Source organism: Aegilops tauschii, chromosome 3 (genome assembly GCF_002575655.3).
Source record: "Aegilops tauschii subsp. strangulata cultivar AL8/78 chromosome 3, Aet v6.0, whole genome shotgun sequence".
Lineage (NCBI taxonomy): Eukaryota > Viridiplantae > Streptophyta > Magnoliopsida > Poales > Poaceae > Aegilops > Aegilops tauschii.
In genome coordinates, this window is record NC_053037.3 from 353507614 (window position 1) to 353579453 (window position 71840).

The 71840-nt window shown below is 47.7% G+C and overlaps 3 protein-coding genes and 1 long non-coding RNA gene across 4 annotated transcripts in view; 1 reads left to right on the forward strand and 3 right to left on the reverse strand.

Moving 5' to 3' along the window:
- Positions 1 to 4091, forward strand: part of LOC109738345 (trihelix transcription factor ENAP2) — a 4943-nt gene extending 852 nt beyond the window's left edge. The window contains exons 1-2 of the mRNA XM_020297446.4: positions 1 to 285; positions 3789 to 4091. The exon at positions 1 to 285 is cut by the window's left edge and continues 852 nt beyond it. Of these exons, the coding sequence (XP_020153035.1) occupies positions 1 to 257 (257 nt within the window). The 3' untranslated portion in view covers positions 258 to 285; positions 3789 to 4091. The remainder of the gene's footprint in view (positions 286 to 3788) is intronic.
- A 9044-nt stretch (positions 4092 to 13135) lies between these two features.
- LOC109738501 (uncharacterized) lies at positions 13136 to 15850 on the reverse strand. The gene is made up of 6 exons (XR_002226832.3): positions 15617 to 15850; positions 14564 to 15112; positions 14054 to 14461; positions 13742 to 13951; positions 13575 to 13654; positions 13136 to 13453 (listed from the first exon to the last, which is right to left on the reverse strand). It is a non-coding gene; the product is annotated as an uncharacterized lncRNA (long non-coding RNA).
- A 276-nt stretch (positions 15851 to 16126) lies between these two features.
- Positions 16127 to 20439, reverse strand: LOC109738509 (ARF guanine-nucleotide exchange factor GNL2). The gene is made up of 2 exons (XM_020297600.3): positions 19323 to 20439; positions 16127 to 19255 (listed from the first exon to the last, which is right to left on the reverse strand). The coding sequence occupies exons 1-2, from the start codon at positions 20396 to 20398 to the stop codon at positions 16162 to 16164; spliced, it is 4170 nt and encodes a 1389-aa protein (XP_020153189.1). The 5' UTR covers positions 20399 to 20439; the 3' UTR covers positions 16127 to 16161.
- A 5013-nt stretch (positions 20440 to 25452) lies between these two features.
- Positions 25453 to 32396, reverse strand: LOC109738449 (potassium channel KAT6). The gene is made up of 9 exons (XM_073495938.1): positions 31337 to 32396; positions 31030 to 31245; positions 30755 to 30976; positions 28715 to 28772; positions 28314 to 28631; positions 27873 to 28214; positions 27747 to 27785; positions 27443 to 27628; positions 25453 to 27315 (listed from the first exon to the last, which is right to left on the reverse strand). The coding sequence occupies exons 1-9, from the start codon at positions 31495 to 31497 to the stop codon at positions 27004 to 27006; spliced, it is 1854 nt and encodes a 617-aa protein (XP_073352039.1). The 5' UTR covers positions 31498 to 32396; the 3' UTR covers positions 25453 to 27003.
- Between the last annotated feature and the right edge of the window lie 39444 nt (positions 32397 to 71840).

Here is a 71840-nt window from a genome sequence, read left to right on the forward strand (position 1 = left end):
AGGCAATTCATAGGCTTAGGGAGGTTTATGAGAGAGTGGAGAGTAGCAGGAGGCAGCACATGGCGGAGTTGAAACGTATGCGGAAGGATATGCAAAGGGACCTTGAGGTGAGGCGGAGAGAGATTTTGGAAAAGGCACAAATGGAGATAGCGAGTCTTGAGGAGGAGGATGCAAAGGAGGGTGCTGTTAACAATAGATTAGAGGATCACAATGGTGTTGAGGAGCAGAACAATGGCGCTTTGGATGCTTCTCCTTAGCCCAGCACGTACAAGTTCAGCAAATGAGGTTGGTTCATTTCATCCAATATGACAAATTGTGGGCCAAATCATGTTCCATAGCATTGTGTTTAGATTATGTTGCATTCCTCATGCTTCATGGCTTATCATGGTGGGCGCCTATCTTTAATTTCATATAGAGAACTCAACACATCATTCAAGAAAGTAAAATAGATGTGACCAGCTGTACTTGATAGGTCTATTAGTTATACACCCATGTTAGCGTCCTGAGCGGTTGAGCCTTGATATGACATTATTTTGTAAGGTCCTGCATTTACGATTTGTTCGAAATTTTGTTTGAGGTATAATCTGTATCCACATATATTAGAAGGAGCATGCTAGGAGAATTATAATGTGGTTGATGTTAGGTCCGTGCAAGGAAAATGAAATCCTATGAGAAGGCACATCTAATTGTCTTAGTGTATTGATGATTTAGATGTCACCAACAGCAGCCAATGACTATGGTAATTATAAGGAAATATGTTGAAGTACCAAACCTTGCCTTAAAATTGCCTACATTGTTATAGGAGAATGAGATCAGCGATGATGCCCCGCACGTTGCTGCGGGGATTGGATGCAGTTATTTCTATAAGATTTGGCAGTATGAAACTTTAGTATTTGTATTAGCAATATGAGAATAGAAACTAAAATACATACACTATATTATTATATATTTGTAGAATATTTATTGATTATGAGTAGCATGCATGGTGCATGTTAATGTGAGTTCTTTCATGCATAATGACATGGTGAGTTGGCATAGTTGCATGTTGAGAGAATTAAATCTAGTGGGGCATGCATGGTGGCATGGTGAGTTAGCATAGTTGCATGTTAAGATAATTGAGTTAGTGGTGATGAACTATTTGGTGGACCTACATGATGATGTGGCTAGGTTGCATGTCAAGATAAATAAGATAGTGGGGATGAATCTCTTAGGTATATAGGATATGCTAGGTTAGATCTGCGTTGCTACCATCGTGTAATTCAAAAATTTATTTGAGATATTTTTCTAGCAACCGGCAAGAGCTCTGCCTACATTGTTATAGGAGAATGAGACCAGCTATGAGTTGTTGGAGATATATGCTAGGTTAGATCTGTGTTGGTACCATCGAGTTATTCAAAATTTTATTTGAGATATTTTTCAAGCAACCGGCAAGAGCTCTGCCTTTTCATTAGGAAGAAGAGAATTGACCAGTTAATAAGGAAATCTGGCCGAAGACCGATACATTAGCAAGACGCGCACACACCAGCTCCGAGGCTCCGCACCAGACGAGCCAGCGCCTCTGCCACCCAAGTGACCAGAGACGACACCCCACAACGCAATGGCAGATTCCGGAGCCGCCGCTCTGGTGGCATCCACATCAGCCTCAAGGCCACACAGTAGTAACCAGAGAAGGCACCCTAAAACACCGCAACCATATCTGGAGCTGCCGCTCCAACTTACGACCCTAAGCAACACACACACGCCGGCCCTGAGGCCGGGCACCCGGCCGGCCCATGACACTGCCACCCAAGCGACCAAAGCCGGCAGCCTTCCCATGAAGATGAAATCTGGAGCCACTACTCTGACTTCCACATCGGCTATGAGGCCGCGCAACAAGCCAGCAGGCAACTCTGCCACCTAAGGGACCAGCGTCGGCACCATTCACTAGATGACGAAATCAGGAGCCATCGCTACAACTTCCACACCGGCCCCAAGGCCGCACAACAACCGAGCCGATGGCTTAGTCACCCATGCGACAGAACGCTGTCAGCACAACTCAGCGCGGCAAAAGCTCATCTGGCTAGGCCATGGCCTCCTGAGATGGCACCTCCAAGGAGGAAGCGATGAGGACGCCACGGTCGCCCGCTCCAGCAAAAACCTGGAACTCGAGCTTTCGCTCAGAGAAACTAAACCCTTGATAGCGGGAGATGAGCCAGAGCACCCACAACAGCGCCTCCAAGGAGGGGAACGATGCCCATGGGCGCCGCCATTGTTGATGGCAAGCAAGGTGGAGCTGTGTTTTTAGCCGAGGCTCCGGCACCCCTACACCACCACCATCAAAGACGCACGCCGCTGCCACTGCTACCGCCAACCGTGCCAACAACTCCATGGCCCACACGCCGCTGCCCAACCGCACGGCGACCCCAACAAGCCAGAGCGCACCGATTACCGTGCACCACCACCAGGACTTTATTTGAGATATAGGAAAGATATTAGGACTATTGGAATTTCTAGGTCATAAGTTGACTTGTGTTTGCGGCTTTCGACTATGAAAGATTCGATATGCATATCTTGTCGGCCTTCTTTTGCACACTCTGAATCTTACGACCTCTATCTATGCCTAGATGGCACTCGTTGAGCTTGCTTTACGGCCCTAATGTTACCGAAATATGCACTTCCCCTTTACAACCGTATTCGTGAAGAAAATGAAGTTCTAGAAAAGATCACAATATACGTATGTTATTGCATCTTGGAGCACCAGCATGGAGGCTGTCATTTGTTTATACTCCCTCCGTCCCAAAATTCTTGTCTTAGATTTGTCTAGATGCGGATGTACCTAATACTAAAATGTGACTTGATACATCTATATTTAGACAAATCTAAGACAAGAATTTTGGGACGGAGGGGGTACTTCATTACGAGTACTCAAGATAGTATCTTCTTGAGAAGTTTGTCACCTCAGTTTTTGTCAAATGATGCTTCAGAAAATTAATGACGGAAAGACGGATAAGTCCTCTTCGCAAGCTGGTTATTTGTTTCCATACTTTAAATGGAAAAGACTGAGTGTGTTTGTTTACAAGTTACCACAAAATTAGAAATTTTCTAAGCAGTACGTGCGTATCTGAAATTTGAGCTATACTCTGTTATCTAGTGATTTCACAACAAACACATGGATATTTATTTAGTTTCACTCTTCAATACAGTTTTTTCTGTTGGAGTGCTACTACTTCTGTATGCACGTTGAAATACTGTGCCTCCTGTTCCTTTATGTTTGATACTTAGTTTACCTCTATCTTTGGTTGGGAGTCACTTGGAAACTAGAATAGAAGTTCCAACTTTGCATGGAGCCTTGGAGCTTGTTGCTTGGTGTGGTTATGATTGACATGTTTGAATGCATCCCTGTGAGTAGCTTTTAGTTGGTGTCATGAACTGCAACTATCTATTATTACCACACCCTTCTGTAACATATGTACAAGTAGTCGATTATAATTCCTAACTTTTGGTGAGTACCATTAATACAACAAGTTGGAGTACTATTACTAACTTCTGGATGTTGGATGTTGACCAAATAATTCATGGAAGTCCCTGTTGCAGTGAAAATCCCACATCATTGTCATAATATTATCAATAATATGCCATGTCCATATTTTTGTTTTTAACAAGATGAAAGGTCCTTATCTTTTTGCACACGTGGTTTAGTCACATTGTTTTATCCAGATTAATAGAATGTTGGTTTCTATCCTGTACTAGAATTTAAACAGTCCAGAACTTGAACATGGAAGATGACTTGTTTAATCTCCGCGATGCAGGAACAAAGCTGGGATATCATGTCAATAGTTGGATCCACAAGGTGTTTCAGACACAAAATGGGGATTTCATGTCAATAGTTGGATCCGGTAGCCTTAATTACGATTGGTAATGTTAGATATTAGGATTGTCAGATATCCGAGTTTAACTCAATCTGTCGACACCCTGTGTAGTTTGTTGTATAACTATCTTTTGTATCACTCGTGTGAAGCTGAACAAAATATCAGTGAGTACTTAATTGTTGTATTTTCACCACGTGGATGAAGATTAATATGGATCAATAACATGTGATTTGACCAATATAAGCTTGGCTAATTTGTAGTGCTAGTTTGCAGCTGTACTTGCCCAGATTTGAGTCATTCGTTGTTTTTTCAAGTCTTTGATTCCTTGTTGTCTCGCTTATTATTTTCTCTGATTTAAAGTTGGTGCAAATTGCACATATTCTTTGTAAAGCTTGTGGCGTTGAGTAATTAACTGCCTTACCAAGTAATTATTCCCGAACGATCATTGTTCAAGCTTGTGGCATGGTAAGTTGGCACCAAAAAATGGGCAGATGCAGATAAGCCAGCCGTCAAACTGGAAACTACACACGACAAAGCTAACAGGTAATTCAGCCCTACAAAAGTACAGTATGAACGTGGAGTTTTTGTGCGCGAGCTCAAATGAGCTCGTTATCTTGCGCGTTGGATAGCTCATCTGGATGTGTGCCATTCTTTTATACGTCCGCCAGAGAATCGCTAGAAAATGTGTACTGTGCACGAGTACGTACGCGGCAGAGATGGCTGGTGGGCCTTGTTGTAACGGGCGTGCTGCTGTCCGTCAGCCGCAGATGAGGTGGGCCGTGGACCAGATCAACCGTTCCCATCTGATCCGTGGCCCAGGATTTTCGCTTTCCGTTCGGCGGGCTCGGGCATGAATTGAGGGCGTGGTCTAGTGCCTTCTTCCCCTTCGCTAAAAAAAAGTCCCTTCTTCCCCGAAGCTGGCGGCTGGAGAATCAGGAGGAGGATCGCCGCCGGCGACCACCCAGGGAGTTTCTGATGTAGCCTATACGCGGGTATGCTCGTATGTTCTTCTCTTCCCGCACGGTCTCCTTGCTAATCTCATTGCCCTTGATCTGGAGTTTGACAGAACATGGTTTGCTCTGTATCAGATCCACTTTCCAGGAGGAGGTGGGAGAAAGTTTGGTACCGCCGCCTGTGGCGGGGGTGGCGCATGTGCCGGCGGTGCCGCAGGTGGTAGAGATGATGGTGGAGCAGGAGGCCGTGGGGCATGTGCGCGCGGCCGCCAACGGCGATGCGCAGATTCTGGCAGCCAAGCCATCGGCGGCTGTTAGGATGGACAGCTCGCCATCGTCGACGGAGCTGTCTACTGGGAAGATGAATCCTCGGGCACCAGGATGGAATAAGAGGTTAGTTCTGTCAGACAGAGAACGATGCTGTGAGGAGGGAAATTGTAGCATCTAGAACAAAACATCGAATTGGAGTCAAGTATTTCAGAATGAGTCAATGTGGTGTGAAGTAGTTTAGTCTTGCTTCGATTTACAACAAGCATCGATTTTGTGAGGGCGAGAAGTCTTACCATTTAGAACAAGCACTGAGTTGCAGTCAATTATTTGGAATGAAATTTCATTGGTACAACCATTGGATTTAAGGAATCAAATTGGTATGAAGTACTCTTAAATCGTGCTTCAATTTACATGCATTTTGAAATATAGTAGTGGGGGCATGCTTAGTGAATCCTGGTTGGTAAGTTATGAAGGTGGCTGTGTTTGCAGGCTCAGGATTGGAGCTGCTGCACAGAGCAGGCCGCCTTTTCCAAACCGCATCAGTGCGTTCGAGAAGGCTGTGCGGAGTTATGATGAGAACACAACCGACAATGTTATCACACCAGTTATCGGCACAACATTCGACTCAGTGGGTGAGGCGTATGACTTCTACAGTTTGTACTCATGGGAGAAGGGATTTGGCATTCGTTATGGGAAGAGCGGGCTCAATGTGGAGAGGACCAAATGCATGTAGGAAATAGCTTGTGGTTGCTCGGTGAGTGTGAGAAAATTTATTTTTTGTGCTGGGACATAAAATTCAGATTCGTGTCTTGCATGTGGTGTCGACAAAATTAAGTAACTCACAGAATTTTCATGAAACCATTTCGCAGGGCAAACATGTGTTGAGAACACAAGGTCATGTCGTTGCGAGTGCCCTGCTCTAATAAGGATGCTATGAGCAGAGGACAACGAATGGTATATTGCAGAGCATAGAGATACTCACAACCACCCGCTATCACCGAATTTTGGTGAGACAATCCACTGGCTGTCACACAAGCACACATATGTGTACACCAGAGTGTGACGCCCCCGATTCAATCGTACACTAATCATACACGCAAACGTGTACGATGAAGATCAGGGACTCACGGGAAGATATCACAACACAACTCTAAAAATAAAATAAGTCATACAAGCATCATAATACAAGTCAGGGGCCTCGAGGGCTCGAATGCAAGTGCTCGATCATAGACGAGTCAGCGGAAGCAACAATATCTGAGTACAGACATAAGTTAAACAAGTTTGCCTTAAAAAGGCTAGCACAAACTGGGATACAGATCGAAAGAGGCGCATGCCTCCTGCCTGGGATCCTCCTAAACTACTCCTGGTCGTCGTCAGCGGCCTGCATGTAGTAGTAGGCATCTCCGGTGTAGCAGGAGTCGTCGTCGACGGTGGCGTCTGGCTCCTGGGCTCCAGCATCTGGTTGCGACAACCAGGTAGAAGGAAAGGGGGAAAAGAGGGAGAAAAGCAACCGTGAGTACTCATCCAAAGTACTCGCAAGCAAGGAGCTACACTACATATGCATGGGTATATGTGTAAAGGGCCATATCGGTGGACTGAACTGCAGAATGCCAGAATAAGAGGGGGATGGCTAATCCTGTCGAAGACTACGCTTCTGGCAGCCTCCATCTTGCAGCATGTAGAAGAGAGTAGACGGTAAGTTCACCAAGTAGCATCGCATAGCATAATCCTACCCGACGATCCTCTCCTCGTCGACCTGTGAGAGAGCGATCACCGGGTTGTATCTAGCACTTGGAAAGGTGTGTTTTATTAAGTATCATGTTCTAGTTGTCATAAGGTCAAGGTACAACTTCGGGTCGTCCTTTTACCGAGGGACACGGCTATTCGAATAGATAAACTTCCCTGCAGGGGTGCACCACATAACCCAACACGCTCGATCCCATTTGGCCGGACACACTTTCCTGGGTCATGCCCGGTCTCGGAAGATCAACACGTCGCAACCCCACCTAGGCTCAACAGAGAGGTCAGCACGCCGGTCTAAATCCTATGCGCGCAGGGGTTTGGGCCCATCGCCCATTGCACACCTGCACGTTGCGTACGCGGCCGGAAGCAGACCTAGCCCCCTTAATACAAGCGCAAGCTTACGGTCCAATGCGGCGCGCGCTGCTCAGTCGCTGACATCAAAAAGAGCTTCGGCTGATACCACGACGCCGAGTGCCCATAAATGTTCCCGCGTAGTTGGTTAGTGCGTATAGGCCAATGGCCAGACTCAGATCAAATACCAAGATCTTGTTAAGCGTGTTATTTTAAAGTAACCGCGGACGCCGACCAGGGCCAGGCCCACCTCTCTCCTAGGTGGTCTCAACCCGCCCGTCGCTCCGCCACAAAGTAACAGTCGGGGGCCGTCAGGAACCCAGGCCCACCTCTACCAGGATGGAGCCACCTGTCCTTTCAGCCCCCTCATCAGAATCACTTGCGGGTACTCAACGAGCTGACCCGACTTTAGTCACCACATGTGTTATGTATATAAAGTATATAGTATATACCCGTGATCACCTCCCTAGTGATCACGGCCCGATAGTATAGCATGGCAGACGGACAAGAGTGTAAGGCCACTGATGGAACTCTAGCATCCTATACTAAGCAGTAGGATAGCAGGTAAGGGTAACAACTGTAGTAGCAAGGACATGCTATGCATCAGAATAGGATTTACCGAAAACAGTAACATGCTACACTACTCTAATGCAAGAAATAGAGAGAAGGATAGGCGATATCTGGTGATCAAGGGGGGAGCTTGCCTGGTTGCTCTGGCAAGGAGGACGTGTCGTCAACACCGTAGTCGAACTGGGGTCGCCGGCAGTCTCGGGGTCTATCGAAAAGAAGTAACGGAGGGGGAACACAATAAATAACAGAGCAATCAAAGTATAACATGGCAATGCGCGATGCTAGAGGTGACCTAATGCAGTAGGAGGTGATATCGGCGAAGGGGGGAAACATCTGGGAAAGTATCCCCAGTGTTTCGCGTTTTCGGACAAATGAACCGGAGGGGGAAAGTTGTGTGTTTTCTATGCTAGGGATGTGTGGCGGACGAACGGGCTGCGTATTCGGATTCGTCTCGTCGTTCTGAGCAACTTTCATGTAGAAAACATTTTCATCCGAGCTACGAAATATTTTATATTAATTTTTAAAGTTTTAAAACATTTTCTAGAATTAATAGATTATTTTAATTCAAAATTGCATTTATGACATCAGCATGACGTCGGCATGACATTAGCGGCCAGCTTTGACCGTTGACCAGTCAAGCTGACGGGTGGGTCCCACTGCCATAGACTGTTCATCTAATCAGATAATTAAGGTTAATTAACATGGTTAATTAGATTAATTAACATGATTAATTAAGTTAATTAATTATCTTAATTAATTAATTAGATTATTATTATTATTATTTTATTCTTTCTTTTTGTTCTAAGGGGCATGGGCCCCATTCGTCATAGTCAAAGGGGGGCGGGCCCAGCTGTCTGTGGCACCTGGGGCCTAAGCGGGCACATGGGCGCGCGGGCACCCGACCCGGGCGAAGCCCGAGTGGGCATGGGCGCCGGAAGTGGCCGCTGGTGCGGCAATGGCCCGTAGGGCTGGAGGCGGGGCAGTACGGCGGAGCGTTGGCGGCGAGGCCGCGCGGGGCAGTGAGCAGGGGCGGGCGAGGCAGAGAGGCCACAGAGGGGCGAGGCGCTGGGTGCGGCTGTAGAGAAGCGCGGGGAACGGCGGGCGCGAGTGGGCGTGATGGCTGCGGGAGGAGGCGACCGGAGCGGGCAAGGAGAGCACAGCGCGGGCGCGAGCTATGTGGTGTTGGGCGCAAGCGGGGCCGTGCGCGTGCAGCGCGAGGAGGCCGGGGCGCACGAAGACGCGGACACGGCGTGCGTGTACGGGGGGCGCGGAGGACCACGGCGAGGCGTAGGGCCGAGCGCGGTCGGCGCGCGGTGGACGGCGCCGGCGACAGAGAACGAGGGGGAGAGAGGGAGGGAGGCCGGAGCCTCACCGGCGTTGGTGGGGAAAATGGCAGCGGGCTCGAGCTCGAGGAGGAGGACGGGGACGACGGGCTGTCGAGGAGGCAGACGGACGGCGAGCTCCGAGCGGCGGCGTCGGAGGTGATGGTGGCGTGGGGGTTTCGGCGACGGGGCGGCGGGGTTGAGGCGGAGACGAGGAGGTAGGCGCGGCGGGGTCCGGTGTAGGCGTCGGGCGGCGACGGCGACGGGGAGAGCGGCGCCGACGTCGGCGAGGAAGTCCGGCGGGGAGCGCGGCGACGAGGTGGCCGTTAAGGAAGAGGGTGAGGAGGTGGCGCCGGCGGGGACCTTGGGCGATGTTGGACGGCGACGGGCGAGCGCAGGGCGTCGGGGGCGACGAGCGCGTTGAGCGCTCGATCCAGATCGTGGGGGGGGGGGTGTGGGGAAAAACGTGCGGGTGGGTTAGGGTTTGCGAGGAGTGGAGGGATAAGGAGGCAACGGGTGGGCCGGCCAGCTCGGCGGCTAGCTGGGCTGAGGCCCATCGGGGGGTGGGGGTTGGGCCCCCTTTTTTTGTTTTGTTTTATTTTCACTTTTTATTTTCTTGTCTCTATTTTCTTTTACTTATTTAATAGTTTATAGTTTTACAAAAAGTGAAACCCACTCCTAAATTAGATTTGTAAAATCAACTGTTCTCATAAAAAGTTTGGGACAAAAGCAAAGTACCTTGTATTCTTTATTTAATTAAAAAAACAGTTAAGTTATTGTTTCAGTCACTGTTTTATTTATTTTAGTGCATTCAGATGCTTTTAAAATGTTGGTTTCTCCACCATTATTACTTAGGATTTATTTGGCTCACACCGAACATTTTAGTTTTAATATTTGAAATTTTTTACTATTTGCTTGATTTTCAATTTGAATTTGAATCGATTTTGAACTAACGCGATATTAACAACAGTAATCGTGGTGACGTGGCATCATTAACGTGGGATTACTGTAGCCTAATTATCCGGGCGTCACATAGAGGCCTCGTAAAACACTTAAGGCAGAACAATGTGAACTTAGCAAAGGTGTACATTATCATTGGAGGTTTCTTTGGATCAATGGAAAATGTTCTGTTCACAAAGAGGTTGTTACATAATTTGTGTGGGAAGATAAACAGGGACCACGTAGAAGATGATGTGAAGAAGACAATAGATGTGTTTCCGGAGATAGGACCATGCAGAAGATGATGTGAAGAAGACAAAGGATGTGTTTGCGGAGGTAGGAGCTAAAGATTCACACTTCCAAGCAAAAATGATGGAAGTGTCGGAAGTTGGCGGGAGCTCAAGGGTAGCAGCAGGGCTGGCGGACAGCATGATTCGAGGTACAAAATAAGTTGTGGCTTGAATTTTTTTCTGAAAGGAACTTAGGTGATATTGTCGTGTCAATTATGCCACTATCTTGAATTAGAAGCTAATTACGATTCTTTCAATGCAGCAGGCACGTTAAACCCGCAAGTTCAGTTGGATAGAGATCCGTTGGTTCAGAGAAGCACTAGAGATTAGAATGCTGGCAGGGCAACAGGTGTAATTCTTTGTTATATTAATTCGGATATAAGAAAAATATATGGAGGTTGAAAACTTTTTTGATTGCCTACAAGAAAATGTTGATTTTGCAGCACCTGTGTCTGAAAGAATGGCAAGGAATCTGAGGTTGCCAGTGGGGATAGTAAGGATTGAGGTGAAGGATGAGATGTGGGAAATGTTTCCTGGTAGAGTTGGGCTAAGACATGAAATACGAATTGCTCAAAATGTACTGCAATTCTATGACAAGATGGTGCATAGTGTGAGGAGTGATCGTGACAAGTGGGCCTTGCTATTTGTCCTTCATTTTGGTAATGTGCATGCGATTCTATCAAAAAACTTAATACCTCTACACCCAAATGGGGAAAATGTGTGCAGGAAATGGTTCAAGCACCTGGTCATGACCTTGGTCCTCCTCAATGGGGATGATTTCATACATGAGTTTAGGCCTGATGGTCAATTAACAATACTTGGCTGGACAACCTTTTCACGTATGCTGATTAGTAAGGATGCACGGATGTATGGCAAATGGAAGATAAGGTGGAGGCATCTATTCGACATCCGATTTGTGGTATGAGCAACTATCTCATTTACTGGTAGTAGATAAAATTTTCATCGGGGACACCCTACTGTATAGACTCATTAGCTAACAGTAGAGAAACTTGTTAACAGGAACACCTGATGTATAACTCTGATGACCTGAACTATGACCTTCTCGCCAGAATGATGGATGAAGATGTACTTCGGTACAAGTTACAGTGGACAATGAAGGTATGTGAAATGAAAGTTTGATGATATTTCGTTGCATTGTAGGGAAAAAGGAATGAATTCCATACCTGTCTTCATGTTTGCTTTACTTTTAAAAATGTGCAGTTGTTCCTTCCTGCACCAATGATGGACGGATTCTCCTTTTTTATGTTGTGGACGTTGCGGAAAGAACTCTTCTTGGCATGGATCCAGCGGAGACGAGCATTCATGATGATGAGATGAGTGTGAAACACGAGGGGAATGTGAACCTGGTACTGAGAACACTTCAGAGAGTCCAACATGACCACTTCACAGACTGGTATGTTCTGGAGGACGGCTGGAGCGTCACATATGCCTACAACATGAAAGAGCCATGTGAGATGTAAGTATCTTGTTGTGCGAGTACATCTGGGCCTACAAAAAAGACTTGTGCATGCCTGAGCTCTATATCTGTGATCCTTTGCAGCGAGGACAGCTGGATCTACCTTGGGCACTACTGGAGGTACTACAATGGCCTGTATCCGGGTGAGGTACGAATAAAAATGTGTAAACCCTGGAGATGAAAAGATGTATGATTTTTTTTGTGATTTGAAATGACTAACTGGTGAAACTCAAAAAATGTTTTCAAGAATGAGCTGGCTTACCTGCAGAAGCAGTTGGCATACGAGGTGATTTCGATGAAGGGGAACAAGGGTGAACTCCCAAGCTTCATGATCGAGGATGTGCCATTCTTGGCAAGGCAGTAGTATTTGCCTCTTTATCTACTTATGTAAATTATGCGTTAATGTCGAATGAATTGTGTACTGGAAGTAGTAATTAGGTGCAAAATCCAACACAGTGGGGTGGGGTTTGTTGTCTTAGCTCCCATCCCTCCTGCAGTCCTGCTGGTGTGGGGGTGCTTCTTGCCCCTACTGCGAATGGTTAGACTGAACTCCCAAGCTTCATGATCGAGGATGTGCCATTCTTGGCAAGGCAGTAGTATTTGCCTCTTTATCTACTTATGTAAATTATGCGTTAATGTCGAATGAATTGTGTACTGGAAGTAGTAATTAGGTGCAAAATCCAACACAGTGGGGTGGGGTTTGTTGTCTTAGCTCCCATCCCTCCTGCAGTCCTGCTGGTGTGGGGGTGCTTCTTGCCCCTACTGCGAATGGTTAGACTGAAATGCCGAAGAAGGGGAAAAAGTGTGTATTTTGTGTCCATACCTCCTACGGATTGGAGGACAGGACTTTCGGATGGAATCTGTGTGATCACTGGTGATGACATCTCATTTTGGTTCAAATGTGGTTTGCTTCGAAACATTATCTATGTAAATGACTGATTTACTAGTTCAAATGTGTCTGTGACAAAAGTTGGTGTTTGGCTTTCATGTGAAATGCTATGGGAAATGCCACCAAAAATGTTTATATTTATGTTTGTCGGAGAGCAGAAGAAATGCCACCAAAAATGGCAGGAATGTTTGTGTGATGTACATTCCTGTAGCATTGGTGTTGATACAGTAGACCTTTGTGGTACGAGCATAATTAAGTGTTATGTGACAGAGGTAAGCTTGGATTTGACATTTTGTGTAAATCTTGTAGACAAATACAAGTTCCTTTTTTAAGACATTTGGGAAAAGTTTGGACCGTTAAAACCCATAAAGGTTATCTACAATTTACTTACAAAGGCATGTTGTTATTTACTGAGTGGCTCATAATAAACATAGATAAAACGAGATTTATATAACATGCCATAGCACAACCAGGTGAATGTCGTTTAAGGGTACGGTGAACAGATGATATGCATCATTATGTAAATTACATGGTTCAATCAGATATGAAATCCGAAAAGCCAAAAGCAAGAACTTACAACCCAAAAGCACTCTACGAGATGGGGACGAATAAACTACGACACGTGGGACTTGATTGTTTTGTCAGCTGTATACGAAATGCAGGTCCCCACCCCTAGTCATCGAAGGCGGAGTCGGATCCCGCTAAAACCTTCCACAGTGCCTTGTGGGAAAGTTCTGAGAAGTTGCCCCGTAGCTTCAAGCATTCATGCAAGGCATCGTTCTTGGTTTTCAAAATGTTTGGCTGTGAACAAAATATGCATCGATGTGTCAACAGAGGTTTGCATGTTATGTTGCAAAACAAAAGGCATATGATGTGTAGATGCAAGCATACAACAATGAGGAGGATTAGAGATGAAACTCGCCTTGGTAAGTGTTAACTTAATTAAGCTTCTCCCCATCAAACTGTCGAGCAATGTGTATGGCGCATGCACCTGACTCAGCGCTGAAAATAATGCGAAAAAACATATGGTTCAGATTGAAAACATAATGATTGAGCTGAGGGTATTAGTGACGTCTTGTTGTCACTTACGAGGAAAATATGGCATCTGTCGTAGGTCCATGCTTCATCCGCCAGTTTTCCTTGACCGATGGCCATCCGCCATAGAATTCATGGAGGCATGCGAATAATGCACTGTGGAGCTTCCAAGCAGTTGCTTGATTGCGATCCTTATGCGTAAGAGCCGATGCATTTTTGTGATACAGAGGATCAAGGACATTGATTAAGGACTGCAGTGATGAACTGACAGATGGAACGACATATGAAAGGGACTTGTGAATACATGGAGTTGAAGATGGTACCCCAAAAAATGGAGGAAAAGAAAAATGCAATTGACAACTTTACCATTTGGGACGATGTTAGATCATACTTCAGAGAATCAGCAGAGAGCTACTTCTGGATCGACACCGTGTGCAAGAAGTCGGAATCAGACAACACAAGAGTCTGCTTGCACATCGAGGCGCATGGTAAAAAAATGGAATAAAGTGAAAACTGAATTCAAATAATACATCTGGAAGAATGGTGGAAGATGTCACGGGTAGTGAACTAGAAGCTTCCGGAGAATTCAGGTTCAATTGGGTGCCTCCAGCTTAAGTACGGGTTCTCGGACTCGGCTTGATAATCAAGTTGAGCAAACCGACGGAAAGAATGGACATCAGTTCATGACCAATTATGTTGTTGCCAACGAGCTGACCTCGTATGACAAAACCCGTGACACTAATAAATCTTGGCTCCTCGTGAACAATAAAGTTCCTACAAAAAAAGAGTGGTCATGCTGTTAGTACCAGGAATACGAGAAACAATAGCCATGCTTTATATGGTGAATTTAATTAGATAAATGGTGCGCGCAATTACCCCGCTAGCTCGCTATCTACAGCGGTCATGAAGTGATGTTCAATTAGTTGAGCAACACCAGCTTGTGATGGGTACGGGACAACTCCCCTGCACCAGGGACAACTCCCCTGCACCAGGGGTCTGTCTGGAATCCAAGACGAGATACATACTTGCGACCGGGAAGATCATTACTCCTCCGGCCGAAAACAGTTGTGGCAGCATCGTGTGGGAGGTCGATGTATAGTTGACTGGTGGCAGCATTTTGTTCTCAGCCAGGACGATGGCCCGCAGGTGGTGCTTACTTTACTCATTGTCCGGGCGCTGAATTTAAAATTTAATTTCTGTAGCATTTGGAGATCAAGCATTCCACCAAACCCAATGCTCTTAACAAGAAATCGCTTGTACTCGTTGAAAGTCTGAATGACCTCGACAACATGCTTGATAGACATACAGGAAGTTGGTGCTTGCGGCAATGGGCGGACACCACTCTGAGCTGAATCCTCGCTATCAGTTAGAAGTTTCTCATCACCCGTGTCCGCCGCACAACTGCCTTCATCCGACATTTTTTTGCTGCAAAAGATTAATGGGGGAAAATAAGCATGGGATGGTGTACTAGAAAATTAAGCATGGAAATCAGGCATTTAGGCAAAGGGAACATTCAGACTTTTGCAAATTAGAAAAAAAATGAACCCAATAACCATTGCTTATGTATTTCTTGCAAATAAATCTGAAACTTTCTTTTCTGAAAAAATAAATCAAGATATATACTAAAGATGCAGAGTAAATGTACTTGGGCTATGCATGTACAACGTTTTCCTTAAATTACAGCTGCATTGGTGGTCTGAATCTAATTAACTAGGAATCAGTAGGCAGGATTGGACGAGTAGTGCGTGGTGAGCGGAACAAGATTGAGTGCATGCACTATGGTCTCAATTTTTTTGAATCACTAAGTGGTATAGATCTTTAATCTGAGAATAAGTGCATGTGAGCAAGAACAAAAAAATCATTCGACTAGGAAATCATCATGAATCATGAGCGGATTCAAATAAAAAGAGAGGGTGGACATGTGGCGACCTGAATGGTGGGCCGCTCCAGGAGCGGCAAGCAGAATCGCCGGCGATAGGTCGGAGTAGATCGACGCCGGCGAGTAGAACAACAGGTGAGAGAGATGGGGAGGATTCACTGGATGAGAGCTTCAGGATAGGGATGAGCAGGGGTGTGGAGACTGGGGCGGATAGAGGAGGAGCTTGCCATCTCCGATCTGATTCTTCCAAGCGAGGATGAAGAAGATAAGGCAATGGGAGGCAGCCGTCCGTTTAGCAGCAAACTTCTGAGCCGTAGCCCAACATTCGGTGTCCCCATCTGAGCCGGCATTGTGGGTATGACGGCCGTTGCATTGAAAGCAACCGCTGGGTGGGCCAGGACGTGGAAAAAAGCGGCGCATACTTGCCCATATACGGACTGAAATACATGCAGCGACGGGAATCTCGGGAAAAGCTGACAGCTATGATATCGAGTCCATCTAAGCTCGAGCTCATAATAGGACTTTCGAGTATGAATCTAATTTTCCTGTTGTTTCAAAGTTCAAACATTATTCTGTGAGGTGAACTAGTAGTTAGCTACTCGGGGAACAGCTCTTCCTTGACGGCAGGTGCAATCCACTGGATCTGGATGTAGGTGATCTCCCAGAGCTCGTCTCCTTCTCTCTGCACCAGCACCTCCTTGTTCTTCATCTCGACGATCATCCTCTTGAGCATCCGAGGCACCAGCTCCTGCATCACGCCGGCGCCGCCGCCGGCTGCCAGGTCGGACTTGATGCACGTGTCCATCCGGCGCAGCACGCCGAGCCAGAACGTCCGGAAGCCCGGCCCCTGCGCCAGCGTCCCCAGGAGCAGCACGAAGACGTCGGCCAGCAGCTCTGTCGCCGCGGCGAGCGTGCCCTCCATGCTCCGCGTCTCGCGCTCCGCGCCCTCTCGCCGGGAGTACTCGAGCGTCTTCTCGTGCAGGTCGTCCACCATCGCGAAGATGACGAGGTTGAAGCATGCCAGGCAGCCCGCAGGGCCGAAGTCCAGGTCCCCCGCGGCGGCCAGCGCGAAGCTCCGGCCGAGGTCCGTCACGGCCTGGTTGCGGATCTCCTCCCGCCGCACCAGGCTCGTCTTCCGCAGCGTCTCCGCCAGCTTGATGAACATGTTGGTCGCCAGGTTGCCCATCCGCGACGCGTCCTCCACCGACGGCGAGCTGTTGCCGCTGCTGCTGCTCCCCGGATCAGAGTACCCGGACTTGTGCCACTGCACGAGCCAGTTCACGGACTCGGCCATCAGCTCGAGGATCTTGGTGCTAATCTCGAGGGGGCTGATCTTGAGCGCGGCGAAACCGAACGCCGCCTCGATGCAGGCCGCGTAGTTGAACCGCGAGATGTGCGCCCCGTCGCTCATCAGCTTGATCATGGCCGCGACGGACTGGTCGAAGGTCTCCGGGTGGCGGCCGGTGACGGACAGCAGATGCAGCAGCGTCTTCCACCCGAGCGGCGTCTGCACGCTCCCGGCGTGCTCCATGATCAGCTTCACGATGCACTCCGAGATGCCCTCGCAGCACGTGTCGAGGATCTCCTTGTCAAGCTTCCACATCAAGTTGATCGACTTGCAGATGAGCTCCTCGGCGAGGCGGTCGGGGGTGGCCTGTCCCGGGAGCAGCTTCACCGCGACCTTGAAGAGCACAACGATGGCCTTCTCCGCGAAAGGGCACGGCGAGAAGAGCGGCAGCATGGACACGGCCGTGAAGCAGTCGTGCATGTGCTGCCAGAAGGACGCGAAGCGCTGAAGGTTGGCCAGGGAGACGAGCAGGATGAGATCCCAGCAGAAGCCCACGGTCTCCTCTTCCTCGATCGGGGTGCTGAATTTCTGGCCCTTGCCACCGGCCGCAAAGATGAGCGCCCGCCCAAGGTTCTGCAGCGACTCGTCAGGCAGCTTCCCGCTCTCCGTGAACATGCTGCCGATCTGGCATTGCTGGATGATCTTGAGGTTGTTCTCGAACTCGTTGCCGACGCAGAGCAGCGACTCGCCGCCGCCGTCGAGAGACAAGAACTGCGAGAACCGGCCGATCATGCCGGACACATGCCGGCTTGTCCCGGCGCCACGGTGCGACGAGGGGAAAATGGCGGCTGAATCTGACTTGGGGCGAGGGCCTAAACGACTGGACACGCTGCCGTCCTGTTCGACCACCGACTGGGGTAGCAGCCTGAGCCGCTTGAGCTTGAGCAGGCAGTCGACGATGTTCTTCCAAGCGCCTCGCACCGACTCGCCGAACCTGTTGGCGATGGTGAAGAGAGCCAGTGTTGACATCCTCGGCTTGAGCTCATTGCTGAAAGTGAAGATGGTCTCCTCCGTGGTGGCGTAGGGGTTCAGCAGCGTCGTGAACTTGCAGAGGCAGCAGAGGAGCTCGTCAAGCACGTCCTCCAGCCCGTAGCGTGCAATGCGCGCCACAGAGATCAAGCCCTCCACGCACTGGTTCAGGATCTCCTCGTCGTCCGTGTAGTCGAATATGGCGGCCAACGTCGCGACGGCCGGCCCGGAGACAGCAATGAACACCTCACGACTGAGTTTGTGCTTGAAGTCGCAGGGCGTGAAGGGCTCGATGGAGCGCGACCGCTTGACGATGTCTGCCCACCGGCTGGTGGTCATCTCAACGTTGGTGGCGCCCTGGCTGAACATGGTGATGGCGTTCACCGCAATGGAGTGGAAGAGCTCGGACAGGTACTCCCTGGGAAGGTCCTTGCCGGAGTTGATGGCGCGGTTGTTCCTGATGAAGTCATCCTCCGACATCTTCTTCTTCACCTGGGGGTTGTGCAGGTCGGTGTTGAGCATGATGACGGAGTAGCAGAGGATGAAGGCGGCGTCCTTTGTCGCGAACACCTCCTGCGTTTGCTGCTCGTAGAAGCGCTCCGAGAAGTGCTCGAGAACGCGCTGTATCTTCTGCGACTCTCCCGGCAGCCGGAACGTCTCCAGGTAGGTGCGGAGCGCGGTGTCGAGGATGGAGCCGGTGAAGTCAAAGGTGTCGGTGAACTCCTTGAGCACTTTGAGGTTGAACTCGTCCGGGTCGCCGAGGAACTCCCCGATCTTGACCTTGTCGAGGCCTGGCGAGTAGCGCAGGAAGTAGGCCATGCTCTTGGCGTCCGGCGGGGTGGGCACCAGGTGGCACAGCTTGAGGAACTCGACGCCCTTCTTCTCGTCGCGGTTGTAGTGGTTGGCGGCGATGGCCACCTTCTTCTTCTTGAGCTTGCGCTTGCGGACGAAGTCCACCCAGGTCTCGTGGCCATGGTCGTCGCTCGAGTCCCACCGCTCCAGCCAGAACAGCCGGTACTCGGAGATCTCCACGTTGTACGCCTCCTGGTCTGGGGCCTTCTCGACCTCCACGTTGTCGGCGATGGTGGTGATCATGTTGACGAGGCCCTCGAACGCCTGGAGCTGAACGGTCGTCATCGGGTTCGACAGCGGGTACGCCGCCTTGCAGAGCAGCTTGCCGACCTCCTCGTAGACATTGCGCATCAGCGGGTCGCAGTCATAGTTGACGTACATCTCGATCACGAAGGTTGGCTGCCGGCAAAAGCTAATGAGCCCCTCGATCGCCACCTCCTGCAGCTGCATCCCGCTCGCACCGCTGCCAACTCGGAGTATCACGTACATGAAGAATGCTTCCAGCTGGAGCTTGAGGAACCTGGAACAAGATGCCATTCAAAACAGGAGCAACCACAGACTCGGATGACATGATTAAGGGTGCATACCTGCGCAAGAAGTTGTACAGGTTGAGAACCGTGCTGCAGATCATTGAGAGGACCAGAGGGCTGCACTCCGTGGCGTAGTAGATCAAGTGGTAGAAAAGATCATCTTGGATGAGGCGCAAGAGCTTGGGATGCTTGCCAATGGCCTCGCCGCCGAGCTCCACGGCCGAGTTGAGCAGCACCAGGGCGAAGAGCTGCACGTCCTCCTCGGAGGTGAACGCGCCGTGCCCCTCGGGCGTCATCACCATGTCGGGGGCATTGAGGAGCAGCGAGCAGAGGAAGTTGAAGACATCAACCATGCACCGCGCGCCGAAGCCTGCCGCGGAGGTGACGGACATGTCGTCCTCAGCGTCCTCGCGGATGTCCGGCAGGCGGGCGAAGACGGCCTGCAGGATCTCGTGCATGCAGTGCCGAGCCGTGCGCTGCAGGAGCTCGCTGCCGCGGCTGCTGGCCGCGTGCTGCACCACTTGGAAGCACGTGTTGACCGCGGTGCACACGGCGCTGTCCGAAAGGAGGGGCGCGGCGCGGGCGCGGAGAAGCGCGGCGAGCACCTGCAGCACGCGGAGGAGCACGGCCTCCTCGGCGCCGGCGTCCGCGATGCGCTCTATGCGGCAGTTGGTGACCGCGGTCAGGATGGCCTGTATCGCGTCCCGGGCGCCCGGCGAGCACTCGTCGAACACGTCGATCCGCAGGATCTTCAGCACGGACGACAGGGCGACGCCGGTGGCCGCCGGCGGGACCTCCTCGCTCTGCACGACGTCGAGGAACGGCGACAGGTACATGGACGGGTCGGAGCAGCGCCACGCGCCGTGGCGGGGCTGGAAGAGGAGGGCACGGAGGCTCTTGAGGGACTGGATGAGGCCTGCGAACACGGCCTCTTCCGCAGCGGCGACCGCCGGAGGGAGGTAAGCGTAGGGGTCCGGACGACGGCGGATGACGGCGAGGAGCGCGGCCACCTCCGTGTTGAGCATGCAGGAGATGCCGAGGTCCTTGAGCCGGGGGTCACGGCGAGTCCCGCGTGCCACGGTGTACGTGGGCGGGCCATCGTCGTCGTCGTCCGAGGCCGGCGTCCTTGCCATCGCGCGCCGGCGTCGAGGATTATTGGGCGCTCCGAGGTCAAGGGGAGGATTAACTTGTTCAGGAGAAGGCTATGTCTACTTTGAATATTGGAGGACGTACGCGAATATGGTGGATGAACGTGAGGAGCGAAAGGGAGTTGCCCCATCGCTCATGTCCATTTTTGCCAAGTGGTGAGTGATTTCCTCCTAATCTTGGACTGCTGCCCTTAATTTTTTTTTCTTCTGTTCTTCAGCAAACGATGCTACTGTCGCAGACCGCAGACTGTTCACGGTTGCATGTAGAAGTGCGATTTTCTAAAAATAGCATTGGTTTTTTTTTTTTCCTTTTGCAATTAGAATAGCATTTGGTTCGTGCAATGAGTATTGAGTCCTTGACATTGCTATTTTTTAAAATAATACATTTTTTTTCAGGAATATTACGCTGATTTTTTTTAAATACATCGTCGGCCGACTGATCTTGTCGTCTGACTGACCGGTAGACGACTGGGTCCCGTCGTCCTATCGGGTGCCGACAGCTGGCCTCTCGTCCATGTGGCGGCCGACGAGTGGCTAGACCATGTCGCGGCGATTCCCGTTGGTGGCTGGGCCCAGCCGACACACCCTTGTCGCCCAGCCGCAGGATGAGAGGATGGCAGCCCGCGCCAGGCCCCTTTTCTTCCTCTGTTCTTCCTGTTCGTCGTTCCTTCTCTTCCCCACTAGAAAACACTCTCATTTGTACACCAATCCGAGCCAATTTTTTTTGCCGATTTGCCACCGTGGATGCGTTGTAGATAGTTGGCGGAGGCAAGGCAGACCTCAATCTACTGATGGGGTAGCTCGTGGTGGTCGCGGTGAGCATTTTCTTGGAGGTTTTTTTGAGCACATTGCTGGAGGTTGTGGTGGTGGTGGAGGTGGAGGTGGCGGAGGTGTAGCTCGGGCAGTGTGGTGTAGGTGGTGGAGGTGAAGCTCCGGCAGTGTGGTGTAGTCTCCGGCTCCGGCTCTGGTGATTGAAGGTCGCCGTTCGTCGTTGCTTCACACGCTTCAAGGGTGTAATTCAACATACGTTTTCTATGTCATAGTTGCTCCGTTAGTATTCGGTAATATGTTTCGATGTGAAATATATTATGTGTGTGAATATTGTTATTTGTTCCGGTAGTATCCATAATATATTTAGATGCCAAATATTTAGTTGTGTGAATATTTTTAGTTGCTCCGGTAATATTCCGTACTATACGTGGATACCAAATTTTTAGGTGTGTCAGTACGTGTAGTTGCTCCTGTAATATCCGTAATATATTTAGATGCCAAATATTTAGTTATGTCAATATTTGTAGTTGCTCCGGTAATATCCGTAATATATTTAGAGTTAAAAATTTTAGGTGTGTGAATATTTTTATTTTGTCATGCTACTTAATAGTTGTCTGTTACCGTTGAAAAGAAAATGATGTCAGCTGAGATGTCTAGAAAGCGGGAAAATATGGCGGGAGATACCGGCAGGAACTAGAGAGTGGAAAAATGTGGCGGGAATTAGAAAGTGGGAAAATATGGCGGGAACTAGAGAGCGCGAAAATGTGGCGGGGGATACTGGCGGGAAATGGTGGCCCAAAATATAAGCGAGAGCCCAAAAGCAGGAAACCTAGGGCTAAGAAAATGGGGCGCCTCCGTATAGCCAACATGAGACCAATTTGCTTCCTCCTGGATGACAGGTTCCAGTCGTCCAGCAGTAGGCCAACGATGTATTATTAAGAAAAACAAATTCGGCATAATATTTTTGAAAATTAATAAAAAATGTATTATTGTAAAAAATTAGCTCTTATCTTATATACTTGAGAAGTTTATTCCCATCACCTTATTTGTCTTCACATGCAGCCTATCCACCTCATCATATATTCCTCACGCATGCCATCTCCCATTTAAATGTGCATACAAGTTTATCCACATCACCAAGACCACGCAACCAATCAATGTTTCACTTTTCACAAAATGCACGCCCTCCGCATCATCAAATGTCATTCAACCATTCAACTTTTCACTTTCCATTTTCCACCACATGCAAGCCCTCCACATCATCAAGCACATCAAAGCCCTCCACATTATTAATACTTATTTTTATTTAGTAAATAATTGAACTTGAATGTCACAAGATAATATAACATGCATCCACTTCCATTTCCCTCTAGGTTGAATGTGGTGCACTATTATTCTCTTATTTTCTGATAAGTTCATTTCCGAAAATTTCCGCAGCAACGTGCGGGGCATTATCAGTTAGTGGAACGAGCATAACAAGATGCAACCGTGCCTCTATATCACTTTAGCTATGTATAAGTTGACGGAAACTTGAAATTGAGAAAATTCCACTATTATATGCTTATTTTTGCATTTTTGGAAAGTATAAATTTTGTGAATTTTTTGTCATTGTTTGTTTTAGATATGTTTTTATTTTCTTTCTTCTTGAAGGGTAATACTAATGCACTAATTCATCTTTGTTAGAAAACTTCATTATTTTTATTTTTTTAGTTTTCAATTTTATATATTATTAAATGGTAATACGAATGCCACAAATTCATTCTTCCTTAGAAAAAAAACATTAATTTGAATTTACTTTTGTTTTAATTTTACTTTACTCTGTTCTTTAAGAGTAATACGAATGCTATTATTTCATTCCTTCTTACAAAATTGTTTTTACGAATATTTCACTATTATACGTTTATTCTTGCATATTATAAAAAGTGCAATTTCTACGTAAACTGCATGCAAATATTGTCATTGTTTGTCTTGGATTATTTCCATTCTATTGCTTCTTAAATGTTAATACCAATGCAGCTAGTTCATTCTTCCTTAGAAAACTTCATTATTTTGATTTTTTAGGTTTTATTTCATTTTCTTTCTTCTTGAAGGGTAATACAAATGCCACTAAGTTAATCCTTCTTAGGAAACTTCTTATTTTTTCAAAATTTCCATTATTATATGCTTATAATTGCATGTGATAAAAAGTGCAATTTATGTGTAAATTGTGTGCATTTTTCTCAATATTTGTTTTTTATCTTAATTTCTTTGTAAAGGGTAATACCAATTGAGCTAATTCATTGTTTCTTAGAAAACTTCATTGTTTTGTTTTTTTTTTGTTTTACTTTCTTTGTTAAGGGTAATACAAATGCGGCAAATTCATTCCTTCTTAGAAAACCTTTTTTTTGGAAAAATTTCACTACTATATGCATATTTTTACATATTATAAAAGTTGAAATTTATGTGTAAATTGTGTCTTAGTTTGTCGTTATTTATTTTAGTTTTTAGTGGTAATAACAATGCCACTATTTCATTCCTTACAAAACTTCCTTATTTTGATTTTTTTAGTTTGTTTTAGTTTATTCTTCTTCTTAAAGGGTAATATCTCTTTTTTGGTGGAAAACTTTTGATCTATTCATTTTCAATCATAGCAGTACAGCGAACACTAAAAATAATAAAAATTACATCCATATTGTAGACCACCTAGTGACGACTACAATCAGTGAAGCGAGCCGAAGGCACGGCACCGTCACCTCCCCTCCCTTGCCGGAGCCGGGTAATATCAATGCCACTAATTTATTTTACCTTAAAAAAGACTATTATTTTGATTTTGTTTCAATTTTATTTAATTTTCTTCTTTAAGGGAAATATGATTCCACTAATTAATTATGCTTAGAAAACATCTTTTTGCAAAATTCCATTTTATATGTTCATTCTTGCATATTATTGAAAAAAGCAATTTTTGTATATATTTGTGCAATTTTTTTATTAGGTTGTTTAGTTTTATTTTTTCTCCTTAAAGGGGAGAGGGGGTGGGGTATCACGGGTGATGGTGTAGCTGTGCAGCTAGCTTGAGGTTAGGCAAGACCGATCCATCAGTTGCATGTAGAATCATAGTACTTCTAGAAGGTTGTGCCCCGTTTCTGCTGTCGTGATTTAATAATTTATTTATTTATTTTGGCGCCGAGGGAGATGTTGTTGTAAGCCACTCGCCCTTTCGACTTAGTTACATGTACATCATGGACACGCAAACTCGCCCTTTCGATCCAGTCACATGTTCACCCTTGACATGCAACTCGCCCGACCTAGTTGCATGTCCACTCTCGCCACGCAACTCATCCGTCCTAGTTACATGTCCTCCTCGACACACCACTTGCCTTCTGACCCAGGTTTATGTCCATCCTCTATACACAACTCGCCTCTTGGCTCAGTTGCATGTCCATCCTGGACACCCAACTCGCATTTTTGACCTACTTGCATATGCACACACGACTCACAACTCACCTCCACACAATCGCATGTTCACCCTCGACATGCAAACACACCCCGCACAGTTGCATGTCCACCCTTGACCCGAAACTCAACCGACCCAGTTGCATGCTCATCCTTGCCCCGACCTATTTGCATGTTCACCCTTGACACGCAACTTGCCCGTTGACCCCCCTGACCAAATTGCATTACCACCCTCGACATGCAACTTGCCCCCAAACCTGGACCCAGTTGCATGTCCATCCTCGACATGCAACTTCCCAATTAACCCCCTGACCTAGTTGCATGTCCACCATCAACATGCAATTTATCCCTTGAACCCTAACCAAGTTGTAAGTCCACCGTCAACATGCAACTTGCCCCTCCCCCTGAACCACTACCGAGTTGCAAGTCCACTCTCGGCATGCAAATTGTGCAATGACCCCCCGACCCAGTTGCAAGTCAACTCTCAACATGCGAATTTCCCATTGACCTCCCCCGACCTAGTTGCATGTCCACCCTCGACATGCAAGTTGCCTGATTGCCTCCCCCGAAGCCTGATCCAGTTGCATGTTCACCCTCGACATGCAAGTTGTCTCCCTAACCCTGACTCAGTTGCAAGTCCACTCTGGACATGCAACTCCCCACCCCCGAACTCTAATCCAGTTGCAAGTCCACCCTCGACATGCAACTGAGTCACGGGGTGAACTCAAAATAAATTATTTTACAACCATGATAGAGACAAAAACCTGGGTATCTCACTTACAAACTGAATCACACAACAAGTACTCCCTCCGTCCCATATATGATTTGTTGTCTGTCTGTTATCATTTTTGATATCCCTTATATCCATATTTTTTTGTATGCTAATTACACTAATGTTTTGTTTCTTCGTGACCAATAACACCCTGAAACAAGGGGTAGGAAGGCTAAAACTCTAGGCTCCATTTTTTTAGACTTTGCTTTGACAAGCAAGGAACTCTCATGTGTAGGCTTAAGTTTTTTTTCTAGAAGCCAAGATTTGACCCGTTGTAGGCTTGTCTGTTTTTCCCTCTTTTTTTATCTCATGCAGCAACAACAAATAAAAACGTCGAGTACCAACAATAACTAAAAATGCCCATGCCCAACAGGTTAGTGCTGCAGTAGAGGTTGTACTTAGGCTACCCAAATGCTATATATCACTTATAGCGAGGAATAAGGTACTTCTTGCTAAATAGCGATCCCAAGTGGGCCGACCCATTCACGAAGCAGCATCGTTTCGTGAGCAAGTAGTTTTCGGAAGGTTCCTACGAGCTCTGCCTATTTCAGGAAGCTTCCAGGCTGTTGTTCTTTGTTATTTTTTCTTTTAGCTGGGTTTCTCTAGTTTTGAGCGGTTTTTATCTTTCTTCATTTCTCCTTTTCCTTTTCGTTATCTTTTATGTATATTTCCTTTTCCTGGTTTTCTTTTTTATACTTTCTACCTTTTATTTTTCTCTTTTCATTCTTACCTTTTCAAATTTGCAAAGTTTTATTATTTTTCATTTTTTGTATTAAAACCAGCCAAAAAGTTCACCTACATTTAAATAAGTTCAGTTTGCACAAAAAAAATGTTCATTGTATATTAAAAAGGTTACAACAAAAAAATCAGTTTGGATAAAAGAAATGTTCATCGTATAATTAAAATAGTTCACCCTACACTAAAAAAGTTCAATTTGTATTAAAGAAATGGTGATCATACATGAAAAATAGTTCACCCTACACTAAAAAAGTTCAATTTGTATAAAAGAAATGGTGATCATACATGAAAAATAGTTCACCCTACAGTTAAAAAAGGAAAACATATATTTTTAAAAAATCACTTTATGAGAAAAAATGTTCATTTGTATATTAAAAAATTGTTCTCTGTGCATTTGGAAAATGTTCACCATATTAAAAATATATTCGGTGTGTATTTGAAATTTGTGCACCATATTTTAGAAAAACAAATTTAGTACAGAGAACATAATTTTTTGAAAAAACATAGAAAACCAGAAAAAGAATACCTAGAAGAGAAAAAAACAGAAGGACCTGGGCCTGACAAACCCTAACTTAACTTGTGCACCATATCTGAATGGTTGTAAGCGATCGCTCCACATCTAGATGAGGCCTAGACAAACCCTAGCCCTTAACTTGTGATTCGACCAAACGTGTGTATGTCGAATCATGCAGGAAGGGGCCAGCTATCAGGCGCGCGCGTTGTCTGTCCTCATCCTCGTCAGCAGTTAACGCTACAGCCCAAAGATAAATCGACTGTCGGTCGACTGATCAATAAATAAAAATCAGTCAACTTGCACGTAGTCGATCCCCCTATCTATACATGCACTGAGTTAGAGACTTTAGAGTACAGTTCCCTGTCAACTTAAGAAGAGGTGATCGCCGTCTCTCAGCGCGCGAACGTCATCCACCTCCGCGCCGTCGGCGGTGAGGACATGTCTCGCCGCCATTCCAAACTTGTCTTCGCCAAGCTTCATCAGTTCTTCCAGTGAACCAGGCAGACATACGAGCTTCCCTGCCGCGCGGTTGCCCGCCATGCCACTGCCGTGCGGAATTTGCCCGTGGATAACAACACGTATCGGGTCGCCGTTCTGAAACGGGAGTGTGTCATGCCCGACATCTCTGGCAAATGTTAGCTCCTCTCCATGTCGCACCTTCAGAGATTCAAGATACTGGAGAGAAAGGTAAAATTAATTCCAAGTTCAGACAATCTAGTAAAAGAATATTTTACACTAAATCATCAGGATATTTTTGCTTCTGGACAGCACCTGAATAATGCAGCATATGTGCATATAGTACCTGAACAAAATTGGAGAATATGGTGTCCCCGTCTGCAGTAGCAGGCCGGACGGTGTTCTGCAAGTGGCTACGGCTTATACGTATGACCTGGGTTAGGGTTCTGCTCCGGATGGTAAATGGCTGCGGGATGTTGAGCATCACACCGATTTCACCCGCCATGCCATGTGGCCCTATCCTCATGACAAACTGAAACACAGCCAGAGCAATCGCAGGTTATATAGTCGTTGTCCATTTTTTTTCAGTTAAAAGAAGAGTAGAACCTTATTTTTTCAGCGGGTTCCGGCAAATTTCAGGCCGGGCTTACCTTCTCCAGGCCATCGTCCTTGGCGGTTCTCAACACATCCTGAAATGATACACAATGATGTCAGTCAGGGAATATACGAACTGGCTCGAAGAAAACAGGTCGTGAGAATATGTGCAGTGAATTTACCACTTGGCCGGACGCGATGATGTAGCAGTCGGTCGGGTTCTCGTTCTCCAGGACAATGTCCATCTTGGGCGGAAAGAACTCCGCCTTCATCTCCGAGACGAGCTGCACGACGAGGTTGTCGGAGGCCCCCCGGAAGAGGTAGCAGTCCTCGACCGTGGCCTTGTAGAGGTGCTGCGCGACGGCCGACCTCGCGGCCTTGGGCAGCTCCGACAGCACCTCGTCGGGCAGCAGCAGCTCCGCCATCTGGAACCTCAGCTGCACGCTCTCCACCATCTGCTCCCGCATCCACGCCGGCAGCCGGTTCGCCTTCCCGTACCTCGCCACCTGGTCCACCATGTCCCTCTGCAGGTCCAATTAATGGTGCATCATGCATGCATCAACTGCAACTGCAACCGCGTGTGATGCTTTTACTATGCGTTTGTTTGCTGGTGAGGAAGGTACCATGCGGAATGTGGTGGTGGCGCCGTGGACGACGAGGTTGGTCATGTTGCCGATGACGTAGCAGGCGACGCCCATGTTGCAGAGCATGAAGAGGATGCTGAAGAGCTTCTCGCCGGTGTTGGCGGCGTGCAGGTCGCCGTAGCCGACCGTGGCCATGGTGGTCATGGACCAGTACACCGCGTACGTGTAGGCGAACCACACGCTGCGCTCCTTGAAGTCGCCCCGGAGGCTGCCGATCCACGTCTGCTCCTTGTCCCGGTAGTGGAACGCGAGCCACAGGTACACGCACGACGCGCAGTGCAGCGCAAACAGAGCCACCTGCATCACCAACTTCTGTTATGCATGAGCCAACTAGTAATTCGGGTTTGCTGACGAATTTCGTGTTCAGGTATTGTTCTTACGCAGAATAGCTTGATAAACCTAGTCCAGAAGTAGCTCAGTCTGGTGTCCTTCTCCAACCTGCAATGTTCGTACAAATAAATGTGTGCGATTTTACCTCGTTATTAGTCATGAATAAACATGCACTCCCTCTGGTCCCAAAATAGATGAATCTACACTCTAGAATATGTAGATTCGTATGTAGCCCTTATTGAATGAAATATCTAAAGAGTGTTATATTTAGAAACAGAGGGAGTACCAACACATCTGCTAGCCTCTGTTCACCGCCATGCTCTATATGAATCATTAGTGAAATACTCAGATCAGTGGAACATGGACAGACTCAGTCTCAGATCAAGGTCGCTTCAAGCGCGACTGCACTATACAGCCGACAAGATAAGGCCAAAGAAAGAATGCCACGCCCCGCCCAACTCTATAAAACGTATCTTAAATCGTTTATGGATGCATTATTGAGCACACTCGTACACATTATTAGCCAGACACAAAATCCTAAATGGCCCTGTTGCCAAAGGATTGGACTGAAGTGACTCAAAGATCTGACATTCTGTTCCACCCCAGATGGATTCTGGCCTCCGAACAGGTGTTACTTGTTTCATTCTATGTCGAAAGACATGCTACTTTTATTGGGCCATGATTTTTGTATATTGGTGTTAGAGCATTTCTGACCGATCCCTTCTAATTTAGAAGAGTATATGACTTTCTATCTTTTAGAGAAGTATATTTGCCTCTATAAAAAAGTGCAGTTTCTAACTAAAACCTTAAACTTAACTCCTTCAAAAAATAACATAAATTCGGTGCAAATTTGATCAAACTAGTCCATTGTACTTGATTAGAACTCGATTCAGCCACTAGTGTAAACCATTTTGTATAACATTAAATGAAATCAAAACTAAAGATTACATAAAAACTAAACAAACTATTCATCATCACTATCATTGACCTCGGCAATCATCTTGTCCCATTCCTCGTCGGTCATGGGACCGGTGCCCTGGCCCACTCCGCCGCCACCGCCCTGGCCCGCTCCATCGCCACCACCCTCGCCATCTCCGTCGAACCCGAAGCAAGCAAAGGTTGATGACCGTCATCACCCCCGGCCTATAGAACTTGTACTGCCGACACTGTTCGTGGAGACGCTCCGGGCACAGGTGGCGGAGCTCCGCCATGAATTCCTCGTCGACGCACTTCGAGGAAGTTTAGTCGGGGGTTTGCACCATGGAGGCACACCAACATGACGCCGTATGCTCGCGATGCCGACTAGTAGGAACTGATCCAAATCCGCTGACGGGTATCGCGGTCGGTGATCTCCGCCACCCACGTCCCCCATGCCCACTGCCACACGGTGAGGCACCTACTCTATGGCGCCGGCAGTGGCGGCATGTCGGGGAACCAGGAAGCGCCGCCGCAGGAGGAGGACACAACGTTGCGACCACAGGCTCTTGGAGCGTGGAGCGGCGCTTCTGATCGGTGGCGGGGAGCGGCAGCTGGATCCGGCCATTTTGGGAAGCATGGAGGCATCATCGGCGGCGGAGTGGATAAGGTCAAGCGGTGGGGGATGGAGATTTTTACCCCAACGTTGGCCAACCTATATTTAGGACCCTGATAAGTACCGAACGTCAGGTACAAGCACATGGCAACTCCGAGCGTTTTTGAAGGCATGTTTAGTGACAAGGGGATGTCAAGGATGGCAAAATTTGTGCTTCAGTTTATTTTTTTCAGAACCTTGCTGTGTGTCACCGAAAATTGCAATCCTTGTGTGATTGGAACTGCCATCAAAAAATGTCTGGACCGGAGTGCCACGCACCTAACGTGTGGTACTTATCATTTGGGTATATTTAAGGGTTGGGGTGGCCACGGAGTGAAAATTATTCTCCCCTAACAGTTTTATGAGATCAGTTAGGCGTGGTTTATTGGAGTAAAACCATAATTTTATTTCTCGAACGTCTTTCAGAGGATCGGTTAGAGATGCTCTTAGTGAGACACGAGATACGTACTAGGACAAAGTACATTGTATGTATGGAGTAGTATGCTCGTACGTAGAGTACCTTGCAAAGAGCTTACTGGCGCGACGCAGCCGCCAGAGCCGGAGAAGGATGAGGAACCCGCAGGGTCCGTTTTTCTTGCCCCTCACGAGCTGGTAGACTATCTGCAACGGGATTGTGGAGGCCACATCCAGCACGAACCACGGCCGCGTCAGGTACCTATAAATCCAATCCGCGCAAAATACGCATGGTCTTATTAGGCATAGATAGATATCGCCAAGAGTCCTAAAGGAAACAAATTAATTCGCAGCGATGAGTACGACTGTACGAGTTAGTACCTCACGGCGATCTTGCCACGGTCGTCGACGAGGAGGTCGGTGGACCTGTCGCGGTACGCGACGAAGAAGGACACGACGATGTCGGCGCAGAAGAAGACGTCGACGACCAGGTCCACGACGAGGTGCGCCCGGGAGACGGCCTTCTCCAGGGCCAGCTCGAACGGCGACGCCCACGCAGAGTAGGCCACCAGCACGATCAGGAACATCTGCCAGTACCTGCGATCGAGATCAGCTCCGTCGTTCAACCTCGTATAGCACGTGGATTCATGGACGTGCATGCATGCCAAGGCGATCGAGCCGCGCGCACCTGTAGGGGCGGCCGTAAGGGTTGATGACGTTCGGCCGGAGCGGCGGAGGGGCTCCGCCCAGTGCTTCCGGGAGATGCCCGGTAGAGAGGCTGATGTTCCGCGGCAGGAGCATCCTCGACGACGACGAACCTCTCTGACTTCCTACGCCCGCCATGGCCATGCTGACTAGCAGCCTCTGCGGCCGGCCCAGGGTTAACCGGGAAAGTATCTAATCGGTGATGTAGGGTATTGCATGAGAAAGTTTAGTGCTATCCAATCAGCCGAATCCAAAAGAAACAGTGGAATTGTATTTACTTCCTAACTTCCCCTTAATTATCATCAGCCTACCTTTTTGTCTATGACAGACAATAATGAGTTACTAATAATCTTCCTACTACCTTAAGCTCCGGCCTCCAAGTATCAACCGGATAATATAGGAACAAAATTAATGAAAATAAGAACAGGACTTCAAGGTGGCACCTGTTTGGGCTGCCTCGGCCCAACCAGGAAAACACGCATAGGGCCCTTACATGGGTTGGCCAGACCACGGCCTACTAAATTCGTTTTCTTATTTCGGAAAAATATTTTGTTTAGTATATGTCTGACGAGTATTGTCAGAATTCAGGTTTTTAGTTGTCAGAAATCAGTTTTAAAGAAATTGTTAAAAGGTGCAAAAAATGTCATGCATGTAGATATATATGTTCATACGTGGAAATAAAATATTCATTATGTATTAAAAAATGTCCCTGTGTAAAATAAATAAAATTTTGTATTAAAAAAGGTCAATATAATTTTATAAATTTTCATATATTCATAAAAAGTGTCCACAATGTACATATATGTTGACATGTGTGAAATAAATAAATTATTGCTTATTTAAAAGTTCCATTATTGAGAAAACTAAATTCGTGTATTTAAAAGTTTATGTATCCCTTGCATAAAGTTCATAGATTCCGAAAAATGTTTAGAAACATGTGGGTATATGTTCATATAATAAATGGTTTAGAGTCCAAACGAAAGAAAAGGGAAGAAAATGAAATAAAAGCAAAACAAAGAAAACTGAAAAGAAAAATAAAAGGAGAAAAAGGAAAAGTTATAGAAACACAGAAAGAAAACGCTGATGGGCTCACCTGGGTGACAACTCGGATTTGCCATCTATATTTGCCCCCAACGGTATCGTCCCTTCCAGAAATTCTTTTTTCAATACCATGTATATTAATTACTTAAACGATTATTAGTTGTTATAGTCGTTCCTCTTTCTTTTTCCGAAATCTATTCATCAATTATAAAGGTGGTACAAAGAACACTAGAAGTAAATTTTACATTCATGTCGGTAAACTACCTGCATATGCCACGCAGAGCAGAAAACTTCTCAGAAACACACCATCCAACCTGTTATCAAAACTATACTTTGCAATCTCATGTGTCACCCCTTAGCTTGCCAATTGATTTTAGAGAGCTTAAAACTTTGGTACAGTCTACAAATACTAAATGTCTCCTTCGGATCAACGTAAGGAAACTTGACAAGGTTTCTACATGATTTTTTATGTATCTACTATCTGCATCACCTCGACCCTTAGCCCCCATCCTCCCGATGTCCTCCCTCTCGATTTCCTTCTCTTGGTCCCCTCCCTCCCGATCCGATCTATGGCTTTGAGCCGCCGCCGCCCCTCTCCTCACCGCCGCCGGAGCTCCGCGCAAAGCCCACGTGGGGGATGATAGCGGCGGCGGGGCCTTCCTCCGTTGTGGCCCTGGGATGCAGTTGCGGTGGAGATCCGCGCGGGTGTCCTAGACGTGTGTGCCGTCCGGCATCGACGGCGCAACGGTAAGGGCCCCTCCACGACCGATGGTTCACCGAGGCAAGGTGGCGGTTCTGGGTTGTGGTGCGGCTCCGGTCGTGCAGTTTTTGGTAGCATACATCACCCATGGGTGTGCTGGATGACACATGAGGTCGATCTGGAGGTCCAGCTGGGGATGGGCGCAAATTTGCCAGCAAAAGCTTGGTTCGGCCTCGGCCAGAACTGTCAACGGTGGCGCCTGCATGTGTCGTTACCTCGTTGGAGGCGTTGTGCGGCAATTCACGTTCCATCTTTGCCCCGGGGGAAACCCCAGATCAGGCTTTTCCGGATCAGATGATGGCGAGGTTCCCGCGTCGTCACCTGCATGGGTCATCACCTTTGGGGTTGTACATCGTCTGGAGGGACAAGTGGTTGGCTTGGTGGCTGGGCCCAGGTCTCCGTATGCTTCTCATGTGGTGACCAAGGCGGAGCGGCATGCCATCTACAGTATTGACGACAGTGAGTCTTGGTGGGAAGGTGCAGCTGTTGGAAATATGCCCTAGAGGCAATAATAAATTGGTTATTATATTTTTCTTGTTCATGATAAAGGTTTATTATTCATGCTAGAATTGTTTTGACCGAAAACTTAAATACATGTGTGAATACATAAACAAATACTATGTCTTTAGTGAGCCTCTACTAGACTAGCTCGTTCATCAAAGATGATTAAGGTTTCCTAACCATAGACATGAGTTGTCATTTGATACGGGATCACATCATTAGGAGAATAATGTGATGGACAAGACCCAACCATAAGCTTAGCAATCGATCGTATCACTTAATTTTATTGCTATAGCTTTCTTCATGTCAAGTATTTATTCCTAAGACCATGAGATCATCCAACTCCCGGATATCGGAGGAATACCTTGTGTGCTATCATACGTCACTTCATAACTGGGTGATCATAAAGATGCTCTACGGGTATCTCCGAAGGTGTCTGTTGGGTTGGCATGGATCGAGACTGGGATTTGTCACTACGTGTGACAGAGAGATATCTCTGGGCCCTCTCGGTAATACAACATTGTAAAGAGCTTGCAAGCAACATGGCTAATGCGTTAGTCATGAGGTCTTGCATTACGGAACGAGTAAAGAGAATTTTCGGTAACGAGGTTGAACTAGGTATGGAGATACCGACGATCGAATCTCGGGCAAGTAACATATCGCCGGACAAAGGGAATTGCATACGGGATTAACCGAATACTTGACATCGTGGTTCAACCGATAAAAGATCTTCGTGGAATATGTAGGAACCAATATGGGCATCCAGGTTCCGCTATTGGTTATTGACCGGAGAGGTGTCTCGGTCATGTCTACATGATTCTCGAACCCGTTGGGTCCGCACTCTTAACGTTCGATGACGCTAGAGTAATATTGGGATATGCATGTTGGTGACCGAATATTGTTCGGAGTCCCGGATGGGATCCGGGACGTCACGACGAGCTCCGGAATGGTCCAGAAGTAAAGATTTATATATGTAAAGTTGTTTTCAGGGTTCTAGAAAAAGTTTCAGTTTTTTGGGTATTGTACGAAGAAGCTTCCAGAAGGTTCCAAAAACTTACGGAGGAGTCCGGAAGTCCACCAAGGGTACCACCATGTCCCAAGGGCCGGCATGGGGTGAGTTGAGGCGCCCTAGCCTTATTGGGCTAGGCACACAAGTCCCTCAAGGCCCATGTGGCTTGGGAAAGGTGGAAAGTCCACCTGTGTATGGAAAAGGAGGGAATTGGAGTAGGAGTCCAACTCCTCCCCCTTGGTGCGCCCCTAGGGCTTGGAGGGCTGGCCACCACACCCCTCCACCTATATATAGAGGGGAAGGGGGCCCAAGAGGATACACAAGCCCTTGGCCCCCTCTCTCTCCCGTTACTTCGTAACTCCCCTGTCTTCGTTGCTTCGGTAGCGCTCTGTGTAGCCCTGCCGGGATCACTCCACCACCATCACTGTCACGCCGTCGTGCTGCCGGCGATCCCATCTACTTCTCCTACCTCACTTCCTGGATCAAGGAGGAGGAGACGGCATCGACCCGTACGTGTGCTGAAAGTGGAGGTGCCGTCCGTTCGGTACTTCATCGGTTTGGATCGTGACGAGTATGACTACATCAACCGTGTGATATATGCTTCCTCTTAACGGTCTACGAGGGTACGTAGACACACTGTCCCCCTCTTGTTATTATGCTTCTCCTAGATAGATCTTGGATGTTCGTAGGAATTTTTGTGATTTTCATGCAACGTTCCCCATCAGCAACGGGGTCTCGGCGCTCGATACCGTTTGACGGGCGCGCAGGAGGCTGGCGTCGTGGTGGCGTTGGCAACAAAAGGGTCTTGCAAGATCAGGGCACTGATTGCTTCTGAAGATGAGACTACGGAAGAAGGCGATGATGGATTCTACAGGTTCTCTCGGATAGCCGGTGGGCGGCTTGGTGAGGCCACCGGATTTCTTGGTGTGCATGGCATGAGGTCAGGGCACATCATTAATCTTGTAGGTAGGGCGATGATTTTTTGCCAAGAGGGTGTCTTTGGGTTGGTCTATGTATTTATTTTGTAAGGCCTTGTTGAATAATGTAATAAACATGGTTGTATGCATTGCGCGATGCAGAGGCTGGGGTAATCCTCCGTTTTTTTTAAAAAATCACCGCAAAATGTCACATAATATCTCTGTTTGTTTTCAATGACGGTTGTCATTGTAATATCTTCGCTTCCTTTTTTATGATGTAAAAGTAATGCCTTTATCACAAGTTTACATTAGACAGTACAATGACCCGACAATCACAAAAGGAAGAGGGAGAAGAAACTATCTTGGCATGAGCACTTGCCTTTGCACCGCAAGAGGAGGAGATGGGGATGGACCACATATGGATTCTTGATGATCTAGCTCCCTTTGTGACCTCGTATCCTAATGTTGGTTCTCCTAAAATTGCACTCCTATTATTTTAAATTAATCAAAGTTATAGGTGTGCTATAAGATCTACATCATAAAATATACATGGTATGAAAATATATTTTATGGAGAATGTAACTAAAACAATTTGGTGTTGAAGATGTTGATTGTTTCTATGTTGATATATTTCATAGAGAATTGATGGCTTCATCCATGTCTCCTAAGGCATCTCCAATGCTGACCCCCAAATCGGACACCGTATCTGTCCGCTGACCGGTGGGGACCAATCCATGGACACTAATACGGGAGCCGGCCATCCAACGTGCCAGCATATATTCGAAAGCAGATTTCAACAAACCGAATGAAATTTGTCCAAACCAGATGATTTTCATATAAATCGAAGCACATTAGTTTCATTTTCGACCCTTTTCATTAAAAAAACAACCATACCTAAACCTAGCCTCTGGCGCCGCCCGTCCTCCACGTCCTTATGTTCCCTTCCGGCGATCGCTGGGTCCATCTCATCGTCTCCATGAGCGGCGGGAATGAGACCCGTGAAGTGAAAATGTGGTCGCCGACAAGGAAGAGTAGATGAAGGAAATATGCCCTAGAGGCAATAATAAAGTTGTTATTTATATTTCCTTATACCATGATAAATGTTTATTATTCATGCTAGAATTATATTAACCGGAAACTTAGTACATGTGTGAATACATAGACAAAACAGAGTGTCCCTAGAATGCCTCTACTTGACTAGCTCGTTAATTAAAGATGGTTATGTTTCCTGACCATAGACATGTGTTGTCATTTGATGAACGGGATCACATCATTAGAGAATGATGCGATGGACAAGACCCATCCGTTAGCTTAGCATAATGATCGTTTAGTTTATTGCTATTGCTTTCTTCATAACTTATACATGTTCCTATGACTATGAGATTATGCAACTCCCTAATACCGGAGGAACACTTAGTGTGCTATCAAACGTCACAACGTAACTGGGTGATTATAAAGATGCTCTACTGGTGTCCACGATGATGTTTGTTGAGTTGGCATAGATTGAGATTAGGATTTGTCACTCCGATTGTCGGAGAGGTATCTCTGGGCCCTCTCGATAATGCACATCACTATAAGCCTTGCAAGCAATGTGACTAATGAGTTAGTTGCGGGATGATGCATTACGGAACGAGTAAAGAGACTTGCCGGTAACGAGATTGAACTAGGTATTGAGATACCGACGATCGAATCTCGGGCAAGTAAACATACTGATGACAAAGGGAACAACGTATATCATTATGCGGTTTGACCGATAAAGATCTTTGTAGAATATGTGGGAGCCAATATGAACATCCACGTTCCGCTATTGGTTATTGACCGGAGATGAGTCTCGGTCATGTCTACATAGTTCTTGAACCCGTAGGGTCCGCACGCTTAACATTCGGTGACGATCGGTATTATGAGTTTATGTGTTTTGAAGTACCGAAGGTAGTTCAGAGTCCCGAATGTGATCACGGACATGACGAGGAGTTTTGAAATGGCCGAGACATAAAGATTGATATATTGGATGACTATATTCGTGTTGGGGATCGTAGCAGAAATTAAAATTGTCTACGCATCACCAAGATCAATCTATGGAGTTTACTAGCAATGAGAAGGGAGGAGTGCATCTACATACCCTTGTAGATCGCGAGCGGAAGCGTTCAAGAGAACGGGGTTGATGGAGTCGTACTCGTCGTGATCCAAATCACCGATGATCCAAGCGCCAAACGGACGGCACCTCCGCGTTCAACACACGTACGGAGCGGTGACGTCTCCCACGCCTTGATCCAGCAAGGAGGAGGGAGAGGTTGAGGAAGAAGGCTCCAACAGCAGCACGACGGCGTGGTGGCGATGGAGTGACAGTTCTCCGGCAGGGCTTCGCCAAGCTCGCGCGGAGGAGGAGAGGTGTTGGGGAGGGGAGGGGCTGCGCCTTGGATGTGGTGCTGCAGCCCTCCCCTCACCCCTGTATTTATAGGGAGAAGGGGGAAGGGGGCCGGCCCCTCCAGATGAGATCTAGAGGGGGGGCGGTGGCCAAGGGGGGAGGGAGCTTGCCCCCCAAGCAAGGGGGGCGCCCCCCCTTTAGGGTCCCCCCCAAACCCTAGGCGCATGGGCCCTAGGGGGGTTGGCGCCCAGCCCACTTAGGGCTGGTTCCCTTCCACCTACAGCCCATAAGGCCCTCCGGGGCAGGTGGACCCTCCCGGTGGACCCCCGGAACCCCTCCGGTGGTCCCGGTACAATACCGGTATACCCCCGAATATTTCCGGTGACCGTATGATGACTTCCCATATATAAATCTTCACCTCCGGACCATTCCGGAACTCCTCGTGACGTTCGGGATCTCATCCGGGACTCCGAACAACATTCGGTAATCACATACAAACCTTTCTTATAACCCTAGCATCATCGAACCTTAAGTGTGTAGACCCTACGGGTTCGGGAATCATGCAGACATGACCGAGACACCTCTCTAGCCAATAACCAACAGCGGGATCTGGATACCCATGTTGGCTCCCACATGTTCCACGATGATCTCATCGGATGAACCACGATGTCGAGGATTCAAGCAATCCCGTATACAATTCCCTTTGTCAATCGGTACGTTACTTGCCCGAGATTCGATCGTCGGTATCCCAATACCTCGTTCAATCTCGTTACCGGCAAGTCACTTTACTCATTCCGTAATGCATGATCCCGTGACTAACTATTTAGTCACATTGAGCTCATTATGATGATGCATTACCGAGTGGGCCCAGAGATACCTCTCCGTCATACGGAGTGACAAATCCCAGTCTCGATCCGTGCCAACCCAACAGGCACTTTCGGAGACACCCGTAGTGCACCTTTATAGCCACCCAGTTACGTTGTGACGTTTGGTACACCCAAAGCATTCCTACGGTATCCGGGAGTTACACGATCTCATGGTCTAAGGAAATGATACTTGACATTAGAAAAGCTTTAGCAAACGAACTACATGATCTAGTGCTATGCTTAGGATTGGGTCTTGTCCATCACATCATTCTCCTAATGATGTGATCCCGTTATCAATGACATCCAATGTCCATGGTCAGGAAACCGTAACCATCTATTGATCAACGAGCTAGTCAACTAGAGGCTCACTAGGGACATGTTATGGTCTATGTGTTCACACATGTATTACGATTTCCGGATAACACAATTATAGCATGAACAATAGACAATTATCATGAACAAGGAAATATAATAATAACCATTTTATTATTGCCTCTAGGGCATATTTCCAACAGTCTCCCACTTGCACTAGAGTCAATAGTCTAGTTACATTGTGATGAATCGTACACCCATAGAGTTCTGGTGTTGATCATGTTTCGCTCATGGAAGAGGTTTAGTCAACGGATCTGCGACATTCAAATCCATATGCACTTTACAAATATCTATGTCTCCATTTTGAACATTTTCACGAATGGAGTTGAAGCGACGCTTGATGTGCCTGGTCTTCTGTGAAACCTGGGCTCCTTGGCAAGGGCAATAGCTCCAGTGTTGTCACAGAAGAGAGTCATCGACCCCGATGCATTGGGAATAACTCCTAGGTCGGCAATGAACTCCTTCATCCAGATTGCTTCATGTGCTGCCTCCGAGGCTGCCATGTACTCTGCTTCACATGTAGATCCCGCCACGACGCTTTGCTTGCAACTGCACCAGCTGACTGCCCCACCATTCAAAATATACACGTATCCGGTTTGTGACTTAGAGTCATCCAGATCTGTGTCGAAGCTAGCATCGACGCAACCCTTTACGACGAGCTCTTCGTCACCTCCATAAACGAGAAACATATCCTTAGTCCTTTTCAGGTACTTCAGGATGTTCTTGACCGCTGTCCAGTGTTCCATGCTGGGATTACTTTGGTACCTTCCTACCAAACTTACGGCAAGGTTTACATCAGGTCTGGTACACAGCATGGCATACATAATAGACCCTATGGCCGAGGCATAGGGGACGACACTCATCTTTTCTCTATCTTCTGCCGTGGTCGGGCATTGAGCCATGCTCAATCTCACACCTTGCAATACAGGCAAGAACCCCTTCTTGGACTGATCCATATTGAACTTCTTCAATATCTTGTCAAGGTATGTGCTTTGTGAAAGACCTATGAGGCGTCTTGATCTATCTCTATAGATCTTGATGCCTAATATGTAAGCAGCTTCTCCAAGGTCCTTCATTGAAAAACACTTATTCAAGTAGGCCTTTATACTTTCCAAGAATTCTATATCATTTCCCATCAATAGTATGTCATCCACATATAATATGAGAAATGCTACAGAGCTCCCACTCACTTTCTTGTAAACACAGGCTTCTCCATAAGTCTGTGTAAACCCAAATGCTTTGATCATCTCATCAAAGCGAATGTTCCAACTCCGAGATGCCTGCACCAGCCCATAGATTGAGCGCTGGAGCTTGCATACTTTGTCAGCATTCTTAGGATCGACAAAACCTTCCGGCTGCATCATATACAATTCTTCCTTAAGGAAGCCGTTAAGGAATGCCGTTTTGACGTCCATTTGCCATATTTCATAATCGTAGAATGCGGAAATTGCTAACATGATTCGAACGGACTTCAGCTTCGCTACGGGTGAGAAGGTCTCATCGTAGTCAACTCCTTGAACTTGTCGATAACCCTTAGCGACAAGTCGAGCTTTATAGATGGCAACATTTCCACCCGCGTCCGTCTTCTTCTTAAAGATCCATTTATTTTCTATCGCTCGCGATCATCGGGCAAGTCTGTCAAAGTCCATACTTTGTTTTCATACATGGATCCTATCTCGGATTGCATGGCTTCAAGCCATTTGTTGGAATCTAGGCCCGCCATTGCTTCTTCATAGTTCGAAGGTTCACCGTTGTCCAACAACATGATTTCCAGGACAGGGTTGCCGTACCACTCTCGTGCGGAACGTGTCCTTGTGGACCTACGAAGTTCAGTGGTAACTTGATCATGATCGTCATCATTAACTTCCTCTCCAGTCGGTGCAGGCACCACAGAAACATTTTCTTGTGCTGCGCTACTTTCTGGTTCGAGAGGGGTCATCTCATCAAGTTCCACTTTCCTCCCACTTACTTCTTTCGAGAGAAACTCTTTCTCCAGAAAGGACCTGTTCTTGGCAATGAAGATCTTGCCTTCGGATCTGAGGTAGAAGGTATACCCAATGGTTTCCTTAGGGTATCCTATGAAGACGCATTTTTCCGACTTGGGTTCAAGCTTTTCAGGTTGAAGTTTCTTGACATAAGCATCGCATCCCCAAACTTTAAGAAACGACAGCTTAGGTTTCTTTCCAAACCATAATTCATACGGTGTCGTCTCAACGGATTTTGACGGAGCCCTATTTAAAGTGAATGCGGCAGTCTCTAAAGCATAACCCCAGAATGATAGCGGTAGATCGGTAAGAGACATCATGGATCGCACCATATCCAATAGAGTGCGATTACGACGTTCGGACACACCATTACGCTGAGGTGTTCCAGGCGGCGTGAGTTGTGAAACAATTCCACATTTCCTTAAGTGTGTGCCAAATTCGTGACTCAAATATTCCCCTCCACGATCTGATCGTAAGAACTTTATTTTCCTGTCACGTTGATTCTCAACCTCACTCTGAAATTCCTTGAACTTTTCAAGGGTCTCAGACTTGTGTTTCATTTAGTAGACATACCCATATCTACTCAAGTCATCAGTGAGGGTGAGAACATAATGATAGCCACCGCGAGCCTCGACGCTCATTGGACTGCACACATCAGTATGTATGATTTCCAATAAGTTGGTTGCTCGCTCCATTGTTCCGGAGAACGGAGTCTTGGTCATTTTGCCCATGAGGCATGGTTCGCACGTGTCAAATGATTCATAATCAAGAGACTCCAAAAGTCCATCCGCATGGAGTTTCTTCATGCGTTTGACACCAATGTGACCAAGGCGGCAGTGCCACAAGTATGTGGGACTATCATTATCAACCTTACATTTCTTGGCATTCACACTATGAACATGTGTAACATCATGTTCGAGATTCATTAAGAATAAACCATTGACCAGCGGGGCATGACCATAAAACATATCTCTCATATAAATAGAACAACCATTATTCTCGGATTTAAATGAGTAGCCATCTCGCATTAAACGAGATCCAGATACAATGTTCATGCTCAAAGCTGGCACTAAATAACAATTATTGAGGTTTAAAACTAATCCCGTAGGTAAATGTAGAGGTAGCGTGCCGGCGGCGATCACATCGACCTTGGAACCATTCCCGACGCGCATCGTCACCTCGTCCTTTGCCAGTCTCCGCTTATTCCACAGCTCCTGCTTTGAGTTACAAATATGAGCAACCGCACCGGTATCAAATACCCAGGAGCTACTACGAGCGCTGGTTAGGTACACATCAATAACATGTATATCACATATACCTTTGGTATTGCCGGCCTTCTTATCCGCTAAGTACTTGGGGCAGTTCCGCTTCCAGTGACCATTTCCCTTGCAATAAAAGCACTCAGTCTCAGGCTTGGGTCCATTCTTTGTCTTCTTCCCGGCAGCTTGCTTACCGGGCGCGGCAACTCCCTTGCCGTCTTTCTTGAAGTTCTTCTTACCCTTGCCTTTCTTGAACTTAGTGGTTTTATTCACCATCAACACTTGATGTTCCTTTTTGATCTCCACCTCCGCTGATTTCAGCATTGAATATACCTCAGGAATGGTCTTTTCCATCCCCTGCATATTGAAGTTCATCACAAAGCTCTTGTAGCTAGGTGGGAGTGACTGAAGGATTCTGTCAACGACCGCGTCATCCGGGAGATTAACTCCCAGCTGAGACAAGCGGTTGTGCAACCGAGACATTTTGAGTATGTGTTCGCTGACGGAACTATTCTCCTCCATCTTACAACTGTAGAACTTGTCGGAGACTTCATATCTCTCGACCCGGGCATGAGCTTGGAAAACCATTTTCAGCTCTTGGAACATCTCATATGCTCCGTGCTGCTTGAAACACTTTTGGAGCCCCGGTTCTAAGCTGTAAAGCATGCCGCACTGAACCAGGGAGTAATCATCAACACATGTTTGCCAGGCGTTCATAACGTCTTGGTTTGCTGGGACGGGTGCTTCACCTAGCGGTGCTTCAAGGACATATGCTTTCTTGGCAGCTATGAGGATGATCCTCAAGTTCCGGACCCAGTCCGTATAGTTGCTACCATCGTCTTTCAGCTTGGTTTTCTCTAGGAACGCGTTGAAGTTGAGGTTGACATTAGCGTGGGCCATTTGATCTACAAGACATATTGTAAAGATTTTAGACTAAGTTCATGATAATTAAGTTCATCTAATCAAATTATTAATGAACTCCCACTCAGACAGACATCCCTCTAGTCATCTAAGTGAAACATGATCCGAGTCAACTAGGCCGTGTCCGATCATCACGTGAGACGGGCTAGTCAACATCGGTGAACATCTTCATGTTGATCGTATCTTCTATATGACTCATGCTCGACCTTTCGGTCTCCTGTGTTCCGAGGCCATGTCTGTACATGCTAGGCTCGTTAAGTCAACCTAAGTGTATTGCGTGTGTAAATCTGGCTTACACCCGTTGTATGCGAACGTTAGAACCTATCACACCCGATCATCACGTGGTGCTTCAGAACAACGAACCTTCGCAACGGTGCACAGTTAGGGGAAACACTTTCTTGAAATTTTAGCGAGGGATCATCTTATTTATGCTACCATCGTTCTAAGCAAATAAGATGTAAAACATGATAAACATCACATGCAATCAAATAGTGACATGATATGGCCAATATCATTTTGCTCCTTTTGATCTCCATCTTCGGGGCGCCATGTTCATCATCGTCACCGGCATGACACCATGATCTCCATCATCGTGTCTTCATGAAGTTGTCTCGCCAACTATTACTTCTACTACTATGGCTAACGGTTAGCAATAAAGTAAAGTAATTACATGATGTTTCAGTTGACACGCAGGTCATAAATAAATTAAGACAACTCCTATGGCTCCTGCCGGTTGTCATACTCATCGACATGCAAGTCGTGATTCCTATTACAAGAACATGATCAATCTCATACATCACATATATCATTCATCACATCCACCTGGCCATATCACATCACATGACACTTGCTGCAAAAACAAGTTAGACGTCCTCTAATTGTTGTTGCAATTTTTACGTGGCTTCTATAGGTTTCTAGCAAGAACGTTTCTTACCTACGCCAAAACCACAACGTGATATGCCAATTTCTATTTACCCGTCATAAGGACCCTTTTCATCGAATCCGATCCGACTAAAGTGGGAGAGACAGACACCCGCTAGCCACCTTATGCAACTAGTGCATGTCAGTCGGTGGAAACTGTCTCACGTAAGCATACGTGTAAGGTCGGTCCGGGCCGCTTCATCCCACGATGCCGCCAAATCAAGATAAGACTAGTAACGGCAAGTAAATTGACAAAATCGACGCCCACAACAACTTGTGTTCTACTCGTGCATAGAAACTACGCATAGACCTAGCTCATGATGCCACTGTTGGGGATAGTAGCGGAAATTAAAATTTTCTACGCATCACCAAGATCAATCTATGGAGTTTACTAGCAACAAGAAGGGAGGAGTGCATCTACATACCCTTGTAGATTGCGAGCGGAAGCGTTCAAGAGAACGGGGTTGATGGAGTCGTACTCGTCGTGATCCAAATCACCGATGATCCAAGCGCCGAACGGACGGCACCTCCGCGTTCAACACACGTACGGAGCGGTGACGTCTCCCACGCCTTGATCCAGCAAGGAGGAGGGAGAGGTTGAGGAAGAAGGCTCCAACAGCAGCACGACGGCGTGGTGGTGATGGAGTGACAGTTCTCCGGCAGGGCTTCGCCAAGCTCGCGCGGAGGAGGAGAGGTGTTGGGGAGGGGAGGGGCTGCGCCTTGGATGTGGTGTTGCAGCCCTCCCCTCACCCCTGTATTTATAGGGAGAAGGGGGAAGGGGGCCGGCCCCTCCAGATGAGATCTAGAGGGGGGGGGGGCGGCCAAGGGGGGAGGCAGCTTGCCCCCCAAGCAAGGGGGCGCCCCCCCTTTAGGGTTCCCCCCAAACCCTAGGCGCATGGGCCCTAGGGGGGTTGGCGCCCAGCCCACTTAGGGCTGGTTCCCTTCCACCTACAGCCCATAAGGCCCTCCGGGGCAGGTGGACCCTCCCGGTGGACCCCCGGAACCCCTCCGGTGGTCCCGGTACAATACCGGTATACCCCCGAATATTTCCTGTGACCGTATGATGACTTCCCATATATAAATCTTCACCTCCAGACCATTCCGGAACTCCTCGTGCGTCCGGGATCTCATCCGGGACTCCGAACAACATTCGGTAATCACATACAAACCTTCCTTATAACCCTAGCGTCATCGAACCTTAAGTGTGTAGACCCTACGGGTTCGGGAATCATGTAGACATGACCGAGACACCTCTCTAGCCAATAATCAACAGCGGGATCTGGATACTCATGTTGGCTCCCACATGTTCCACGATGATCTCATCGGATGAACCACGATGTCGAGGATTCAAGCAATCCCGTATACAATTCCCTTTGTCAATCGGTACGTTACTTGCCCGAGATTCGATCGTCGGTATCCCAATACCTCGTTCAATCTCGTTACCGGCAAGTCACTTTACTCATTCCGTAATGCCTGATCCCGTGACTAACTATTTAGTCACATTGAGCTCATTATGATGATGCATTACCGAGTGGGCCCAGAGATACCTCACCGTCATACGGAGTGACAAATCCCAGTCTCGGTCCATGCCAACCCAACAGACACTTTCGGAGACACCTGTAGTGCACCTTTATAGCCACCCAGTTACGTTGTGATGTTTGGTACACCCAAAGCATTCCTACGGTATCCTGGAGTTACACGATCTCATGGTCTAAGGAAATGATACTTGACATTAGAAAAGCTTTAGCAAACGAACTACACGATCTAGTGCTATGCTTAGGATTGGGTCTTGTCCATCACATCATTCTCCTAATGATGTGATCTCGTTATCAATGCATCCAATGTCCATGGTCAGGAAACCGTAACCATCTATTGATCAACGAGCTAGTCAACTAGAGGCTCACTAGGGACATGTTATGGTCTATGTGTTCACAACGGTATTACGATTTCCGGATAACACAATTATAGCATGAACAATAAACAATTATCATGAACAAGGAAATATAATAATAACCATTTTATTATTGCCTCTAGGGCATATTTCCAACAATTCGGACACTGGATGAGTTCCGGGGGTCACCAGATAAGTATCGGAGTGCCGGGGGGTTATCGAAACCCCCGGGGGAACTAATGGGCCTACATGGGCCTTGTGAGAGAGAGAGGAGGAGGCATAGGGCTGGCCGCGCGCCGCCCCTTGAGGAGTCCGAATTGGACAAGGAGGGGAGGGCGGCGCCCCCTCTTTCCGTCCCTCTCTCCCTCTCCTTCCTTCCCCCTTCCTCCTCCTAGTTGGACTAGGAAAGGGGGAGTCCTACTCCTACTAGGAGGAGGACTCCTCCCCTCCTTGGCGCGCCCCAAGGGCCGGCCGGCCTCCCCCTTGCTCCTTTATATACGGGGGCAGGGGGGCACCCTAGGACACAACAACGGACATTGTCTTAGCCATGTGCGGTGCCCCCTCCACCATAATCCACCTCGGTCATATCGTTGCAGTGCTTAGGCGAAGCCCTGCGCCGGTAGCTTCATCATCACCATCATCACGCCGTCGTGCCGACGAAGCTCTCCCTCGACTGTCAGCTGGATCGAGAGTTCATGGGACGTCACCGAGCCGAATGTATGCAGATCGCGGAGGTGATGTACTTTCGGTACTAGGATCGGTCGCATCATGAAGACGTACGACTACATCAACCGCGTTGTCATAACGCTTCCGCTTTCGGTCTACGAGGTACGTGGACAACACTCTCCCCTCTCGTTGCTATGCATCACCATGATCTTGCGTGTGCGTAGGATTTTTTTTGAAATTACTACGTTCCCCAACAGTGGCATCCAAGCCAGGTTTATGCGTAGATGTTATATGCACGAGTAGAACACAAAGAGTTGTGGGCGATAATAGTCATACTGCTTACCAGCATGTCATACTTTGATTCAGCGGTATTGTTGGATGAAGCGGCCTAGACCAACATTACGCGTATGTGCTTCGCACACAGGTGGCTGGCGGGTGTCAGTTTCTCCAACTTTAGTTGAATTGAGTGTGACTACTTCCGGTCCATGTTGAAGGTTAAAACAACACACTTGACGAAAAATCATTGTGGTTTTGATGCGTAGGTAAGAACGGTTCTTGCTCAGCCCGTAGCAGCCACGTAAAACTTGCAACAACAAAGTAGAGGACGTCTAACTTGTTTTTGCAGGGCATGTTGTGATGTGATATGGTCAAGACATGATGCTAAATTTTATTGTATGAGATGATCATGTTTTGTAACAGAGTTATTGGCAACTGGCAGGAGCCATATGGTTGTCGCTTTATTGTATGAAATGTAATCGCCATGTAATTGCTTTACTTTATCACTAAGCGGTAGCGATAGTCGTAGAAGCAATAGTTGGCAAGACGACAACGATGCTTCGATGGAGATCAAGGTGTCAAGCCGGTGACGATGGTGATCATGACGGTGCTTTGAAGATGGAGATCAAAGGCACAAGATGATGATGGCCATATCATATCACTTATATTGATTGCATGTGATGTTTATCCTTTATGCATCTTATTTTGCTTAGTTCGACGGTAGCATTATAAGATGATCTCTCACTAAATTTCAAGGTACAAGTGTTCTCCCTGAGTATGCACCATTGCGAAAGTTTGTCATGCCGAGACACCACGAGATGATCGGGTGTGATAAGCTCTACGTTCACATACAACGGGTGCAAGCCAGTTTTTGCACACGCAGAATACTCGGGTTAAACTTGACGAGCCTAGCATATGCAGATATGGCCTCGGAACACTGAGACCGAAAGGTCGAGCGTGAATCATATAGTAGATATGATCAACATAGTGATGTTCACCATTAAAAACTACTCCATCTCATGTGATGATCGGACCTGGTTTAGTTGATATGGATCACGTGATCACTTAGAGGATTAGAGGGATGTCTATCTAAGTGGGAGTTCTTTAGTAATATGATTAATTGAACTTCAATTTATCATGAACTTAGTCCTGGTAGTATTTGCATAACTATGTTGTAGATCAATAGCTCGCTATGTAGCTCCCCGTTTATTTTTGATATGTTCCTAGAGAAAAACTATGTTGAAAGATGATAGTAGCAATGATGCGGACTAGGTCCATGATATGAGGATTATCCTCATTGCTGCACAGAAGAATTATGTCCTTGATGCACCGCTAGGTGACGGACCTATTGCAGGAGCAGATGCACACGTTATGAACGTTTGACAAAGCTCAGTATGATGACTACTTAATAGTTTAGTGCACCATGCTTTACGGCTTAGAACCGGGACTTCAAAAATGTTTTGAATGTCACGGAGCATATAAGATGTTCTAAGAGTTGAAATTGGTATTTCATACTCATGCCCGTGTCGACAGGTATGAGACCTCTGACAGTACTTTGCCTACAAGATGGAGGAGAATAACTCAACCAGTGAGCATGTGCTCAGATTGTCTGAGTACTACAATTGCTTGAATCAAGTGGGAGTTAATCTTCCAGATAAGATAGTAATTGACAAAGTTCTCTAGTCACTATCACCGAGTTACTAGAACTTAGTGATGAACTATAATATGCAAGGGATGACGAAAAATAATTCCCAAGCTCTTCGCGATGCTGAAATCGGCGAAGGTAGAAATCAAGAAATAGCATCAAGTGTTGATGGTTAACAAGATCACTAGTTCCAAAGAAAAGGGCAAAGGGAAAGAAAGAGGAACTTCAAAGAAGAATAGCAAGCAAGTTGCTGCTCCCATGAAGAAGCCCAAAGCTAGACCCAAGCCTGGAATTGAGTGCTTCTACTGCAAAGGAAATGGTCACTGGAAGTGGAAATGCCCTAGATACTTGGCGGATAAGAAGGATGGCAAAGTGAACAAAAGTTTATTTGATATACATGTTATTGATGTGTACTTTACTAGTGTTTATAGCAACCCCTCAGTATTTGATACTGGTTCAGTTGCTAAGAGTAGTAACTCGAAACGGGAGTTGCAAAATAAACAGAGACTAGTTAAGGGCGAGGTGATGATGTGAATTGGAAGTGATTCCAAGGTTGATAAGATCACCATCACACACTCCCTTTACCTTCGGGATTAGTGTTGAACCTAAAATAAATGTTATTTGGTGTTTGCGTTGAGCATAATATGATTGGATCATGTTTATTGTAATACGTTTATTCATTTAAGTCAAAGAATAATTGTTATTCTGTTTACATGAATAAAACCTTCTGAGGTCATACACCCAAGGTGAATGGTTTGTTGAATCTCGATCGTAGTGATACACATATTCATAATATTGATGCCAAAAGATGCAAAGTTGATAATGATAGTGCAACATATTTGTGGCACTGCCGTTTAGGTCATATTGGTGTAAAGCACATGAAGAAACTCCATGCTGATGGACTTTTGGAATCACTTGATGCTTGCGAACCATGCCTCATGGGCAAGATGACTAAGACTCCGTTCTCCGGAACAATGGAGCGAGCAACAGATTTGTTGGAAATCATACATACTGATGTATGTGGTCCGATGAATATTGAGGCTCGCGGTGGGTATCATTATTTTCTGACCTTCACAGATGATTTGAGCAGATATGGGTATATCTACTTGATGAAACATAAGTCTGAAACATTTGAAAAGTTCAAAGAATTTCAGAGTGAAGTGGAAAATCATCATAACAAGAAAATAAAGTTTCTACGATCTGATTGCGGAAACGAATATTTGAGTTACGAGTTTGGCCTCCATTTGAAACAATGTGGAATAGTTTCGCAACTCACGCCACCTGGAACACCACAGCGTAATGGTGTGTCCGAACGTCATAACCGTACTTTATTAGATATGGTGCAATCTGTGATGTCTCTTACCGAATTACCACTATCGTTTTGGGGTTATGCATTATAGACAGCTGCATTCACGTTAAATAGGGCACCATCTAAACATCCGTTGAGACGACACCGTATGAACTGTGGTTTAGCAAGCTGTCGTTTCTTAAAATTTGGGGTTGCGATGCTTATGTGAGAAAGTTTCAACGTGATAAGCTCAAAACCCAAATCGGAGAAGTGCGTCTTCATAGGATACCCAAAAGGAAACTGTTGGGTACACCTTCTATCACAGATCTGAAGGCAAGATCTTTGTTGCTAAAAGTGGATTCTTTCTAGAGAAGGAGTTTTCTCTCGAAAGAAGTGAGTGGGAGGAAAGTAGAACTTGATGAGGTAACTGTACCTGGTCCCTTATTGAAAAGTAGTTCATCACAGAAATTAGTTCCAGTGATTCCTACACCAATTAGCGAGGAAGCTAATGATGATGATCATGAAACTTCAGATCAAGTTACTACCGAACCTCGTAGGTCAACCAGAGTAAGATCCGCACCAGAGTGGTACGCCTGTTCTGGAGGTCATGTTACTTGACCATGACAAACCTATGAACTATGAGGAAGTGATGATGAGCCCAGATTCCGCAAAATGGCTTGAGGCCATAAAATCTAAGATATAATCCATGTATGAGAACAAAGTGCGGACTTTGGTGGACTCGCCCATTGATCGGCAAGCCATTGAGAATAAATGGATCTTCAAGAGGAAGACGGATGCTGGTAGTAGTGTTACTATCTACAAAGCTCGAATTGTCGCAAAAAGTTTTTGACAAGTTCAAGGTGTTGACAACGATGAGATTTTCTCACTCGTAGCGATGCTTAAGTCTGCCCGAATCATGTTAGCAATTGCCACATTTTATGAAATCTGGCAAATGGATGTCAAAACTGCATTCCTTAATGGATTTCTTAAAGAAGAGTTGTATATGATACAACAAGAAGGTTTTGTCAACCCTAAAGGTGCTAACAAAGTGTGCAAGCTCCAGCGATCCATCTATGGACTGGTGCAAGCATCTCGGAGGTGGAATATACGCTTTGATAGTGGGATCAAAGCATATGGTTTTATACAGACTTTTTGAGAAGCCTGTATTTACAAGAAAGTGAGTGGGAGCACTACAACATTTCTGATAAGTGTATGTGAATGACATATTGTTGATCGGAAATGATGTAGAATTTTTCTGGAAAGCATAAAGGAGTGTTTGAAAAGGAGTTTCTCAAAGAAAGACCTCGGTGAAGCTGCTTACACATTGAGCATGAAGATCTATAGAGATAGATCAAGACGCTTGATAAGATTTTTCCAATGAGTACATACCTTGACAAGATTTTGAAGTAGTCCAAAATGGAACAGTCAAAGAAGGAGTTCTTGACTGTGATACAAGGTGTGAAGTTGAGTAAAGACTCAAACCCGACCACGGCAGAAAAATAGAAAGAGAATGAAAAGTCGTTCTCTATGCCTCAGTCATAGGTTCTATAAAGTATGCTATGCTGTATACCAGACCTATTGTATACCTTAGCATGATTTTGGCAAGGGATTACGATAGTGATCTAGGAGTAGATCACTGGACAGCGGTAAAAAAAAATCCTTAGAGGACTAAGGAAATGTTTCTCGGTTATGGAGGTGATAAAGAGTTCGTCGTAAAGAGTTACGTCGATGCACGCTTTGACACCGATCTGGATGACTCTAAGTCTCGATCTGGATACATATTGAAAGTGGGAGCATTTAGCTAGAGTAGCTCCGTGCAGAGCATTGAAGACATAGAAATTTGCAAAATACATACGGCTCTGAATGTGACAAACCCATTGAGTAAGCTTCTCTCACAAACAAAACATGATCACACCTTAGTACTCTTTGGGTGTTAATCACATAGTGATGTGAACTAGATTATTGACTCTAGTAAAAACCCTTTGGGTATTAGTCACATGGCGATGTGAACTAATCACATGGTGATGTGAACTATTGGTGTTAAATCACATGGCGATGTGAACTAGATTATTGACTCTAGTGCAAGTAGGAGACTGAAGGAAATATGCCCTAGAGGCAATAATAAATTTGTTATTTATATTTCCTTATATCATGATAAATTTTTATTATTCATGCTAGAATTGTATTAACCGGAAACTTAGTACATGTGTGAATACATAGATAAAACAGAGTGTCCCTAGTATGCCTCTACTTGACTAGCTCGTTAACCAAAGATGGTTATGTTTCCTGACCATAGACATGTGTTGTCATTTGATGAACGGGATCACATCATTAGAGAATGATGTGATGGACAAGACCCATCCGTTAGCTTAGCATAATGATCGTTTAGTTTATTGCTATTGCTTTCTTCATAACTTATACATGTTCCTATGACTATGAGATTATGCAACTCCCGAATACCGGAGGAACACTTAGTGTGCTATCAAACGTCACAACGTAACTGGGTGATTATAAAGATGCTCTACAGGTGTCCACGATGATGTTTGTTGAGTTGGCATAGATCGAGATTAGGATTTTTCACTCCGATTGTCGGAGAGGTATCTCTGGGCCCTCTCGGTAATGCACATCACTATAAGCCTTGCAAGCAATGTGACTGATGAGTTAGTTGCGGGATGATGCATTACGGAACGAGTAAAGAGACTTGCCGGTAACGAGATTGAACTAGGTATTGAGATACCGACGATCGAATTTCGGGCAAGTAAACATACCGATGACAAAGGGAACAACGTATATCGTTATGCGGTTTGACCGATAAAGATCTTCGTAGAATATGTGGGAGCCAATATGAACATCCACGTTCCGCTATTGGTTATTGACCGGAGATGAGTCTCGTTCATGTCTACATAGTTCTCGAACCCGTAGGGTCCGCACGCTTAACGTTCGGTGACGATCGATATTATGAGTTTATGTGTTTTGATGTACCAAAGGTAGTTCAGAGCCCCGGATGTGATCACGGACATGACGAGGAGTCTCGAAATGGTCGAGACATAAAGATTGATATATTGGATGACTATATCCGGACACCGGATGAGTTCCAGGGGTCACCGGATAATTACCGGAGTGCCGGGGGGTTATCGGAACCCCCGGGGGAACTAATGCGCCTACATGGGCCTTGCGAGATAGAGGAGGAGGCCTAGGGCTGGCCGCGCGCCCCCTTAAGGAGTCCGAATTGGACAAGGAGGGGGGGGGGGCGGCGCCCCCTCTTTCCCTCCCTCTCTCCCTCTCCTTCCTTCCCCCTTCCTCCTCCTAGTTGGACTAGGAAAGGGGGAGTCCTACTCCTACTAGGAGGAGGACTCATCCCCTCCTTGGCGCGCCCCAAGGGCCGGCCGGCCTCCCCCCTTGCTCCTTTATATACGGGGGTAGGGAGCACCCTAGGACACAACAACGGACATTGTCTTAGCCGTGTGCGGTGCCCCCCTCCACCATAATCCACCTCGGTCATATCGTTGCAGTGCTTAGGTGAAGCCCTGCGCCGGTAGCTTCATCATCACCGTCATCACACTGTCGTGCTGATGAAGCTCTCCCTCGATACTCAGCTGGATCGAGAGTTCGTGGGATGTCACCGAGCCGAACGTGTGAAGATCGCGGAGGTGCCGTACTTTCGGTACTAGGATCGGTCGGATCGTGAAGACGTACGACTACATCAACCGCGTTGTCGTAACGCTTCCACTTTCGGTCTACGTGGGTATGTGGACAACACTCTCCCCTCTCATTGCTATGCATCACCATGATCTTGCGTGTGCATAGGAAATTCTTTGAAATTACTACGTTCCCCAACAGTAGGACATGGGAGACGGACCACCCACTTTCGGCTCGAGGCCCCGTCGCCTCCCATGCACTACTCCTCCCCATAGGATTCTTCAACATGCCCGTCGCCGGTGGACAGGCGATCTAAGATGGACGTGGACGGGGCGGTATGCTCGTCATCCCACCTTCACCCACAAAAGTTTTTTGGTGACACGTAAGATAGAGAATTGGCGGCATTCTCGTTCGTGATCGATTGTGCCGCCAGCGCTGCCTCGGTGTTGGACTAGGCCGTGACTGCGTCCGGCAGTATCGGGACAATGTTGTGAGCGGCGGCTTGAGCGTGCGCTACCTTGTAGAGAGCCCGCTGCTCGGCAAAGAAGTTGGAGTTCGTCGCGACTATGTCCGCCAAGGCTTCCTCGCTCATGTGCTCACCGTAGATTTGGCCCTCTGCCGGTTGATTCTGCTCGAGGAGGAAGAGGTTGTGCTGCTACTCCTCCCGTGCTTCCCGGGACACCGAAATAGGTGTCGGCACCGGCTGTTCTTCCATCATGGCGGTGTTGAAGTGTGCCTACGCCTGCTCCATGGTCAAGCCGGCATGAACCGGCGCGGGCGTGGGTGCCGAGTCGTTGTTCGAACCCATTTCCATCATGGGGTCATCGTCAGAGACATTCGGGGAGCTGGCCAACATGGCAGCCTCTATTCGCCACTGCCCGAGGCATGGGCTTAGCCCGACCACATCATGCGGCGGCGATGATAGGATGCGAAGGAGAGGAGTGACTGCGACGGGTCATGGCTAGGGTTCCCCATGTCGCTCATGAGAGTGACGCAGTGGTTTTTGGCGCGTTTAGTTACAAAGGGTTTAGTCCAAAAATATTACTTCTACTTTTTAATGAAAGTCAACGTTCCCGACGGTTACTTGGAGAAAGGAGAAAACCAATGTATTACCACATTTTCATATTAGAGCAACTCCAACCGGCCGATCCAAACGGACGACGATTTTGTCTGTTTTTTGTCTGTTTGGGTCGGCCCAGCGGACACCCATGTCCGCTTTCGCATTTTGGTCGGCGCTTGCGCCCAACGATGTCCCGACCCATTTCTGAGTGCGCGCGCGAAAAAAAAAGAGAACGCAAACATTTTAAAAATAAAAAACCTTAATTAAAAATTAATGCCGGCCACAAAGGCGGGCGAGAGTCCACGAGTCCATTTTTACATTGAGTTAAAACATGAAATAAACCTACAAACTAGGAGGAGGCACGCTGTTCTAAGCGTCCTCGTCGTTGTCGTCAAGGCCGGTGAGGTTGATGAGCGTCGGCGTCGGGCCAGCGCAGGGGAACGCCCCAGGTTGCGGTGACGTCATCTGCCGGATGGGCTGCCCCACTGCGAGCACGGTGCTCCTCCTCCTCCACCTCGCGGCGCTCCTCTTTCGCGTCGCACTCCAGCTGCTTGAGCCGCTCGCCCTCGCGGCACTCCTCCGCCAACCTCTGTTGCCGGGGGTTCTCCAGGTCCACCTGCTCCTGCCCCTGCGTCGCCCCATACCAGATTGGTGGCATGCTGACCCACTCACGCATCACCCCGCCCCATGAGTAGCGCTCGATGGGGGTCGGCTCCGGCTCGGCCTTGACGGGGGACGGCGGCCTCAACGGCGGCACGACGCAGTCGCCGTCCGCGGAGAGCGCCATGGCCTCCAGCATGCGCGCCTGGTACGCCTCCTCTTCCTCCTTGCGTCGCTCCTCCTCCTCCTTGCGTCGCTCCTCCTCCTCCTTGCGTCGCTCCTCCTCCTCCTTGCGTTGCTCCTCGTCCTCCTTGCGTCGCTCCTCCTCCTCGCTTTCAGAGACAGCAGCCACCAGCGCCGCCTGGTAGGTGCCCTCCGCCTCCTGGTCCTCGTCGCGCACGACGAGGGTTGGTGGCGGGAGAGACATGCCGCAGGTCGCGGACGCCGCGCATGAAGGAAACATGCCCTAGAGGCAATAATAAAGTTGTTATTTATATTTCCTTATATCATTATAAATGTTTATTATTCATGCTAGAATTGTATTAACCAGAAAATTAGTACATGTGTGAATACATAGACAAACAGAGCGTCACTAGTATGCCTCTACTTGACTAGCTCGTTGAATCAAAGATGGTTAAGTTTCCTAGCCATAGACATGAGTTGTCATTTGATTAACGAGATCACATCATCAGAGAATGATGTGATTGACTTGACCCATTCCATTAGCTTAGCATTTGATCGTTTAGTATACTGCTATTGCTTTCTTCATGACTTATACATGTTCCTATGACTATGAGATTATGCAACTCCCGAATACTGGAGGAACACTTTGTGTGCTACCAAACGTCACAACATAAGTGGGTGATTATAAAGGTGCTCTACAGGTGTCTCCGATGGCACTTGTTGAGTTGGCATAGATCGAGATTAGGATTTGTCACTCCGATTGTCGGAGAGGTATCTCTGGGCCCTCTCGGTAATGCACATCACTATAAGCCTTGCAAGCAATGTAACTAATGAGTTAGTTGCGGGATGATGTATTACGGAACGAGTAAAGATACTTGCCGGTAACGAGATTGAACTAGGTATTGAGATACCGACGATCGAATCTCGGGCAAGTAACATACCGATGACAATGGGAACAACGTATGTTGTTATGCGGTTTGACCGATAAAGATCTTCGTAGAATATGTAGGAGCGAATATGAGCATCCAGGTTCCTCTATTGGTTTTTAACCGGAGACGTGTCTCGGTCATGTCTACATAGTTCTTGAACCCGTAGGGTCCGCACGCTTAACGTTCGGTGACGATCGGTAATATGAGTTTATGTGTTTTGATGTACCGAAGGTAGTTCAGAGTCCCGGATATGATCACAAACATGACAAGGAGTCTCTAAATGGTCGAGACATAAAGATTGATATATTGGATGACTATGTTTGGACTTCGGAAGGGTTCTGGGTAAGTTCGGACAAATACCGGAGTACCGGGGGGTTACCGGAACCCCCCAGGGAGTGTAATGGGCCTATTGGGCCTTAGTGGAGAAGAGGAGGGGCGGCCAGGGCAGGCCGCGCGCCCCCTCCCCCTCTAGTCCGAATTGGACAAGGAAGGGGGGGGGGCGGCGCCCCCCTTTTCCTTCCCCCTCTCTCCTCCTTCCTTCCCTCCTACTCCTACTCATGGAAGGGGAAATCCTACTCCCGGTGGGAGTAGGACTCTTCCAGGGTGCGCCATAGGAGGGTCGGCCCTCCCCCTCCTCCACTCCTTTATATACGGGGGAGGGGGCACCCCATAGACACACAAGTTGATCGTTCGATCTTTTAGCCGTGTGCGGTGCCCCCCTCCACCATAATCCACCTCGGTTATATCGTAGCGGTGCTTAGGCGAAGCTTTGCATTGGTAGCTTCATCAACACCGTCGTGCTGACGGAACTCTCCCTCGAAGCTCTACTGGATCGTGAGTTTGAGGGACGTCACCGAGCTGAACGTGTGCAGATCGCGAAGGTGCCGTACGTTCGGTACTAGGATCGGTCGATCGTGAAGATGTACGACTACATCAACCGCGTTCTCATAACGCTTCCACTTACGGTCTACGAGGGTACGTGGACGACACTCTCCCCTCTCATTGCTATGCGTCACCATGATCTTGCGTGTGCATAGGAATTTTTTTGAAATTACTACGTTCCCCAACAGTGGTATCAGAGCCAGGTTTATGTGTAGATGTTATATGCACGAGTAGAACACAAGTGAGTTGTGGGCGATACAAGTCATACTGCTTACTGAGGGAGTCCTGGACTAAGGGGTCCTCGGGCGTCCGGCCTGTTAGTCATGGGCCGGACTGATGGGGTGTGAAGAACGAAGACCGAAGACTGCACCAATGTCCGGATAGGACTCTCCTTGGCGTGGAAGGCAAGCTTGGCGACCGAATATGTAGATTCCTTTCTTTGTAACCGACCTTGTGTAACCCTAGATCTCCCCGGTGTCTATATAAACCGGAGGACTTAGTCCGGAGGGAGAGAGACTCATTACCGTAGTCATACAGGCTAGGCTTTTAGGGTTTAGCCATCTCGATCTCGTGGTAGATCAACTATTGTAATACTCATATTCATCAAGATCAATCAAGCAGGAAGTAGGGTATTACCTCCATAGAGAGGGCCCAACCTGGGTAAACATTGTGTCCCCCGTCTCCTGTTACCATCGACCTTAGACGCACAGTTCGGGACCCCCTACCCGAGATCCGCCGGTTTTGACACCGACATTGGTGCTTTCATTGAGAGTTCCACTGTGCCGTCGACGACAGGATCGATGACTCGCCTCGTCCTTAAAGACAATATCACCGCCGGTGGTGAACTGGCCCCATGCCAAACCCTCCGGCTGGGCGACTTTACCATGACCGCCCGTTCGGCCTTAAGCCGACGATGACCTCTCAGGCCATCAAAAACCCCCTTCGTATCGACTCCAAACACTCCAAGCAGATGGATCCGGCGGAGTTTTCGTATTTAAACGAGCTCCTTGATCGCATCGCCGCCCTGGGAATCTCCACAGATTACAATCGGATCGGGCTTAAACCTGACCAAAGAGAAATCAAATCTCCACCGGTCACCCACCAAATAGCGGTAGTCGAGGAGCAAGATGGCGACTCCTCCCCTATACTGAAGATGGACCATGTCCGGATCGCCGTCCCTGCAGAGCCAGATACCCACCAGCAAAAGGAAGTGACCGGCCTTCCGAACATAGAATCGGACGGTGGGCATAAGTAGCCAGAAGATACTCTGGAGCCCGGACTGTTAAGTCTGGAAAACCTTCAAACTCCGGATCATCGATCGGGTCAGGGTCCGGATCCAATTCCACCCACCCACCCAGACATAAGCGCTCTCATGAGCATACAACAACAGCCTCAGGAAACGGTCCACCACTTCTGGGCCATATTCCTCCTTGTCAAGGACAAGGTTAAAGATTGCCGTGACGAGGACGCGATATCAGTGTTCTGCAACAATTGCACGAACGAAGGAATCCTCAACGCCAATAATCGCCGCCGCATACTACACTTCGCTGACTTGGCAACTATCGTACAGAAGTACAGCTGTAACACCCCGGATGTAACTTTCCATATTTGTAACTCCAACTCTTGCCATTTTCAGCTATGTGTTATGATATTCCCTTCGTGGTCGGGTTTTGTCTTTCGTTTTGCATTTTGTTCATGTCATGCATCTCATATCATGTCATCATGTGCATCTCATTTGCATACGTGTTCCTCTCATGCATCCGAGCATTTTCCCCGTTGTCCGTTTTGCAATCGGACACTCCCACATGCACCGGCGCACCCCTCTTGTCTCTTTTCGTGAGCGGGTGTTAAACGTTCTCGGAATGGACCGAGTCTTGCCAAGTGGCCTTGGTACACCACCGGTAGACCACCTGTCAAGTTTCGTTCCATTTGGAGGTCGTTTGATGCTCCAACGGTTAACCGGGTAACCACATTGGTCTTTTGTGTGTTGCAGCCAAACCCCCCTCCAAACAGCTGTCAGGACCCCGATTCTAAGTCACACCGATCTAGCCTGTAACACCTCATATCACCTTGCGGCCTCACGCACGGTACTCCCACGGGTGTCGCCTTACCATGGCCCGGGACCGTTTGCGCCTTTTGGCTCACGTATATGACAATGTCGCTAGCATCCATATGGCAGAGAACCCGGGCCGACATGGCTAGTCGTGAACCCAAAGCGGCACTAACGTATGGGGACAGGCATACATGAATCAACATCGAACGTGTCGGTCAGCAGCGTGTGAATCCGGGCTGTAGCACTGGGCTAACAGGACTCCGGGAACCCGGGCTGTAGCAGGCTAGGCAGGACTCCGGATGTCACTGCGTGACATTTCCCCGAAGGGACAGACACAGGAACGATGTGAGACACATGCCGGCCAGTCAAGCGTCCAGAGCAGTAGTGCTGGGCGCAGGACTCCGGTGAACCGGGCTGTAGCGGACTACTATGGCTCAAGGAGGCACTAGACTACATTTCCCCATAAGAGAGGCTGCCAAGGATAAACAACTAGATTGTCGGATCCCACACATACCAAGCATTTCAATCATACACACAATATGCTCGATATGTGTAAATACAACATGGCATCACAACAAAACTCTACAACTCAAGTACTTTATTTAAAAGGGCTCCGGAGAGCCTTACATAACATGTTCATACAGATAGGGGTCACATGACCCAACACTCAAGTCATACAAACATACAAGCACATGCGGAAGCAAACTTGTCTGGGTACAGACACTAGAATGAAGGAAGGCTTGACGAAGCCTGTCTATCTAGGTAGGCCCTTCACAAGCCTAGATCACCACCTGGGTGGCAAGTCACTCGTCGTCGTCGAGTTCTACATAGAACCCATCGGAAGGGGCGGTGTTGTCGTCTGAAAACAGTAATTGAAGCAACATGAGTACAAAGGTACTCAGCAAGTCTTACAACAGATCCTACTATACATGTTCATTCTCAAGAAGGTAGTGGAGTTATTGCAGCAAGCCAGCTTTGACTCTTGGCTAAGCTATCCTACGAGACACCACTTGTGAAATAGTTTTCGCACACGAGTCCACTAATCACCATCTCAATACTCCACCGTGGATCCTCCCTCGTCATCCCACGAGAGAGCCATCCGCGGTACTCACACTTATATTGAGGCTTTTAGTAGTATCCTTTTACTTGTCTATGAACTGCATAAGCGACCAAGTAGTCCTTTACCGCGGACGCGGCTATTCGAATAGTTTTATACCCTGTAGGGGTGTACTCCGTCACACATGCTCTCATCACTTACCACCGTTTACACAGTATGTACTCGGCAACCTTCAAGCGGAAGCCCAGCGAGGGTGTCGGCCACAGCCTACCTAAACACTCGAGTCTCTAGTCCAGGTTTATCGCCTATTCAGGTTCCATCCGCAGGGAGTCCGGCCGAGGTTTCCACATACGGCCCCGAACGATGTGTGCAGGGTTCCCGAGACACCAAACGGGTGAGTCGGTACACCGGGCCACGAGCCTACCGCATCACAGCCCACCCCTTGGTCAGCGCTGTCCACGGCCTCCAGCTTACTACAAACACCAGAAACTACGTGCAACTCCTGGACAGAGGACAAGGGTGATTAAGAAGCCGAGGGGGTCCATTGGTTTCGGGCCCAATGCGTGGTAGTAGCTGAATCTTAAATCACGCATACAGATCTCAGTTCTTAGGGACGGCCTCAATGAAACAACCCACCATGTACTCCTACATGGCCTCTCATCGATACCTTTACCAAATCGTATTCAACACCTCACTCTCATTACCGACACACGCTTTCACTCTAGTCCATCACCCTGATGAGCCAGACCTGACATGACTCTAAGCGTAGCAAGCATAGCATTGTAGGAACACAACATGGCTCAATCAACCCCTACACATGCTAGTGGGTTTCAACTAGTTACTGTGGCAATGACAGGTCATGCAAAGGAAAGTGGGTTCAACTACCGCAACACACAGCAGTTTGAATCGCGTTGTCTTAATGCAGTAAACGAGAGCAGAAGCGAGAAGATGGGTTTGTATCGAAATGATCAATGGGTTGCTTGCCTGACGGAGTGGTGGTGGGATACTGCCCTTCAGTTGGATACCCGTGAATATCCTCGGAGGCAGAACCTACCACGAAGAACACATCGAAGCACAATCAACACCAAGCAAAGTGCAACAATATGATGCATGCATGAGACATGGCAAAATGGGTGTATTGGGCTAATGCAACTAAGACCAGATGGGTTTGGACTATTTTGAATCAAAGATTCAAATTCCAAGTTCATATGTGGTCCTTATTAGTGCTTTAACTTGTTCTGCATTAAACAGCAGGTTAATTTGCTTAATCATGCATGAAACCAGTACAGATGGATAGAATGGATTTTTCTGATCATTTTTCATATATAAATCTTTCCATTCTGAGCTATAGATTATTTTCTATGATTTTTTGAAGTTTGTGATATTTTCTAGAATTTCCTGTATAGAAATAATTCCAGTAATTAAATTGTTTATTACGTCAGCAGTGTGTCATGATGACGTCAGCGGTCAACGGGGTCGTCCAGGTCAAACCTGACGTGTGGGTCCCCTGTGTCAGTGTCACTGTTAGTTAATTAAACTAATTAGAATTAACTTAAATCTAACCCAGGTTAATTAGCAGGCGGGCCCCACTGTCAGTGACTCTGGGGAGTCAAACCCGTGGTCAAACCACGCTGAGTCGCCGGCGTTTAGCCGCCGGCGACTTCCAGACGCGGCGGAGGCTGCGGGATTCCTCCTCCGGCGACCAAAGGGGCGGCGGAGGGCACCTACGCGTAGCTGAGAGCAACCCGCGTCGATTGGTGGTGGAGGTGGAGCTCGGGGTCGCCGGAATCGACGCCGGCGACGAGCTGTGCGGCTGCCGGGGTACGGGTGTAGTCGAACCCGTCACTAGAGAGCACGACGAGGGGCGTGCGATGGTGCTACGGGCTCCTGGCGATGCAGTGAAGCTAACGGCCATGGTGGTGAGACCGTTGGATGGCCGGAGCCTCGTCGGCGACGCGTGCGGGTGAGCTACGTGCAGTTGCTACGGAGCTCGAGAGGGAGAATGGAGAGGATAGAGAGGTGGCCAGGCTCACGGTGGTTGCGACGGAGCGGACGGCGAGGTCGGGGGCGAACTGCTGCGATGGTGACGGCGGAGGGGATCTCCGGTAGTGGGCGGTGAAGGCGAGGTCGGAGCAGTGGCTTCGGGGCAAGCGAGCGCTCGGGGCCCGACTTGCTCGAAGGAGAAGGCGACGGCGGAGCTGCTGGACACGGTCAGGTGACGCGGAGACGGCGGTGGCTACGGCTACTCCGGCGAGGTGGCAGCGGCTGCGTCGGCCATGGTGGAGGAAGGCGAGGGAGAGGCGATGGGGGAGAAAGGAGGTGTCCAGGGGCTCGGGGGCGCGACGTGGGGTCGTCCCGCTCGTCCACGGGCGAGGCGGCAAGCAGGTGGCGCCGTGGCGAGCTCGCGCACGCCGGCGTCACCTCTGTGCCTGCTCTGGCGGAAGCAAGCAGCTGACTGGCCATGGGCCAGCACAGTGCTGGGCCGCCAGGTGGGCTGCCAGGTAAGTTCCTTCTCTGCTTTCTGTTTTCCTTTTTATTTGTTTCTGTTCTATGTTTTGAAATAGTAGAAATACTATTCCATTTAGGAAAATCCTGAAAATATTCAGAGGCACCTTTGAAAATATTCTCAACAACCTAAAAATACCTTCAAGATTATTTGGGCATTTTAAAATATTTATAGGATTTAAATTGCCCAAATGGAAATACTTATGGCTTGGTGAAAAATCCAGAATAGCCTCCAAAAATATGAAACCATTTTTGGCAGAGGTTTTAGCCAGGACCAAAGATGGTGAACATTTATGGAGGGCATTTCAGGTTCATTGAAAAGGATTTTAGTAAACCCTAGTTGTGTTCAGGGGGCGGGTGCTGGGGGTTTCTGGCATCCCCATTTCAAGTTTCTGTGAAAAGTAGACATGATGCAACACTCTAATGCATGAACTAGCTAGGATGTGACAACAGCCCAATAACCCATCCAAGTCCCCTCCATGCTCTCGGTCGTTCGATCACGATCGTGTGGGCGAAAACCACACTCCATTTGGAGTCTCCTAGCTCCCTCTTGCTATAAATAGGTGATCCCCCCAAAATTTTCGCACAGATCAACCCTAGCCCCGCTCCTCCGCGCCGCTGGACGTGTCCGCCCGGCGCCGGACACGACCGCCGCCGCCCGCGTCCAATCCCGTGCCGCCACCTGTCACCGCCGCGACCCACCGCCCGCGGCCCGGCGAGCCCGAGGAGGGCCCGCCCGAGCCCGTGCGCCGCCCGACCGCACCCGCGCCCCGCCGCCTCTTCGTCTCCCGCCACCGACCGCCATCCACCGCTCCCTCCGCGCCTCGCCTCTCCGCCGTTTGCCCGTGCCCGCGCCTCCGCGCGCCGCCCGAGTCGCCGCCGCCCCGTCGCCCGCGACCGCCGCCGCCGCGCCTCCCCACGACGCTGGATCCCGCGTCTTCCCCGGCCTCCCCGAGCTCCGGCCGCCGTCGCCCTCTCCTCCGGTCATCCTCGGTTCGCGCGAAGAACCCTAGATCTGGGAGAGGTTGACCCCGATTTTCCTCTTTTCTTCTGTCACTTTATGTTGCCCTGTTCATCGCATCATATCTCATTGCATACTGCTCCGTTTCATGCGTGTGATATATCGAAATGTTGATCACGAGATGCTCTTCATTTTGTTTCATTGTGCCATGCTCGTTTGAGTCTATCTTGATGCCCAAATCTCTGGTGCAAGAGTGCCATATGCTGTTTACTGCTGTTACTTATCAGAACTTGATGTTTTGTTATTTTTGTTGCATTTGATGTGTGCATCTTATGGGCATGAACTCTACAGGTGTTTTGATCTATGCCATGCCATATTTACAGAGGTGTATGCCATATATTTTTGTGATCTATGTGGTGACTAGCACAAGCATGCAAACTAGGCTTCGTGATGTTTTTGTTTTCAGGGACTTAGAATTTTGCCAAGTTTTTACCTGCTGTTATTTTGTTGCCATGTATCCATGTGTCTATAGTAAGATCCATGCTTCTTTTGAGTATGTTCATTAAGGATGTTTTGTATATATAGTTGTGCTCTATCCATCTATGCCCCTGTTTGCAATTATGGAGTGCCCTAGCATGTCTCAATATTGCTCTACGTTTGCTATAAAATGTTCCTGGCAGAATGTTATCATGATATTCAATTTTGCCAAGGTTGTTGTAGTTGATCCATACATGCTATGAACTTTCTCTTGCAATGGTTAGCTTCATAAACATGCCATCTTGCTGTAGGTATGCTTGTTTTGTCATGCATTGCTTTGTGATGAGTGCACCGAGCTCACAAAGATGCCTTCATAATTCTGTTAATGCCATGCTCTGTTTTCTGCCAAGTCTGAAACCTGTTAACGGAACTTGCTATGTTTACATGGGTGCCACTATATCTTCTGCTCCTTTTTGGGTCATTGTCAGTAAGGGACGTTTGTTCTATGCGTTTAGTAGATTCATGCCATGCCTTGTTGTGCTATGATAAGTTCCTGTAGCATGTGTTTTTCTTGCTCTGAACATTGCTACCTGATGCTGTTTCAGCCATGTTCAGTATTTTCACCAAGTCTGTGAAACTGATATCTTTTGCATTCTTGTCATGCTTGTTTGAACCTGTTATTGTGTGATCTAGCCGTAGCTCAGTGTTCATCTTTTGTCAAGCATCTCCTGTAGATTACTGCCATATGCTTTGTTGCTATGTTGGGGTGCTGTAGCATAGTTACTTGATGTATTCTAAGTGCTATCGTGCTGTTAATCGCAGAATCGTGTCATTCTTGTTTTGCTTGCCATTTGCAAACCGTGCATCCGTTTCCGGTGATCTTTATATCGGTTTCGACCGAAATCATCTCATATTTCCAGTGGCATACTTGGTTTGCCAAGTTACTGCCTTGTTCATCCTTTTTCTTCCGGAGCAAGCATACGCATCGCATATCATATCTCGCATATCATGCATGTACTGCATCATGTTGTTTGCGCATTTCCCGTGATTGATTGTGGTCCCATTGCTTGTGTTCTTGCTGTGGGTAGAGCCGGGAGACGAGTTCGTGAACGAGGAACCTGTTGAGTACGCTTACGAGGATCAAGCTTTCGACAACTCTGAGAACCTTGCAGGCAAGATGACCATGCCCTCAAAATCACTTCTATCTTTGCTTTGCTAGTTGTTCGTTCTATTGCCATGCTGCGCTACCTACCACTTGCTATATCATGCCTCCCATATTTGCCATGTCAAGCCTCTAACCATCCTTTCCTACCAAACCGTTGTTTGGCTAAGTTACCGCTTTTGCTCAGCCCTTCTTATAGCATTGCTAGTTGCAGGTGAAGTTGAAGTTGGGTCCATGTTGGAACATGGATATTTTGGAATATCACAATATCTCTTATTAAATTAATGCATCTATATATTTTGTCGTGGAATTGTCACGGCAGATGTCCTCATGCAAGGACTTAGTCGTGGAGCCATCGCTACTAGGAAGCTTAAAGGGGTTAAACGGGACAAGGAACACGAGGGTTATACTGGTTCGGCCCCTTACGGTGAAGGTAAAAGCCTACGTCCAGTTGAGGTGGTATTGATTAAGGTTTCGACGACCAGGAGCTAAACCGTCCTGCCTGGTTATCGATTTGGTCTTACTTGTCCCTAAACCGCCGCCGGGTCGTCCCTTTATATAGAGAGGTTGACGCCCAGCGGTTCTCAGAGTCCCGGCCGGCTCATAACAGTGTCCGGCTCGGACTCTTAACTATTCTTGCCTTACACTACAAGCCTTGCCATAACGGCGGTTTATCTCTACGGGCCTTAAGCCATCTCCGGGTCTTAAGCCCATCTTTGATCCGCCGTCTTCAAGTTTGGTACTGGGCTTCGCGTGATAACCATTATGAGTAACCCGGCCCCTCCTGGGCGGGTGACTCTAATGGTTATATCCTCAACATTAGGCCCCAGATTGATTTGAACCGGTTCATGTCAATCTTCAATTCCTTTGAGAGAAAAATCTTCCGGCTTATATTTGTGCGAAAGTTATAACCCGTCGTGACATCATCTTCTGGATTCCTGGTAACCCGCCATGACGTCATCTTCCATTAAGTTCATTTTTTATTCCGCCATATCCCAACGGATCTTATCTTTAATGGCTATCCGAAAATCGAGGCGTTTTCGTGGCACGATAATCACGTCGTGGCCTCCTCATTTCTCGCGCCCGCTCATCAGCCGTATCTTATAAATAGGCCCGACCCTTATGTCTTCGTCATCTTCCTCCTCTCGCTACTGTACTGCCGCTCGAGCTCCACCGCCGCCGCCGTGGACATCCTCGTCTTCACCAACTCAGGCCGCTGCATCAACCTGACTTGACCAGAAAAACGCGATGAACCTCCGCAGTAACTCCACATCTGTAAGTTTTCTCCTCCCTGTTCCTCAGATCCGCATTAGTGATCTTCGAGTTCGTCGGCGTTCGTCGCCGTTCGTCATGAACACTTGATAGATTCCACTTTTACCACCCTTTCTTGATCTTTAGATAGTATAAAACTGCTGCGGTAGCTGTTTCGCACCCGTTTCCGAATGCACATAGATCCCTTTCCATTGCACAGAGGCTCCGTTCGAGCCTATGAACTTCATCTGTGTCAGTTCTAGGTCTAGAAATTTTCCCTTTCCTGTCGATCGTTTGATCCAGAATAATTACCGCGATCTGTGAAACTTGTTTGTACCACACTTAGTCAAAAAATTACATCTGTGAGCTATGACGGCTCATATCTCCGGCTTAAAGAGGCCATGTGCTGTGAAATTTCCGGCTCATTTATGATAGAGTTTTAAACAATTTGAATTACTCACGATGCCCACAGCGACTTAGATAACCCAACACAATTAACCATATGTCATTAGGCCCCTTCATAAGCTGCCATCTTGAATGCTGAACTGTAAACTTCTTCCGGCTTATAGTTGAACTGGACATTTCCTTTTGTCATAGGCTTTCATCTCTCACAATGCCGCCCAAAGCTCCCAAGGCACCCATCACGTGCAACTGGATGAGATCCAATGTTACTGATGAGACCTTAGCTGATTTTGAGAAGACGGGTTACCTGCCAAAAAAGGAGGTCATGTCCTATCGTGCCCCTGACCCGTCCGAAGAAAGACCTCAACCAAGAGACGGAGAGGTTGTGATATTTGCTGATCACATGAGCCGGGGCTTCACACCTCCCGGCTCAAAATTCTTTAGAGATGTTCTGAACTTCTTCGACCTGCGGCCGCAAGACATAGGACCCAATTCCGTGTCAAATATTTGCAACTTTCAAGTATTCTGCGAAGTATATCTTGGAGAGGAGCCCAGCCTACTGCTCTTTAGGGAGCTGTTTTATCTGAACCGCCAGAATGAGTGTGCCAACGGGCCTAGCTTGGAACTTGGCGGAATCTCCATTCAACGACGGAGAGATTGCCTCTTTCCTTATGCTGAGCCGCCAAGCCACCCAAAGGACTGGAACCAGACATGGTTCTATTGCCAGGATACTTCTCCGGCTGATGAGAACCCTCTGCCCGGCTTTCGTGCCCTGCGTCTGGAGCCAAATCACCCCCTGCCAGACAAACTATCTCAAGCTGAGCGTCAACCCCTGATCCCCACCATCAACAAGATTAAGGCTCTCCTGGGAAATGGCCTCAACGGCGTTGATCTAGTCCGGGTCTGGATTTCTTGGCGGGTGATCCCCTTGAGCCGTCGCCCCGGCTTAATGTGTGATTACACGGGCCGGAAGGATGATCCTCTGCGGCACAGCCCCAATGACCTACCTGAGGACGTTGTTGACGATACGACCAAGTCTCTTTTGAATGAGAGCTTAGCAGACTGCGGGAAGACCGGCTTAAGCCCCTTCTGCCAAGCTAACCCGGCTCCGGCGGTAAGCCACTGACCTGAACACCTTGTTTTCCCTTTTAATAGTTTTCATCTGAACCTTAAGAAATCTTTGTTGTATTTTTCAGGCTAATGATAAGTTCTGGAAGGTCAAATATGATCATGAGGCGGCTAAAAAAGCCAGGAAGGCTAAGAAAGCTGCCAGGAGAGCCGCTCCCCGCAAGAAGGGGAGTAAGCCTAGCGCCTCAGAGCTGCTTCAGTTAGATGATAGCTCCGAGTCAGAGGTAACCCTTGATTCTTTAGGCTCTTCTTTTGTTTCTTGTTTATTCTTATCCGCCTTATCGACACTGATTATCAGCAGGAGGACACCGGAGCGAGTAACCCGGTGACTGAAGAGGTAACTATACTTTCCTCCGACTCAGAGCCCTTGCCAAGGCCGAAAGTCCGAAGAGTAACCCGAAAAGTAAGATTTTCACATCCTTTAGCTTATCAAGATCCTCAATTTCTTTTGAAGCAACAGACTCATGAGAGCCGGAGGCACACCCGGATCAACAAGGACGCAGACCTCTCCTTCGGCTTACCTGAAGCATCAAGGAAGCGCCGGACCGAGGTTATCTCCAACTTATATCCTTTTCATCCTTTGGCGGGCGTTACTCGTCAACCGCTCAACTCTTCTGATTCAAACTATCAGGAAACTTCACCTTCCTCCGGGGACTCTATGCAATCCAACCTGCCGGCTTTCAAGACCGCACCCGGGTAATGCTGATTAGCTTATGTTATGCTTATCTTACTCATGCTTTTATACTAACTTTTGTCCTTTCAGTGCTCAAGCAAAGCTCAGCAAGAGAGCGAAGAAAAACAAACCGGTGGAAGAGCCGGTCCTGACTGACCGGAGGCTTCTGCTCATGAGCCGCCATCCGCCTCAGCTCCTGAAACCGCCGCCCCAACTGACGAGCCAGTCATAGAGGCTTCTACTAACCCGGAGATCCCCAGCCCAGCTCAGCCGGCCGATGACCCGGACGTTGTAATCACTCGGACAGAGTTTGTCGAGCCGGGGAGACCCACTGCGCTGGCCAAATGCTCTGCCAAAGAAGAACTGTTGGAGCGCCGCAGGGCCAGACTGGAGATCACTGACTATGCGAATTTGAACATTGGAGACATTGTTTCAAGTTACATTGGTCAAGTGCACAACAGCCGGGACCTGGAGATTGACATGGTGAAGCAGATACAGCAAAAATCTGAGGTACAACTCTCTTGCTTACTCCATAGTCATCCTTACCATGCTAGCCCCCAAGTCTATTACTTATGATAGAATAGGTTGTAGACTTAGCTTCCGGCTTACCTTCATGAACCGGCAATTATAAATAGAATCTTTCAGCATACATTAGCCCCCAAGTGCCAAGTGTCTTTGCTTTGCAAAGTGCTTGGGACTTTAATGTTGCATGATAATTATTCACACTGTAACCCGGAATTTGTACAGGCTGCCTGCAAGAAATTTGAATCTGAAATTTCTGAGCTAAAAAACCGCTTGAAGACTTAGGAAACTGAGACCCGGAAGGCCAATGCCAAATTCGAATTCAGCGTTGCTGCACGAGAAAAGTTGAAGAAGAAATTTGAGACAGAGAGAAAGACTTGGGCTGAGGAGAGAACCGCCTTGCTCAGCCGGGCCAAAAAAGCGAAGGCTGCTCTGACTGAGAAGACCGCCGAACTCTCCGGCTTACAACGCCATGTGTCACAGATGGTCTCCGCAATCTTTGGTGAGTCATTCTGCCAGCCTTTAACAAGTTTACATTCTTTATGTCTTATAAGTCCCACCAGTGCCATTCAGCTCACCTGACTTTGCTAAACAGGTGCCAGAAGCTCCAACCTTAATCAGAATGTTCTAACCAAGCTGAAGGCCGTGTACACCTTGGTGGACCAACTCTATACTGGGTCACAGCGTGCGTTAGCCGTTGTGGCTCTGTCCAACGAGGTTCCAACTCACCTGGCGGATGTACTCAGGCGGCTTGCCGTTCTTCCTCAACGCTTCCAAGAGCTAAGACAGGGCTCCTCAAGAGCCGGAGCTATAGTTTGCAACAGTTTGCAAAACCACTCAACAACACCATATCAAGGTTCTGGGTCAACCGACAACATACTAAAGGTAGTAGAAACTGAACTGAAGCATGGAACCAACAATCCTATAAGCTACTACGGATTAGTAACACGTGAACCTGATAGAGAGAAGAGAGCCTAGTCCTTAACCCACGTGGAATGAGAAGAGAATGACTCATATCAGAGGGCATTAGGTTAAGGAGTAAAAGCGCCTTACGTTCCCTCCCACAATCAATTCCCCTACATATAACTAAAGCATTTCTAGACTTGACATCGACCAGTTTGGCTTAACGCACCTACAGGCAGTCCAGCTCTGATGCCAACGCTGTCAGGACCCCGATTCTAAGTCACACCGATCTAGCCTGTAACACCTCATATCACCTTGCGGCCTCACGCACGGTACTCCCACGGGTGTCGCCTTACCATGGCCCGGGACCGTTTGCGCCTTTTGGCTCACGTATATGACAATGTCGCTAGCATCCATATGGCAGAGAACCCGGGCCGACATGGCTAGTCGTGAACCCAAAGCGGCACTAACGTATGGGGACAGGCATACATGAATCAACATCGAACGTGTCGGTCAGCAGCGTGTGAATCCGGGCTGTAGCACTGGGCTAACAGGACTCCAGGAACCCGGGCTGTAGCAGGCTAGGCAGGACTCCGGATGTCACCGCGTGACATTTCCCCGAAGGGACAGACACAGGAACGATGTGAGACACATGCCGGCCAGTCAAGCGTCCAGAGCAGTAGTGCTGGGCTAGCAGGACTCCGGTGAACCGGGCTGTAGCGGACTACTATGGCTCAAGGAGGCACTAGACTAAATTTCCCCATAAGAGAGGCTGCCAAGGATAAACAACTAGATTGTCGGATCCCACACATACCAAGCATTTCAATCATACACACAATATGCTCGATATGTGTAAATACAACATGGCATCACAACAAAACTCTACAACTCAAGTACTTTATTTAAAAGGGCTCCGGAGAGCCTTACATAACATGTTCATACAGATAGGGGTCACATGACCCGACACTCAAGTCATACAAACATACAAGCACATGCGGAAGCAAACTTGTCTGGGTACAGACACTAGAAAGAAAGAAGGCTTGACGAAGCCTGTCTATCTACATAGGCCCTTCACAAGCCTAGATCACCACCTGGGTGGCAAGTCACTCGTCGTCGTCGAGTTCTACATAGAACCCATCGGAAGGGGCGGTGTTGTCGTCTGAAAACAGTAATTGAAGCAACATGAGTACAAAGGTACTCAGCAAGTCTTACAACAGATCCTACTATACATGTTCATTCTCAAGAAGGTAGTGGAGTTATTGCAGCAAGCCAGCTTTGACTCTTGGCTAAGCTATCCTACGAGACACCACTTGTGAAATAGTTTTCGCACACGAGTCCACTAATCACCATCTCAATACTCCACCGTGGATCCTCCCTCGTCATCCCACGAGAGAGCCATCCGCAGTACTCACACTTA

What these genes read in the sequence shown, in the direction of transcription:
- LOC109738449 (XM_073495938.1), bottom strand. Translation starts at nt 31,497, where the DNA reads ATGGCCATGGCGGGCGTAGGAAGTCAGAGAGGTTCGTCGTCGTCGAGG. An exon ending in CGTGGCAAGATCGCCGTGAG is followed by an intron (nt 30,977 to 31,029) that starts GTACTAACTCGT and finishes TGTTTCCTTTAG; the next exon opens with GACTCTTGGCGATATCTATC. An exon ending in TATTCTCCAATTTTGTTCAG is followed by an intron (nt 27,316 to 27,442) that starts GTACTATATGCA and finishes CTTTCTCTCCAG; the next exon opens with TATCTTGAATCTCTGAAGGT.
- LOC109738509 (XM_020297600.3), bottom strand. Translation starts at nt 20,398, where the DNA reads ATGGCAAGGACGCCGGCCTCGGACGACGACGACGATGGCCCGCCCACG. An exon ending in CTGTACAACTTCTTGCGCAG is followed by an intron (nt 19,256 to 19,322) that starts GTATGCACCCTT and finishes ATCTTGTTCCAG; the next exon opens with GTTCCTCAAGCTCCAGCTGG.